At 40.1% G+C, this 72,089-nt stretch overlaps 1 pseudogene; it reads right to left on the bottom strand.

The window, feature by feature from the left end:
• Positions 1–28,582: 28,582 nt before the first annotated feature.
• Positions 28,583–70,131, bottom strand: LOC121394103 (annotated as a pseudogene).
• Between the last annotated feature and the right edge of the window lie 1,958 nt (positions 70,132–72,089).

Below are 72,089 nucleotides of genomic sequence, written 5' to 3'. Positions count from 1 at the left end.
TTAGAGATAGTGCCCCTGTATTATACTTGGCTTGTAGGATACAGTAGGAGGTACTGAAATCTATTGTTTACCTGAGCGGGAAGGCTTTCTATAGGTGACACATAGCTCCATTCTGATTGGTATGTGACAACTACATTGACATGTGAGGCTGGATAAGATATGCTGTATAGGATTTCACAGTGAAATTTAAATGTTCTCCAGGGTTAAAAACTGAGGAAAATTGCAAAGTGATTTTTAGTAACAAAGAATGTTTTTTTTTTGCATTGTAGAGTTTTATAGTGCAATTTATGATATTGCATGTGGCAAACTTTTTTTGCAAATCCATAGTACAATTTCTCTATGCGGTCTATGTTGCCTGAAAAAAAATGACCCCAGCAGATGTCATTTCTGTTTTTTGCCTTTCACATGGGCTGCTTCTTTTCATTCTTCTTTTAACATGTATATGCTATTGCAGAGCTATAAATACCTGCAAAGTGAAACATCCTAATTTACTCATCACTAGTGTCTAATTCACATGCTCAAGTTAACTAAGATAATTCAATTCATTACAGAATAGTGTTCCCCAACCTTTTTTACCCATGAGCCACACTCAAATGTAAAAAAAAGTTGGGGAGCAACACAAGCATGAAAAAAAGTCATCAGTGATGCTAAATGAGGGCTTTAATTGGATATTTCGTAACCCCAATGTGGACTGGCAGTATATAGGAGGGTCTGTTTGGCAGTACACATGTTTTTTATGCTATTAAAACTTGCCTCCAAGCCAGGACTACAAAAATAAGCACCTGCTTTGAGGCCACTGGGATCACTGTTATAGAGGATAGTACTTATTACCTACTGCTGAAGGGAGAAGAGAAATACAGACATACAAAGTACAATTGCATTAAAGATTAAGAGCTCAGTATTAAAGATACAAAAGGAAAGAGGTCCCTGCCCAGTAGAGCTTACATATAAATATGTACTTTCTTATGCACTTTTTCTTATGCTCTGTCTCTTATTTATGATCTGCCCAAACTATCCTTTTGTCTTGTCCACCAAGACTGCAGCATTTACTATTATATACCTATATGAATGAACCTCAACAAAATGAATGTTTTCTTGTTGTTCATTGTGTAAAAAAAAAGCAGCTGTATTGTTCCCAGGAACATAAGACAATGGCACAACTTGTTTATCTGTACTGGGGGCAGAGAGTATTATGGTCACATGAAAATCACAGTTCGAGAATTGTTTTAGAGAATTCCATTTGACAATGACTCACACACTATATGGGTGTACCATACAGTGCACTAGGTTCTCAAGTCAATTTAAGGAACAAAGTTCTTACTTTGGCAAAGCATTAACTGCCCTGTTAGTTTTTTTTTCAATATGACATTGCATTATTGGATAAGCAGCAGTCATCACTATGCAAATCAGTTCAGTAAGCTTCAGGTGATACAAAGTTCCGGCACAAAGTTTAGACTAAACTGAGCACTCCAAAATGGATAGCTTAGGTTTAATATTGATAGGTTTACTGGGTTTTCATTTGTATAAAGAAAAAAATTATGGCGATTTGGGTGCATATGAAATGTCTCTAATATAATCTTGGTAATTTATCACTACAAACTATTCAGTGGGTTGGCTCAGCAATTTTATGGCATTTTGAACATTTTGGTCCAAACGCCCTCTGTGTCATTGCCCTGAGATATATGATTTTGCTTTCGAATGCGGGAGCTACCAATAACTCCTGCTTAGTACACAAGTACCACTAGTAGTAGTACTGCTGCTAAAGTCTGTAACCTGCACCTTTTTCCATTACAATACTGCAGGTGTCTTCATTCATTCTGCAGCTAAAAAAAACATAAAGTATCTGTGCCCTTATCCAATCCCACCAAAACACCTACACTACTGCAACTTACAGCTAACCAGCCTCTCAAGTTCTCTCCATATGTTTCTAGTCATCTTCTGTTCCTTTCAGAACAACATCCACTGTTATTTCCCATTTTAAACTTTGTGTTTCTTGATATTTCTTACCTCTGCAATTTCATCCCCTTATTTCTCTGTAAGAAACTATCCCACAGCTTTTTCAGATAAATACTGAATCCTGCCTCTGGAGCACTAGAACTGTTTTATGACTGAGTTTTGAAAATGGAAGTGTCTTCTAGTTTAGCTCAGGGAGATAAACTCCTGTAATGTAAAATATGAAACCAAATAAAGTGCAGTGTTAGTAGTTGTTCATAAAGTGAATGGTCTTCCCATGGTAACAATTAAGAGTAACAGTTAAAGTTTATTAATATTAATGCTTTATTAAAAAAATACTGTTTGAAAACACTGCTTCCTGTCTACTGAAAAACGGCGATAAGGCAACTCACTCTGTAGGCACACTATCCTGGCAGCCTGTAGGCGCCTAGCCTTCCCATCCGTTTGCATTCCGTGCACAATAGCCGTGGTGTATGCTAGTGCCGTGTTGGACATAAGGCCAGTCTAGGTATAGAAAGCTGCTTTGCGCTTTTTAGAGGCTATTGTTCACGGGATGTGAAAGGATGCGAAGGCAAGGTGCCTACATGCTGCCAGGATATCGGGCCCCAGTGCAAACTGAGAGGGCTCCCAGGCTAATTTGGATGCTGATTGCAGCTTGACAGAGTCGCATTGGCCCGCTGTCACTGGAGATCGCTCTGCAACAGGAGGGATGGCTGCCAGAAGTCGCCACTCATTGCTCAGTGTTCTGCCGGGGCTGGTTCTGGGCATTCTACTATTTACATTTATATTTATACATAGTTATCATATCACCCCTTAAGCTCCTCTTCTCCAGTGTGAGCAACCCCAACTTAGCAAGTATTTTTCATAGCTAAGATTTTCCATACCTTTCACCTGCTTAGTTGCCCTTTTCTGTACCCTCTCTAATACAATAACGTTCTGTTTGAGCACTGGAGACTTAAACTGTACAGCATATTCTAGGTGGGGCCTCCCAGTGCTCTGTAAAGTGCAAGAATGACCCCTCCTCCTACAAATCTATAATCCTTTTAATACAGCTCAAGACATTATTTGCCCTTGATGCTGCTGACTGGCATTGCTCCAAAGTCCTTTTCCATGATGGAATTGCCTAGTGCAGTCCCATTAAAGATTTAAGTGGCTTGGATATTTTTACATCCCAGGTGCATTGATTTTACATTTATCAACATTGAATCTCATTTGCCACTTAGCTACTCATATTGCCAGTTTACACACAAAAATAAAGGAATAGAAAGAAACCCCGTCTATGACAATTAATTGGTGTCTGGTGATAGATTCAACCCCTACCAATAAGATAGGTGATTGACTTAAATTAAAGCGCGTGCCTATTCTTTTAGTTCATCAACGATAATATATGAAAACCAATCACTTCCTGAATCAATTAATTCCAAGCCAATTCATAAATAAATAAATATAAAGTGCAAATTAGTGCATATACCCAATGACTGCTGCCCAGTTAATGGTAACAACCAGTTCATTGACAATTCATGATTGGACTCGAATAAATTAAGTTAAAAAAATACCAAAATTCATTAGAAAGTGCCCCAAGTTTGTACACACGTGCTTAATAATAAATTGATGTTTTTAGGTAAAGTGCCAGGCATACAATTATCTATTACTAAAAGATAAGTTAATGAGAAAAGTTTAAATCTAATTGATTATGACCAAGGATTGGGTAAAGGTCAATCAGAGAGCTACGGTCTTGAGAAAAGATAGAAGGGTATAATGAAAAAATAGAGGGTGGAGCTGTCCCAAAACTAACTGCCTATTCATTTCTAAGACTGGGACACCACGAAGAGGAGGCAGGACAGGGTAACCAGGACTGTGGCCTTGTAATTAACTTGCCCTGATCTTGTTGGAGACTAAGTTAAACCTGAAAAGCCACAAATCACTGGCCCCTTAGAATGGAAAGAAGATTGCATAGATAAATGACGACCGTAGCAACAGTGGATGAACCAAGCCCAATTAAATAACCCAAAGATAAAAGTTTGTTAAAAACCAGAGAAATTAAGCAGCTTGCTTATTAGTAATTAATTCAGATGAACAAGGGAAAGTTGTGCTCACCACTAATTTTTAAACACTAAAAAATCTGGGTGCAATGAGGCTGTAAACTCAAAATTCATATAGACAAATACAATAAGTCCTCTGCACTCAACCCATTAGCAATATATTTAAGAAACTGAGACATATTCTGCCTTAAGCTACTAAAAAATGCAGGCATTGTTTGTCCATATATTGCAATATATTTAAACTGGCCAGCTACATCAAAGTCATCCCTGGTATGGCCAGTCCTACACTCAACTTTAATCTGATTCATTAAGAATTTTATTGCTTCATTATACATTTTACACAGGGACTGCAACTTACTTGCTGCTTTCAAGCTTAAAACTCCCAAATTTGGGAGTTTTAACCTTGAAAGCAGCAAGTAAGTAAGTTTAAAGGTTAAGGCATTTTTGGTAGCTTAAGGCACACAATGTCTTAAATATATTGCTAATGGGTTGAGTGCAGAGGACTTCTTGTATTTGTCTGTAGTAATTAATTCAGATTATAATTACATAGCAACTCAGAAACCAATACATTTTGCAAAAGAAGTTAGTAACAAGCCCTGAAGCATTTGCCTCTGTGACAGGTGACCCTCATTTTCTGTTTATGATTGACCAATATGATTGTACTCAAATCTGGGGTCCCCAAAATCTCTTTGTTCTAGGATCTCACACACTTTGAGGTCCAGATGAAAAATACAGTAAGTAAAATTAAATGGCATTGTCTATATATTTACATTGTATCTGGCAATTGTAAAACACAGGCGCTGATGTTAGAATTTACATGATGAAATCTACAAAGATATTACAAGATCACTAACCTCAGAGGCATTTCTGGAATGTAACCTGAATTCTTTTCTATCAGAAGTCCTAAAATGTCCCATGTAGTTGTAGGAAACTAACCTGTCTTTCCAAGGGTTTTCCAAAAGTTGTATTATTTATATGTCAAAAGTAAAACTGTGGCATTATTACCCCTGCTTCAATAGTAACAACCATAGCATCTTTTATTCCTGTCTGTAGTGCTAAATCGTTAATTTTATATGACCAACTTACATGTCCAATCTGTGTTGGACCTGTGATTTTATTTTATTCCTTTGATTTACTGCCCTGCAGTGTGTTGCAATGTTGATTTGTGAGCTTGATTAACATTGTATATAGAGAACACCTGATCTGTGAAGAATATTGTATACATTTATTATTGGTTTTGAATTTATTTTTCATCATGGTGACTCTTTTCCCTTGCATGGATGGTTTAGATCCAAAAAAACAGTACCTGTTTAACCATAAAGGCTGGGTTATCTAGTTTGAAATATATCATAAATAGTGCTTCCTATGCTGTTGGACTTAAAAAAAAACCCAGAAAGACTGATATAACATCATCAAAGTATCCTATGGCATCCTATAGCCCAATTATCTCATCCCAGCAAGTAATAACATAGAGTACATGGTCAAAAATGTACAAAAACTGATTTGCATTAGATAAACAACATTTCCAGCTTTCTATGAACTTTATAGTCTGATGTTGTTCTGCCTGAATGAGTAATCTAATGGGCCTATATATCAAACTATGAAAAAACAGCTATAAATACTGATTTAGTTGTTTTTAATTGATCATGAAATAAAAGTAATAACATAAAACAGTGGCATTAAATATGATGATGGGGGTTGTGTAAAATTGACTTGTAAAAAGCTATGCAAAATGATACATTTACAAATATCATTTTACAAAGTAAATCATTTTATACAGCAAGATTAAAAGACCATTAAAGGGAATCTGTTACCCAGACACAAAAATCTGCATCGTAAAAGTTTCTTTCACATTAAACATGAAACCCCAAATCTTTTTCTTATTAAAATGTCTATACCTGCTATTAACTCATTTTCTAAAATCTTCCCGGTATGTTTTTTTTATGTTTAATGGTGTTTACCTGGGCTCCACCAGGGAAGGGGGAGCACCATCAGACCATTTGATTGCTATTATTATTGCATTAAGAATCCCCAGAAATGACAGACCTCTCATTTTATTTAACTTCAAGAGCTCTAAAAAATTATTTTAATAAATTAGCTTGCTTAGATAGTAATACAGCCTCAAAACTGTATGGACTTGTTGAGCAGCAGTGAGTCCTAGTTCTACAAAGATAACTATGCTAAAGGGTTTGCTTACTAAATCAAAGAGATGTAATGTGTTACCATGCAAATATCTATATACTGTATAGAAATATCAGTAAGCTGGTCTGAATCTGACTTCCTATTTGATTTACTGGCTTAGTCCATTTAATAAGGCTGAAGGTTAAAGCTTCCATCAAGGCATTTCCGATCAGTTATATAAATGTTCTTAAAACAAAGCCAGCAACTCATTCTGGTGTCACACAGATTGTACAAATGATACAAATATAGCCATCCAACAGAGCTGAAGTCATTAAGACAAATATATTAGGTAAAATTAAGAATAACAGTGGAGATAAAAAAATCATGGTATTTCCTGATATGTTGTTCTGTATAGGTTGATTTGATTAACAAACATTAAGTATACATTTTAAAATCTTAAATCAAGTAATGCACATAACTAAAATGTCTGCATAAAAAAATAGAAAAGAGAAAAAAGAATCTTTAGACAGCACGTAAAATCTATTTATCTATCAATTAAACTCTTATATACATATTATTAGATTTGCAAAATACCTTATCTTAAAGTAATCAAATCTATACCTTATTTTTGGTCAAATAATGTTATGTCAGTTGAACTGCAGTTCACGAGTGCTAAGAGAACTGTTGATGTGGTGTTTTTTTTGAAGGGGGGAAGGCAAGTGTGCTAACTCCTTTAAAGAGAAACTTCAGTAGGTTTTGCCCCAGTGCCAAAATTTACAAACATATCCAACTGCAAACATACCCCGACCCCCATGTATTGTGGATTGTATGAAGACTCCAGTGCAGGCAGTTATCAGAAAATACACACAAGCAGGGCCGGAACGAGGGGTAGGCAGAGTAGGCACATGCCTAGAGCGCAAAGCTGGAGGTGCGCCAGGCACGTACCTTCTCTGCCTCTCCTATCCCCTACTCCGGTCCCTGCTCTGGCCGAAGTGCGCAATCTCTCTAGTGCGTATCTTTGTTTTGCGCATGTGCACTTTCGTTTTATACGCATGCGCACTCGGTTTTTCGAGCATGCGCACTCGTGCTTTTTTCTCACTCGCGTTCGCGTATTAGGCTCTTTGTCAGGCCAGGCTGCCTAGGGCGCCTGCCTGCGTTGGCCCGGCACTGCACACAAGAAAATTGTCTGTGCTGCCATTCTACAAACATACCGACATTATGACATTGTGGCTGTAGAAACAGTGCAACCTAGCATAAATTGGCACTGCCTAGTGCCTACTTTGTCAACAGCAACACTTTTAGAAGACAGCACTCACTGAGAGGCAGGGGGCACTATTGAGGCAGAGCTGGAAAGGGTGAGTCCTGAAAGGAGAAATCAACCTGTGGGGAAAAAAAACCCCTAGGTAGCCCTACCTCCCTCCTCCCACCAGGCTTACTACCCCCCGGGGAGATGTCCCATACTCCATACTTACCCCTCGATTCTTCCAGCGAAGTTCCACTTGTCCATCTTCCGTGTCCTCTGTAAGCTGACTGAGAGATCTGTATTTCTGCGCATGCGCAGTTGGAGCAGTTTTCCAGTTTACGACAACAGCGCATATGCAGAATTACACGGAAATTTGTGATCTCTCAGTCAGTTTACCGAGGAGCCGGAATATGGACGCATGGAACTTTGCTGGAAGAATCTGTGCCGAGGGGTGGGAGGTAGGGGGTTTTTCCCCCACAGGTTGATTTCTCCTTTAAGGCAAGATCCAGTACTGTGCACAGCAGGAAAAGGGTGACAAGGACGAAGAGTCAGTCAGGATGAATAATGATGGGAGTGAATGAAGTCATGACAGGACAGGATGGTGCGGGTGAAGAGAGTCAGACAGATATAGGAACAGGACCAGATCAGGACCAGATCGAGATAAAGGAACTGGAACAGGACCAGATCCGGATAAAGGAACTGGAACAGGACCAGATCCAGACAAAGGAACTGGATCAGCACCAGATCCTGGCGAAGGAACTGAAACAGGACCATATTCTGATTAAGGAACTGGAACAGGACCAGATCCTGACAAAGGAACTGGATCCAGATCCTGAGTAAGGAACTGGAACATGACCAGATCTGGATGAAGAAACTGGAACAGGACCAGATCCAGACAGTGTGGGCAAAGGAACAGGAGCAGGACTGGAACAGGAGCAGGACTGGAACAGGAGCAAGACTGGAACAGGACACGGCAAGGCATGGCAGGACAGGACAAGGCAGGGAACCAGAGCTAGAGAACCAGAGTGAGGGAGAGTCACAGTGCTCAGGTTAGACCAGTGCTCAGGCACCAGTTATGAGGAGGGCTGGCCTTTTATAGGGCAGGGTCAGCCCTGATTGGCTGACCCTAGCCCAGCAATAAGGATGCTGGGCTGAGATGGCTAATCCTGAGACCCAGCTGAAGTATAAATAGGAACTTGCTTACAACTCTACTAGCCCAGTGTTTTTTAGGGGCGAGCAGCCAGTAACCAATAGATTTCAGGGTCAAACCCCAGCAGAGCCTGACACTTCCCCATTTCATATACAGTAAGTATTCATTGGAAAGGCAAAGGACTTTGTCCTCCAAAATAGAGACACTTTGCTTTGTACCTGTGTCATATGTCACAAAATTTGAAAAATGTAAAGGGGGACAAAAACAGTATTATGATGATAAATGTGAAGATTTTACCCTTGTATCCAACAAACAATCGGACATCTCAATCTTCCAACATGGCACTAACCATTCAGATTAAATAAAGAAGTAAAAGAACAAATCAGATGATATCTGCCCGTGACAGCAATCTTATGAAAGTTATGTCCGACAAACAGCAGTGACACCCATTCATATAGTCAGATAGGAATACATGTAGAGATATTATTGCTAGCTGACAGAAATCCTTTAACCTGTCCAATCGACTAAACGACTGATAACCATGATACGAAAAATGTCAGGATGATCCACACACAGCCGAAAATCATAAGAAACTTTGATTTGTGCGACTATTTGTGCATATATGGCCAGCTTTAGCTATACATTAAATTATCAAAAGAAAACATCTATCAAACGATTCAGTCACATAGCCACACTGGGTACGCTGAAAGAACTGAATAGATATTTCAAATCTTGAAGCACAAAAGAGGAGATAACACGGCCCTAGGGGAGGAAGTAAGTTTTCAAAGAGTTTGTAAATACAGAAATGTTTTAACCAGATGAGCCTTTAAATTAATTCAGAAACAGATTAACAAATCTGACAAAAACATTGATAAAAATATTGTCATGCAAGTGAGCTCTTTGCATTAGCCACAGTGTAAGTGTAGCAATATTAAAGCTCAAGTAATACCAGGTACAAATTGCTTGGTGTGATCTGGATCCAACAGTACTATTTAATGATTTAGGGCAGAGGTCCCCAACCTTTTTTAACCTGTGAGCCACATTGAAATGTAGAAACAGTTGGGGAGCAACACAAACATAAAAAAGTCCCTAGGGATGCCAAATAAAGTCTGTGGCTACTTATTTGGTTGCCACAATGTAGACTGGCAGCCTACAGGAAAATCTGTTTGGCAGTACACCTGGTTTTTTGCAACCAAATTTTGCCCCAAGCCTAGAATTCAAAAATAAGCACATGCTCTGAGGCTATAGGGAGCAACATCCAAAGGACTAGTTAGCAACATGTTTAGGGCCTCCAGGTAAAGAGGGTGTGTTTAGAAAACACATCTGTCTGGCATATAAATGTACAGGAAAATGTTTAAATTTATGGGCATATTTATTATGCTGTGTAAAAAATGGTGGAATAATACACCTCATCTAGCCACACTGTGCCACGTAAAACATGCTGTAAAAAAGGCATAACAATTTTAGGCATTTTTTCTTATGTGATTTCCAATGAAATCAATGTAAAATAATGGCATTGAATATGGCTTTCACATGTCAAATTATACACACCTTGATCATTGCACCATTTATTTTACACAGCTTTTCACACCTTTTTTCAGTGAATTTAGCATTACACAGCATAATAAATATGCCCCATTAGGTGCATGATATGGGCTGCAGGGGGTGCCTACTGAATATAGGGTTAATATTTGCTCTCACGGGGGCAGAGCCGCATGCCGAGTCGGTAAGCCACAACTTAAGGGAGCTCCGTACGCATCCATCCTGCACAGCCTATTGCTGATCCTGCAACCTGATCAAACTTGGACCGGATAGCTTTCCTGGTACTCTAGCAGAACAGGAACTTGCTATGGGGAAGAATAGTCAGAGCAGAAGCAACTTCTAAACTCGAGCAGTACGCTCGGGGCTCAAGACAAGATGGCGCACGCACTTGTTCCCCTACTCTGAAGCTGCTAACCCGGAAAGAATATAAACACAAGCCACACAGATAACCCTGTATCACAGAGACTCGAGTCAGGGAGGAACAACCAGTGAATGTGTTCTGAAGTCAAAGCAAAATCTGAGCTGCATGCTCATGGCACATCCCAAGATGGCGCCTGCACCTCCCCCTCTCCTGCAGAGCAGCAACACCATGGGGAAAATGAGACACAGAACACTACTGCACCAACTATGCAGGATGTCCTTACAGCTATCACCTCCTGCCAATCCTCACTGACTGCAACCCTTACCACCAAGACAGAGGAAGTACAGGTGATAATTTCACTGCTCAAGCATGATGTGCAGGCTATTTGGGAAAGAACAGGAGCTGTGGAAAAACGGGTGGGAACCCTGGAGGACCATATCGCTCCTTTGCCTAATGAGATCTCCCAGATACATAGGCTGCTGAAACAGGCGACAGAACGTATGGAAGACATGGAAAACCGCCAGAGGCGATCAAATATCAGAGAAAAGTGAAGGGCAAAATCCTGAATTATTCTCAGAACAGTTGCTGATAGATATGCTTGGAAGACAGATATTCTAACAGCAATATGGAGAGGGCCCCTTTCCTTATAAAGCTGCTGAACTACCGTGACAGAGACACACCACTGAAAGCTGCAAGGGGAAAAGGCGACATCTACTTTCAAGGTGCCCATTTGTCACTTAATAAGAACTACACTGCAGCCCTGCAATGTCAGCGTAATACATTTTTTTGGAGTCAAAAGGTGCGGGACATGGGGATTGCCTACAGCATGATTTTCCTGGCCAAGCAAAGGATCACAGATGGTGGCAAAGTGCAGCTTTTTGATCAACCCGATGATGTCCAACACTGGCTAGATGTCTGTCCAAGATCCAAGCAACATAGCCCACCTCGGCAGCAGCCCAACCCGGCAGACCATCCATGATAAAGGGTCGGCTCTTGACCAAGAGGTACTGTAAGTAACCTATTACTGGGGAAGTGACCAGAGCCGCTTAGCCCTATATAGTTTGGGGGCAGCCCCATCAGTTAGGTTATCGAACACAGAGATAATGAGAATGCCACAGGGAACAAAAGTTGGCTCCTCACACCTCAAATAACTTTTTTGGTATATGGCCCAGGTCCTCTTCTTTTACTCTATCAACTAGGGTCAGCATACATTGCTTAACAGATTAGACCCTTGGATGCAAATCAGACACTACTGCTTATACAAAGCTAAGATCCAGAAGGGAAACTGACACTACATTTAATTTGGATATTGGTTAACATTGACAGATTGGTTTCTGGCTTCAGTTGTGAGCTCTCACTTTAAATAGGTGTTTTGGGAATAATGTATCTTCTATGTTGTTTGGGGGGGGGATACCGGGTGGGGGGGATAAGTTGGGGTTTATTGTTTATAATGTTTCTCAGTTTTCTGATTCTTCTCTTTCTTTTCTACCTAAGATGGGTTCCCATGTGCTATTGTTAGAAAAATGTGTGCCAGCCTGTGTTCCACCCCATTCAGACTCCTCTCTGTACCAGACAAAGCTTAGGTTAATCTCCTGGAATGTCAGGGGTTTGAATGACAAAGTCAAACGCTCCCTGGTACTAGATCACCTTAAGAAGCAAGGGTCAGACATACTACTACTCCAGGAAACTCACCTGGTTGGGCAAAGGGTCCGGGCCTTGAGGAGGCAGTGGGTGGGCCCCATCTATCATGCTGAGTACTCATCATACATGAGGGGGATGGGTGTCTTGTTTAGAAAAGCAGTTAGACCAATAATTGAGACCATCAATACATACAGACTGGGCAGATATATAATACTAAAGTTAACAATTGGTACACACCATGAAATTAGTTAATGTATACTCCCCCCCTACTGGTGAACTTGATCTGCTACAGGTGATTCTTGGGAATGTGGCTGAGATAGGAGACCTCCCTACCCTTTGGTTTAGGGACTTTAACGCGGTCCCTGACCCCATAGCCGACCATCTAAAGGAGACTCCAGAGTGCTGGGGGACTGGCTTAGGATCTCAAATTTAACAGATACCTGGAGATGGTCCCATCCCACCAAACTGCAATATTCATGCTATACAGTGACCACATCAGCTCTCTCCTGCATAGATCTGGCTTTAGCTTCTCCCCAGGCACTACAGAGGGTAGACTCAGTCTTCTTTACTCCAAGAGTGTGCTCTGATCACGCTCCACCCAGCTGGTGCTCTGTATGGGGGATGGGGGGGTGCGGCAATGGAAACTGCCCCCAAGGTGGATCAAGGATGACTTTGTTAACGCAACATTTACTAAGCAGTATGAGGAAGTCTGGAGATTTAATGAAGGGAGCACTAGATGTCCATGAATGCCAATGGAGCAGTAGCTGCAATAGCTAATTTTTAGTACAGAAATCAGGTCACTATCAGCTTTGATTTTGTATAATCATTTGTAGATTTTCTCCCATACACCAAAAACCCACAGGTAGAAAAATTTGCGAAACGCTTTTGATGCGAGCTGCGATTTCGTTGTGCATCAAAAATATTTCGCCGCAAACATTCATGTGTTTAGATGCGCAACATTATTTTTTGACGCGCAATTTGATGAAACTCATCTTCTATGAGTGTTTTGTTTGTGTCACGTTTTTTCATCTTTGGGGCTACCAATAAAATATTACCTTACTTTCAAACTGTGATAAGTGAATATGGCAGGTTTTGCAAAATCGCTGAATTGCATTAGCGTCAATGGGAAGACCAGTTCATATACATGTTTTGCTCAATATACTGCTGCATACATGTCCTACATGTTAGAGGACTCCTATCTTTTCAAAAGAAAAAAGAGCTCCCATTTTGCCAGTTTCTTAAAAATGTCTGTGATTTTTTTACATTACCTCTGGTCGACTGGTAATGGTATCTACAACTACTCTATATTGCTTTTTTAACCAAAAAGTACCAGCTATAGTTTATATATTACTAATAGTTTACTAACACAGGCACAACTAATAATAAATCTGAACACATGATATCTGGGTGCTTTGTATCCTACATTTAAATGAATAAACCATATATTTAAGTGTAAATGTAAGTGCCATCTCTCCAGCATAAGCTGTCATCATGCTGTTACATTTTATTACTCATCTTTGACGAACTCCCTCTGCTGGATGTTTGTTGTAAATACGCAAGGCGACTTCCTTTATTTATTCTGCACCTCCATAAGGCTTATGGCAGAATGGCATTTGAACTAATCGGGCTACCATACTTCCAACATGTGACCTAAAACAGTGCCTTGTGGGACTCCATTTTACAGTCCATGCTGTGGAAGAAGCACATAGTTTTGTATTCTCCTCTTTTTTTCTGTAACTTTCTTTTTATTGATTTTTCAACATAAAGGTCTATCAACACAAGCAGGTATTGTGCTGTTCAGTATATTTGTATAGCAGATGTTTTAATAACAGGGTATATGTTGGTTTAAATTGTTATTATTCCCTGTTGTCTCCTTAGTTTTAGCATGGAAGAGCGTAAAATGGATATAGAAAAGTTTTAAGAATGGGGGAAGATGTAGGGGAATATAGAGTAAAGATTAGAAAAGTGGAGTAAAGTAAAATATATGCTCTGCGTGAGCTCATTTGAGGTGTTTCACAAGAGATTTTTAGGTAGTGGTCCTTGAGTTCTCAATGTACAAGTCTCATTTGGATTAGGTTTTCTCAAAATTCAGAACTGTTCCTTGGAGTCTAGATGTCATGTATTCCATATTTCTCAAATCTTTCACTCTTGAGAGGACTTCTTGTAGTGTTGAAGGGTTGGGGTATTTCCAGCATTTTGTGATGGACAGTCGGGCTGCTGTTAATATGTAGTTTGTTAGCCTTTGTTCTGAGGGTGTATTACTTGGGATTGGTTTACCCACAAGCATGGACCAAATATCAAGGTATACTGGGTGTGCAAGAACTGCTGATAGGAGTTCTTCTACTGCTTTCCAGAAATTAGTTAATTTGGGGCAATTCTTTATAATATGTTCTAAGGTGCCTAGGTTGTCACAATGTAGCCAGCAAGAGGTGGAAGCGTTAGGATAGATCCTGCCCAGCTGTACTGGTGTATAGTACCAGAAGAACATGGATTTGTATATGCTTTCTTTATGGCGTACACATGAGACTCTTTTCCTGTTGTTCTCCCATATCTCTTCCCAATCTTTTAGTGATAAGGTCGTGGATGTAATGGATTCCCATCGCAGCATATATTTGTGTTTTGGGAAAGGGTCTGTTGGGAGGTTAGTTAAGATTTGGTATAGCATGGAAATCATTGCTTTTTGGGGTAGGCCATGCCAGCATATGCTTTCAAATAAGATCATAGGACAGGCGTTGACGTTAGCTTCTGGACTTTAGATTGAATATAATGGGTCATTCAAAGAAAAAGGGAGAAGGCAGCTGATATTTAGCTTGAATATCTCGGAATGTCCATTGTTTGTTACTAAGGGGGTCAAGAAAGTTCTATAAAGGTTGTGTGGTCCCCAATGCGAACGAAAGGTCTCGGAGGAACCAGGGATGAATTGGGGTTTGGCCAATACAGAATTTAATGTAGATGTATTATACTCTTAAGCAGCATCGCTGGTAAGCAAAGGGACTTAAAACCACACTAAATCACCACTGTAGCTGCCAGCACATAAAGGATAGTTTGTGCCAGCATTTATCTGTTTCAGTTGTTTATCAATGCAGTGTTTTGTGTTACTGATTATTATACTATCTTTCTCCATACTCATTCCATTCCTTTTCACTTACAGTTTCACCTCTTTTTCTAATCCACTTTCCTATCCAGTAAAATCTACAGACTCCAAGCTCAGTCTCTTTATTGGATTGTGAGGAGATTTAGCTGCATGTCGAACTACACACTGCCCCAGGGTAATACGTAGGGAGGACAGAACAGTTAGGAATCAGAAATACTAGGTAATGTAGTGTTACATGACTGAGATTGAGAATAGTCGTGTCATATTATCCAAACATCTTCTGTAGTAGTAGTTAAATGAAAAATAAAATCCAAATATACAGGTTTGAACAGATTTTTTACAATAAAAGATAAGGCACAACAGTGCATAAAACATAAGGCACAACAGTGCATACAACTAAAAGGCTGCTGGAGGAGGAGGGTTATCCCTCAAACTATTAATAAAACCAGCGCTTGCTGCAGTTCCCTCCTAATGTCTGTGACCTGCTGAAATCAACTTTATTAGAACTAATAGAATTAAATGAGGTAGGCCTCAAACAGAAGACATTTGCCAACCATGCGGCAGTAGTAGCAACAGCAGCAGCAGTATTGGAATTAACTTTATTAGAATTAGAAGAATTAAATGAGGTAGGCCTCAAACAGAAGACATTTGCCAACCATGCGGCAGTATGAGAAGCAACATTTTTAGAAGCCATGGTAGGCCTCAACCAGAAGATATTAGCCAACTATGTGGCAGTATTAGAAGCAACATTTTTAGAAGCCGTAGTAGGTCTTAAACAGAAATTAGCCAACTACGTGGCAGTATTAGAAGCAACATTTTTAGAAGTCATGATAGGCCTCAAACAGAAGAAATTAGCCAACTACATGGCAATATTAGAAACAACATTTTTAGAAGCCATGGTAGGCCTCAAACAGTAGAAATTAGCCAACTATGTGGCAGTATTAGAAGCAATATTTTTAGAAGCCATGGTAGGCCTCAAACAGAAAAAATAGGCAACTATGTGGCAGTATTAGAAGCAACATTATTATTAGCCTTGATAGGCCCCCACCACAAAAAAAAAATTCAGACAATGCAGCAGTACAGCAGTAGGAGCATTGATAGGCCCCCAGCACAAAAATGTGTGGACAATGCAGCAGTACGAGCATTGATAGCCCCCATCACAAAAAAATTTACAGACTATGCAGCAGTACAGCAGTGGGAGCATTAATAGGCCCCCACCACAAAAAAATTGCCGACAATGCAGCAGTAGGAGCATTGATAGGCCCCCACCACAAAAAAATATGCAGACAATGCAGCAGCAGTACTAGGGGTAACAGCAGGCTGCAGCAGGAGCAGACATATCAGCCAGATGGGGAATAGGCAAAACTATGGAGGAGGAGACTATGAGAGGAGAGTATAGACAGCAATGGAGAGAGGAGGGTACATCTATGAGAAGGAGGAGAGGAGGCTAATCTCTGATGTCTGCAACGGGCACTTGGATATCCCTGCTTATCCCTAACCCTCATTCATTATTTTAAATGTCAGCATATCCATGCTGCCAGTGGATATCCGCTTCTCAGTGACCACCCCACCTGCGGCACTGAAGACATGCTCTGACAGGACAGTTGCAGGGGCCAGCACCTCCAGAGTGTACTGTGCCAGTTCTGGCCACTGGTCGAGTCTGGACACCCAAAAATGCATGGGGTTATCATCAGGGCGCATGGTGTCCTATGTACATCACACACACACATATATATGTGTGTCTTGAGAAAGGTCCAGACTGGACCGAAACGTTGACAAATAAACTTCACTTTGCTTGATCTCATTATGAAGTCCTGGAGTGCGTCATTCCTTGGAACACGACTATCTGCACTATATATGACAGCACCCAGGCAGTAAAACTCTGCTGGATTGGAGTGCACCACAGCCTGAACTGTATATATATATATAGATATATAGATATATATATATATATATATATATATATAAATCCACAGGGAGCCGGCACTCACGATAAAGCATATAAATTTGCCTGGGTGCATGATCAAAAACCTCTCAAAACACTTGCAAAGAAGATCAGCACTTCACAGGTCTTAAAAAATAAACTTTATTTATTTAGCAACAGACTGACGTTTTGGCTGACTCCTCAGCCTTTCTCAAAGTGCCAAATACAATTTAAACCATGTCTTTTAAACACTCGCTGGCGAAAAACCACAAGCTGTAACGATATCACATGCTTAGAGTTATAGTTATACATCAATTAAATATTCGGCTATGATTACATCTGGTCAATTTGTATACAAAATATCAGTACATACACATCAGATTTATTACACAGACAAGATTAAAAACAAATAACAAAAAGCAATAATGTTATTAAAACTATCCTGGTGCTTCACAAAACTGTTCATAAATGTTACCAGTTCAATCTAATTTTTTTCTATTCACCTTAAACTTGCACTCAGGGAAACGATTAGTTAAATTGCTCCTGTGAAAATCGTTGAGACAAACACCATGGACTCCTCTACTTTAGTTGAACTATAAAACTTTATTGGTATCTTATCTCTTGGTTCTATAATTAATCCCATTAGGCTAAAGCCCAGCCGTGAATGGCCTATCTATGAATGCAAACTAACCCCAGGTGACCTCAAGTTCTGGTTTCCCTAAATTATATAAGTATACGACCTATCAAACATCCCACTGTTCTGCTGAGTTGTATGTTATAATCACTTATATCACTTATAATGAGACGGGAGACCGCTGTTTCTATGGATTTTCCTACCCCACAACCTCTCTTTTCCACCACTGACAAAAAAAAAAAGGTGTAACCCCTTAGAGTTAGGAGTAAAGCTAAAATGCCACCAACATACATAACCCTTATTATGGGCCCTCTTGTGTATTCAGAACCCATACTAGAATAGTACTCATTATCTGTGTAGTTACAAGGTCACCATATGTATAATCAGTAACCAGCGATTAATGTGTTAAATTAATTTAATAGTGTATAAATGAGGAAAAAATTAATAAAAAATAATAAATAAATAAAGTAAAACACCACATATACACCCTCCGTGTAGGTGTTGCATCCGATTGTCTGATCCCAGATTTCATTCAACGAAACCCATCAATGTCATTAACATTCCCAGTGTTCATCACATAGCATAAGTCCATAGGTCGGTACTTGTCTCACTCACAGCCTTCAATAGTGTTTTAAATGGAATTGCACCAAAGCAGTATAGCCTAATGGGATTAATTATAGAACCAAGAGTTAAGATACCAATATAAGTAAAGTTTTATAGTTCAACTAAAGTAGAGGAGCCCGTTGTGTTTGTCTCAATGATTTTCACAGGAGCAATTTAACTAATCGTTTCCCTGAGTGCATGTTTAAGGTGAATAGAAAAAACGTAGATTGAACTGGTAACATTTATGAACAGTTTTGTGAAGCACCAGGATAGTTTTAACAACATTATTGCTTTTTGTTATTTGTTTCTAATCTTGTCTGTGTAATAAATCTGATGTGTACGTACTGATATTTTGTATACAAATTGACCGGATGTAATCATAGCCGAATATTTAATTGATGTTTAACTATAACTCTAAGCATGTGATATCGTTACAGGTGGTGGTTTTCTGCCAGCGAGTGTTTAAAAGACATGGTTTAAGGGCTCTTACACACGGGCGTTTACTTATGCGTTTTTCAAACGCATGTTGAGTGTGTTCAAATTTCCATTTGCGTTTATCTGCGTTTTTTTAGACGCAGTTATATGCGTTTTATATGCGTTTTGTGTTGTCTCCTCTTTCTGTAAACGCATGTGCGTTTGTTGAATGTATAAAATTCCATGACCTCAACTTTCTATTTCCTGTGACTTTTGACCCTCAGATTCAGTGTGCTCTATAAACTATGGATTTATATGACATATTGAATTGTTTTCTCCAAGCAACATGCTTATTTTTTCTTTGTTTTAGGAAGAAGAGGATTGTCCCAAGGAAGGCGAGAATGTGGGTCCACCCTTTAATCTCCCAGAGATTTTCTAAGGGTCATTTTCATACTTTATTTCATGAGCTAAGAAAATATCCACCTACATTTTTGGAGTTTACTCGTATGTCTATTATTGATTTTGATGAGCTTCTACAAATTCTGCGCCCTAGTTTACAAAAGCGTAATACAAATATGAGAAGATGCATTTCTCCAGAGGAGAGGCTGCTTGTGACCTTGAGGCAAGAAGAAATTATTTTTCCTGACATGTAACATCAACCTTTATATTTGAAACCACTTTTTTTGTACTGAAGACCTTCTCAGATTTTGTTTTTCCATCTATATGAACTGAATAATATTAGAATTGATTAACCAAAAAGGCCTCATAAGAGGATATTTTGCAGGAAAGTAACAGATCATTGTTAAAAGATAAATGCTTCAAAAGATATCCTTTACAAATTAAATTTCATTGAAATTTATGTGACAATATAATTGTCTACATCATATTAAATAGTATGTAAGGCTGCACCAAATTATTGACCAATATATGTCTATTAATATATCTATTAATTTTATTCCAACCTATCTTTTTTTTTTAGATTTCTTGCTACAGGGGAATCACTGTCCTCCTTACATTTTCATTTTTTGCTTGGTAAGATGACAGTTTGTTCGATCGTCCATGAAACATGCAAGGCAATATGGTTGTGTTTGAAAGAGCAAGTTATGCCTGAACCCAACACACAAATGTGGGAGGGTATTACAGAGAACTTCTACAGAACCACTCAGTTTCCCAACTGTCTTGGAGCACTAGATGGGAAACACATCCATATACGCAAGCCACCAAGAAGTGGATCAAAGTTTTTTAATTATAAAAAATACTTTTCCATTGTTTTATTAGCATTAGTTGACAGCAATTATAAGTTCATTGCAATTGATGTTGGTGCATATGGCAGCACAGGTGATTCCCGTATTTTTAAAAAATTCTGTTATGGGCCGCCACATCACAAGTGGCAGAATGAAATTTCCAAATCCAAAGTGTTTACCTGGAGGTCAAATTGCATTACCACATGTTTTAGTTGCTGATGAAGCTTTTGCAAGTTCTCAAAATATCTTAAAACCATACCCACAGAGAGGGCTTGATATTCGCAAACGGGTATATAACTATAGGCTGAGTAGAGCACGCAGAATGGTGGAGTGTGCTTTTGGAATTTTAGCCAATAAATGGCGCATTTTACATACCTCTATCCAGCTGGATGTGAAACATGTGGATATGGTCATTAAAGCATGCTGTGTGCTACATAATTTTCTAAGATTAAAAGACAGATATTTCAGTTTTGATGATATGTCATAATTTGACTGATGTTCATTGCCATGCTACTCGCTCTACTATACATGCCCTTCAGATTCAAGATCATTTTGCAGATTTTTTTCTTTCTCCCGAAGGTGAAGTACATTGGCAATACCACAAAATGTAAAAAACATGTTCCTAAGCTGTACACATGAGTTACAATAATTGTCGTTTTGTTAACACACAGACATGATCTTTATTGTGTGTTTATATTTCATCTGTATTCTGTAATTTCTTAATATTCTGTATGTTGTTTTGGTTTAACAATACAAAAACCAGTCAAGACAATAAATGCTGTAAAACAAGAATGTTTATTCACATTTTAGTTAAACAATAAAGAAAAGTATTGTCACCACAGGCTGTTTATTTGGTTATACATTTCGTAGGCGGAGGAGTGTGCGCACAAAGCACTTGAAGCACCCATAGTACACAGTACTGATGACACAATCAACACTGAAGGGAGGGGGGAGGACAGAGTAGCGCTATCGCAGAACCCTTCTGAAAGACACAGGCTAAGCAGATTTAAGTGTGGTATAGACACCTATTTGGCCTTACTTAACTCTGTCACAGAATTATAGTTGACGAATGTATATTATCAAAATTACTAATATGTGTGCAAGGAATAATTGCGAATGTGAACCTCCCCTCTAACTATTATGTAACAAATGTAAAGGTATATGACCTTTATATAAAACAAATAGACACTTAATTACAATGCCTTCAAAAACAGCCATTTACAACCCAAAACAAACATTTATCCCCACTATACTTACTCCATCAATGTGTGTGTGTGTCTATCCTCTATTCTTAGCTTCACTATTTCACACTAGTAAAAAAAATCTTTATTTGCACCCTTTGCCTACAACATAAATTGTCTGCCAGGCAGCTCATAACAGTCCAGCACAAACATAAGGTACAACACAAAGCATAAATTATGCATAAAGAGATGCAACCATAAGTGAATGACACTGACAGTACAGTTGTTAGTGGCTGAAAGATTTGGAATTAAAGAAGAATTCACAGGCACTCCGAGGCAAATGCAAGCAGGGACAACCCTTGCGTGTTTACTAGCAGAAAACAGCAATGTTTTGGCGATAAAACACCTTTGTCAAGCATGCTTGACAAAGGTGTTTTATGGGCAAAACCTTGTTGTTTTCTGCTAATAGACCCGGAAGGCTTGTCCCTGCTTGCATTTGCCTCGGAGTGCCTGTGAATTCTTCTTCGAATCTGTTTTAGAGGGTGCCGATCCCTCTATCACCTATTCACCAGGCGTTCATTACACAAGGGTATGGTCTGCGAGCAGTGCTTTGTATCCTGGAAGATTTGGATATCATAATGCTACTTATGCCATTGTTGAAATCAAAAATATAACACATTTAAAAAAATGTATCATATAAAGTATTGTTGAAATTTACACACTTTCTTCCAAAAACTTTGAAGAGTAGTATATGTGAATGTCTTGAACCAAGAACTTTCAATATTGCACATAAATCTAAACATTACAGTTCACATTTACAAATTATATGTATTACTCAACAACATCAACTCCAAGATCACGCAGAAATGATTATTTCTTACACACCGAATTAGCATTATAGTCTGTCTCCTGACAAGAAGAAACATTCTCTGCAGATGGTGGTCTGCTTAAATTAGCAGTGTTTGTGTTAACATTTAGGAATGACTCTGTTGTTTGATTCTCATTTAAAGGGTTTGCATTAATATGTCCTGAATGAGGTTGTTTTGTAAAGGAAGTTGCCTGATGCTGCACTGACAAATTCGGTGGGTTTGTTTGCAATTTATCTACTTGTGATTGCATTGGTATATTGTGCTTCAGGAGTGGTGGCTGTGTGTTGTTTTCAAAGGAATGGTGAGAGGTTTGTGCTTGATACTGCCTGTTGGTTAACTGTTGTGTGTAAGGATGAGGGTTAGAGTTTTGCAAAACATTTACTTGAGGATGGTTAGTTGGATAGGTTGATGACTGAATGTTTGTTTGCAATGTGTTTTTAGTATAGTTTGGCATTATCACACTATGAAACTTGGAAAATGAAGGTTGTTCTGTACACATCTGGTATGGTACACTGTAATCATATGTGTTCGAGTATATTTGAGGCCCTGCAACTGGAGGAAGGGTAGAATACTCTTTTGGTCTATATTCTGGATTAACAGAACTCTTAATAAAAGTATCTATACAATTAAGGACTGCAACTTTCATCTGTAACAGCTTGTTTTCAGGAACCTGCCTAATGTGAACAATCAAGCTTTTAGCAAAGCAAGTTGCTTCATCATCATCACATTGTATAGCTTTAGCTTTCTGATGTTCATGTAATTCGTTCTGTAAATTATTTAAAATACTCAGCACATCTTGAAATGATTCGTCAGCAGAATCAGATTTACTCTTTTTGCGACAACCAGCATTTTTAGATGAAAGAATTTTTTTTGGAGGATTTGCCTTCTTTGCAGAATTTTCTGGTTCAGACCTTTCAATATCTAACGGGGAAGGTAGTGAGTATTCAGTTTCCTCTTCCTCATCTAACCCACCAACAGCGCACATCTCTGAAGAATTTTCCTGAAGGTTAGTTGAAGTTCTAAAGTTCAATGGACAATATTTGTAATAAAGATGATGTCAACAAAATGTATTAAAGGCCAAAAAAATACTTACTCTCTCACTTCTACTGTCTTCTGTAAAAACATCAGTTCCTTAAAATATGGATGAGTTTTCAAACTCTGTGGTGACGATCCACTTTTTGTACTGTTTGAAGCTTGAAAATCTTTTCGGAATCGATCACGTATAGCCAACGAGTCTGAATTTCTTTTTCTGAAATAATAAACAACATTACACCCAAACACACATAACATACACACACAGACATTGACACATGCAAACACATAGAGAGAGGCACAATCATTTACATACATACATACATACATAGCATAAAAACATGCACAGAAACCATATACAGTACATATACAATAAAAACAAGTATGCATTTGTTAAATAATCATTACCTTTTAATTTTTGCTGAGTTTCAGTCAAGCTCTCCCAATCCATAAATACATCCTTACATATATCTAGCCATGCTAGCTTGCGTTTATAGCGATCATGATAGCTTGATAAGCTGGAGTCGTAGACCTCTGGATGCTTTTCTACTGCATGTATTAATTCTTCAAGGCCCATTTTAGCACATAGTCCAAAATACACTTTGCAGAAAATTACCTGGTCAAACAAACAATACAAATGAACACTCAAAATAAAAGAACACAAATGGCACAACATTCAAACACACAATACATGCATCTTGCTATAACATACCCAAATTCCCTAGGATGGCAGAAGAACACGACAATGCCACTTGAATCTCTGCACACAATGCAACAACAACTCACTGCGCAGCAAATAAGCTCCAAACCAAAACGAGCCTTGTTGAAACTGGTTCTACATTTACTCCTGCGCCACTTCCTGTTTTTAGTACTTCCGGATTACACTCGAATAAACGCATGAAAAAGGTTGAAACAAATGCTTCAAAACGCAAGTTTCGGCGCTTATTTGCGGTTCCATAGACTTATACAGTGTTCTAAACGCGCGTCAAGCGTAAAGAAATGCAACATGCTGCGTCTCAAAAAACGCAATGAAGCGCAAATGGAGTAAAACGCAACTCTGAGCGCACATGAGTACAACCAGGTAGAAAATAATAGAATCAATTAGCGAATGCGCTCAGATGCACTCAGACCTGCGTCTCAAACGCACATCAAACGCAGCCAAAAACGCCCGTGTGTAAGAGCCCTAAATTGTATTTGGCACTTTGAGAAGGGCTGAGGAGTCAGCCGAAGGATGACGGCATGAGTTTGTAAGCAGAAACGTTGAAATAAATCTACCAGCTTTTTTTCACTTATCAAGACCTATGTGTGCGGAAGTTTTTTTGCTTTATAGATATGAATTTTTGTTCCAGCACCTAGGCATCAACATGGCTGAGTGCACATCTGAGTGCACCTATCTAGTTATATGTATATATATATATATATATATATATATATATATATATATATATATATACCATATAATGTATACCTATATTCTGTTTTGTGCACCATTTTGGACCAGCCATAAAAAAATTCTTAGAATCCTGAAGCTTTCTGAAGTGCTACCTTATCCCTAAAAGGATTACAGCTTCTTTTTTTATAAACTGGCTAATGTGAACTTTGTTATGCAAACCAAAAAGCTGCTTAAAAACCACAGGCCACAAAGACATACGTCATTCCGGCGCCTAGATGCCATAAGGCCTTTCCATGGATGGATCTCAATTCCTCCACAGACATGTGGTGGCTGCTTATGCAATCTCTTACTGATCTAATCATAGATCAAGGGCACAGCTTGTAATGTGAAAAAGTCAGGTTCCACTAACCTTAAAACATATAATCATGTTACACAAAAGCTGCTTAAAATGTTTTCATAATCGTCTTCTGCAGAGAAAGGTCACAACGTTATTATTTTATTAACATGTATTTATATAGCGCCAACATATTGCGTAGCACTGTGTCTGGAACACAATGAGCATTGGGTACTTAAGAGAAACTGTGTCAAGGGGTTGTTCAGTTTTAGAATACAAATGGTTTAAAAACATATTTATTCAGATTTAAATGTAAGAATATGTTAACATAATTTAGTAATTTGTACAGTATTGTGTTGTGCTTCTTATAACTTGTGGACGGGGGAAATTATCTTTAAATAAATGTTATGTCTTATTTATTCGATATTCCATTTATGTTAGTCACATACTGTACCAACACTGTCATCCTGTATTTACCCCAATGGATAATCCACCCAGTAAGCTGTCTCTTGATATGAAATCTCACAGTTCAAGCTGTTAGCCTTGCAGCTTTACTTATAAATGAAAACCCATCAGTGGATGCCGCTTTTTTTAAATAGAAAAAAAGGGATGCTTCATCTGGACTCTGGGAAAGCTCAATCTGTTATCGTTGCCACTTAAAGGAGAACTAAATCCTAGAGATGCCATGTAGAAAATTGGTATACTTACCACTGAAATATTCATTTCCATTAGTCCGTAAGGCAGCACACCAAGGATTAACTCCAGTGTCTCTCCTGATAGGACAGGTAGCATAAAATATTCAATTAGCAGCCTTCAAATCCCCTGACCATCCCTCCCCCTGCATGTTATTTCTATAGCTCTTCCAATAACCACACTACAACACAATGCTGTAATATTTTATTTAATTTTGGGAGGGATATCTGTGCTGCCTTATGGACTAATGGAAATGAAAATTTCAGTGGTAAGTATACCAATTTTCTACTTCCATTACGTCCTACAGGCAGCACACCAAGGGAATTTGCTAGCTTCACAGAACAGGGTGGGTTAGAGTAGCCTCAGGAAGTACCGCTTGAAGAACTTTGCTGGCAAAGGCTGTATCTTTTGCGGACAAGATGTCTAGTTTGTATAGTTTAGCAAACGTATGCAGACTTGACCAAGTGGCTGCTTTACAGATATCTTGAGGAGACGCGTAACACCTTTCTGCCCATGAGGTAGCAACTCCCCTCGTAGAGTGAGCTCTCACAAATTCAGGTGGCTCCCTATCTTCCAGTTTGTAGGTAAGATTAATAATCTCCTTAATCCACCTTGCAATGGAAACTTTCGAAGCCTTTTTCCCTTGTTCTTCCCTGAAAAAATAATGAACAGATGCACCGAATCTCTAAAAGATTTTGTTCTTTCCAGGTATATGCTTAAACATCTCTTCAGATCTAGATTCTGAAGAAATTCTTCCTCTTGACACTTTGGTTCTTGAAAAAATGTTGGTAGATTAATTTCTGTATTAACACAATATGAAGATGGTACTTTTGGTACGAAAGAAGGTAAAGTCCTTAGACACACTTTATCATGAAAAACACAGTATAAGGCTCTGAGGCCCCTAATGCTTGGATTTCTCCAATTCTTCTTGCTGAAGTAATAGCAGTTAAAAAGACAGCCTTTAAAGTAAGCATCTTCAGGGAAACCTCTTCCAGTGGTTCAAAGGGTGTAGAGCACAGATTATTAAGGACCAAATTAAGATCCCACGTAGGAAAAAATGATTTTACTCTAGGTCTTAACATGGAAATTGCCTTTAGGAATCTTTTTATTAAAACATCCGCTGACAATCTCAAATCCAGATGAGCTGAACGCTGAAACCTGAAATTTTAATGTATTAGGTTGTAGCCCTTTTTCAAATCCTTCTTGTAAAAATTGTAAAATTTGTGGAATTTTCACCTCCAGAGGCATTAGACTATTTTGAATACACCATTTGGCAAATATTTTCCAGACTCTCTCATATGATTTAGATGTAGATCCCTTCCTTGCTGAAAGTAATGTTTCTATCACTTCATGAGACAAACCTTGTTTTAACAATGTCGAACGTTCAGCAACCATGCCGTCAATCTGAGTCTCTGTATGTCTGGAAAATAAATTTCCCCCTGTGAAATTACATTCTTTTTCAATGGAAGAATCCAAAAATTGTTCTGAGAAAGACGGAACAATTCCGGGTACCAGGACCTCCTGGGCCAATTCGGTATGATTGCAATTATCTTGGCTCTGTCTTGTTTCACTTTCTTGATGACCCTCTGGATCAGTGGTACTGGTGGGAACACGTGTGCCAGATGGAAACTCCAACTGACTGAAAAAGCATCTAGGTAAGTTGGCTTGTCTTTCTGGTAAATTGAACAGAATTTATTGCACTTGGAATTCTTCCTGGTAGCCATCAGATCTATTTGTGGGGTACCCCACATTCTGGTCAATTGTAGAAAAATGTTCTCGTCCAGTGACCACTCCCCTGGCACAATCATTTGTCTGCTGAGCTGGTCTGCCCATCTGTTGTCTGTACCTCTTATATGAATATCCTCTATAGGAATATCTGATTGTAGAAACATTTTAGTGCTTTCCAAACAGCCTTCAATTCTCTGTAATTTGAGGATGACCTTCTCTCCTTCCGTGACCACAACCCTTGTGCCATCTGATTGCCCAGGTGAGCTCCCCAGCCTTTCATTGACGCATCTGTCGTGATAGTCACCGGGGCAGGATACAGAAATGTTTTTCCCCTGTTTAGATGCCGTGGCCAAGTCCACCATTTTAGAGCTGCTCTCATCCTGACTGAAACCATCATGTCCTTATCCAGTCCTGATAACCTCCGATTCCATGTTCTCAGAATCATCAGTTGAAAATTTCTCATTTGAGCTCTGGCCCATGGGACTGCTTCTATTGCCGCGGTCATGTGACCCAGAACTTTCATAGCGTGACGGATAGAAATAATTTTCCTTTTCCATATGGCTCTTATCTCCTGAATCAGAACACACACTTTCTCTTCTGGTAAAAAAAAATTTCATGCGATGAGAATCTATTATCAATCCCAAAAATCTTACTGAGGTAGATGGATGCATATTAGATTTTTGTGTGTTGACAATCCAGCCATGGTTTTCCAAAGATTTTAGAGTATGTTGTAAATGATCTTCCACTTCTTCTCTGTTGGAGGCTTTTAATAGCCAGTCGTCCAAATAAGGAATTATGAAAATTCCTTCTTTTCTTAATGATGCCGCCAAAACTACTATTATTTTTGTAAAGACCCTTGGGGCTGAAGTGATCCTGAAGGGTAAAGCTTTGAATTGTAGATGTTGTACCTTGTTGTCCAAGAACACTGCTACTCTTAGAAATTTCCTGCTTCTTTGATGGCTTGGAATATGTAAATAGGCATCCTTCAGGTCTATAGTGACCATCACATCGCCTTTGTTGAGGATGCATTGAACTGACTTTATAGATTCCATGCGAAATTTGTTTTTGTAGATAAATTTGTTTAGGTATCTCAAGTCTATGATCAACCTCACTTTCCCCCCTGGTTTGGGAACCAGAAACATAGTTGAGTACACTCCTTTCCCTTGCTCTGTTAAAGGAACTTCCTCCAACACATTCTGGCGTCAGAAATCCAATCTCCGGTTTCTTGGATCCTTGTTCTTGCCTCCTCTTCCTCTGTCAGATTCAGTTTGTCTAAACTGTCTGTTTCTTCTGAAAAATTCTCTATTTCTGAGTCCATATCTGGGCTGCTTAGCCCTAGGTGACTTACTTCTGGATCTCTGACGAAAAAACAACCTCTTAGGCCCTCTATAAGTATTTTGATTCCAAGATATCATCCCTAAGAACTCCTGAGTCAATGTCTTCCTCCAAATTATTTACCCAACACTTTAGTGTTCTGGACACGGACACTGCTGCTATGGATGGCTTAGTGATTCCAGTTGCAGCAACATAAGACCTTCTTAGTGCAGTGTCCACCCTCCTGTCCATGGGTTCTTTAAGACCAGATGTATCTTCAACAGGAATTGTCGTCCTCTTAGACATTCTTGCTATGGGTATATCCACTGAAGGAGGTTCATCCCACTTAGCAATATCCTGCTTATCCAACAAAAACATATGTTTGAATCTTTTTGAAAAATCTGGTCTCTTAGCAGGATCTTTCCATTCTGCTTCCATTAATTCTCTAATGACTGGATTAACATGGAAAGTGTCATCTCTTGGTTGTGAGAAAAAAAGAAGTGTATCCTTTGGCGGATCTTTGCTTTTTTTTTTCCCTGATCTTCCATAACTTTATTTACTGCTTTCACTAGCTTGTGAGTTTTTTCAGGAGGGAAAAGAAATATATTCTCTCTTTTATTATGGACCACAGAAGAGGCAGAAGACGAGGAAACTTCACCCGAAAAGAATCAGCAGACACTTGATCAATAATAATCAAATCTTCCTTCTCAGAAGTTGTCACCGCTTGTCTCATTTCATCAAATGTTTTTGCCATCATAGACTTAAACCAGTCAATAAAACACTCAGATTTCCTTATCTGATCTTCATCCTCATTAGCCTTAATACAGGGAGCACAAATCTTCTGTGCATAATCTTCAGGTAATGGCTGCTCACATGCAGCACAAATCCTGTGTTTGGTTTTTTGAGTTCTTTTAGCAGGAGATTTAGACATCTAAGAAATAAACAGACAGCACTTATTAAGCTGCACACATCTAAGGCAATATAACTGACCTGCAGGAATAACTATACCTTAGTCCGTTTATTTATCTCCCAACAGCTTGGCAGAAGGACAGAAGAAACACCCCTCCAGTCAAAGGTCCCCCTTACTGGCAACCAGGGTCTATATATACCTTAAAGGAAGTTGAGATGTGCAGAAAAATGCTGCTCCAGATCCTCCCACGCCATAGCTGCTGCTCGCGTGCGAAACCGGAAGTGATGTCACATCAGCGCGACGTCTGAGCGCACCTCTCCTCTTGCTCTGATCCTCCTGGGGGGACCCGCTAAGTTATCCTGGGCTAAAAGTATCTTACCAGGACAATGAGCCCCATGCGATCTCATGGATCTGTGCTGCCATGGGATATCTACTCCCCCAGGGGTTAACCCTCAGGTAACCCCTAGTCGGCCATCAAACTCCTAAGAGCCTGGATCTTCATGGATTTTCACTACCTTGCCCACAGGTAGGACAGGAAAAAAATATGCAGGGGGAGGGGTGGTCAGGGGATTTGAAGGCTGCTCATTGAATATTTTATGCTACCTGTCCTATCAGGAGAGACACTGGAGTTAACCCTTGGTGTGCTGCCTGTAGGACGTAATGGAAATTCTATATTATACTGAATTATGACATAAAAGTTCAACAGCTTTATAGCAGTAATGATCCAGGTCTTCAAGGTTGTCACTGGAGTTTCTCATCTGGGATTTTGTTAGAAGTGTCTGCAACACACACATGCTCAGTGTGCTTTGAGCAGCTGTTGAGAAGCTAAGCTTAGGGGTCATCACAATTCTTCAAACAGAGGTTTGCCTGCCATATAAGCTGATGCTACACTATTATTACATTCTTATGCTAATTGTGCTGTTTTGTGAGCTGCCATGTAAAGTACAGTAGACTCTAACACAGAGCATGTGCAGATAATCGGCAGAAAAGAAGATGGAGAGCTACAGCAGCTTGTTTGGAGGCACAGATCTTTACTGCTTAAGGGCTGTGGTTGCCTTGGGCTAGTATAGAAGTGATAATCTACATATGGTATAATGTACAACTTTTGTTTAAGCTTTAGTTCTCCTTCAAAATGATTGTAATAATATTGCTGGTGCATTATCAAAGTTGTATACAAATGATAATGACAGATCTCACATAGGAGCAAAATATTATATACAGAAAAGGGGTAACTTAACTAAAATTTTCCTGCTGTCAGTTGCACAAAAAAAGCACAATTATCAAAGGTATTTTGCATCACCATGCATGCTCTTCTGTACATTTTGCAGCCTCTTGTTCTGTATCACGTGCAGCTGCACCTACTGATTCAGAGGAACCCTGTGACTGCCGACACCTCCAAACCTGGTTGCTCCAAAGTATCACTTTTACACTGAACGACAGAAATTACACCAACTAAACTTTAGAAGACATTCAGCACAATTGCCCGGTTTTCCTAACAGTTCAAAATACCGGGATGTCCGGTTAAAAAACAGGTGGAAACCCTAGTGAGTGGAAATGAATTAATTTTGCCATTTTCAGTTTTGTCTATGGCAGGGTATTTTTTGGCATTTTGTAGCAATGTGTAGTGTCTTAGCAAAGCCAATTATCACTATTGTCTATTTTGAAGCTGTAACAAGTAGCTCTGTGTATCCTCACCCTTATTAGACTGGTGCTTATGAAACAAACAGCAGAAAGTTTTTAAATAACCCATTATGGTCATTTACTATATAAACCACTTGTGTATTGTATAAACGTTTTGAGGAATAAAGCTGAGCTTCCTGTTACACAGAATTTTAATAAAATGTTTGGGAACTCACGGAGAAAGGGAGGGAATATTGGATTCTGCAACTGCCATGGCTTAAAGGACAAGACACTAGACTAGACTCTAAAGGTGTTATTTTGTTAACAAAACATATACAGCAAGTGCAGGCTCCCCAATAGCATTCTAAGGTCACAAAGGCTTCAGGGTTGGGCAGGATTAGGGTGGGGCATGGGTGCTGGGGTGGGTGGGACCCAGGGGGCCCTGTTTATGGACGAAAAGCCTTAATTGCATATGCTTTGTGAGATTCTGCTCAGTTGTCAGGGAATTTGGCACAGATAATGATATGCTGGTGTATTATTTTTTTCCCTTCAGCAACTATGTCACAGCATCAAGTTTGTGGCAGCTTGGCATAACAGAGCACATTTGTGCACAGACACAAGGCATAATTATTATTCACTACCACTTCCAACCTAAGTCCAATGCTGCCTCCATCTCTCTCCCACTTGTTTTTGGAGCTGTGACCAGGGCAAGGGGTGGCAGCTTTACTAGTCAAGAGACTGCAGTTGCACTATTTGTCAAAGAGGATCTTAATTACCAGTTAATAATACATATTTTGTGCTGTTAAAGATACCAAGGACATGTTTTGCTGCCCTTGAAAAGTGCCCCACACTACTGCCTGAGACAAGGCTCTCACCTTGCCTTGAGGCAGGAGTGGCCTTACTCAGAGGGGTCTACAGAGGAGGCAAGGGGTATTTCCCCTCAAATAAGAGAAGGGTCCCAGGTCACTTTAATACTATTCAATCTGCAGAATTGCTTATTCTTTGCCTCTCTACTAATAACTAGGGATGTAGCGAACGTCGGAAAAAAAGTTCGCGAACATATTCGCGAACTTGCGTCAAAAATTCGAACGGTTCGCGAACCCCATAGACTTCAATGGGAAGGCGAATTTTAAAAGCTAGAAAAGACATTTCTGGCCAGAAAAATGATTTTAAAGTTGTTTAAAGGGTGCAACGACCTGGACAGTGGCATGCCAGAGGGGGATCAAGGGCAAAAATGTATCTGAAAAATCCATTGTTGACACAGCGCTGCGTTTTGTGCTGTAAAGGGCAGAAATCACACTACATTTCTAAACTTGTGTAATAAACTGCTTTAAAACGTCCGGCGTCTACATGCCAATCAAGTCGTGTAAAGGTTACAGCCTGTTCACACGCAAAGACGAAACGCGGCGCTTACTGCAACGCAAAAAAACGCAAAGAGCTTTAATGAATGATACCGTCAAGTGAGCAAATAATAGTTGTTAATTACTAGTTGAGCTTGTCACCTCCAGGATGTTCGTCCTGTTGGTGGCAATATTTCTGTAGTGGTGTGTTTAGCAGTCACCGTGCTTGTGCGCACGTGCACGGTCAGGCAGAGGTAATTCAATGTACAGTGAAGCGAACCAAAAAACTCAGATTCTGCAGTGTGGGCCCAGTTTTGGTCTACTTTATTGATCACCTGCGGTGACCATAAAAGATGCGATTTTGCCACTGTTGCAGAACCCTGAAAAATTAGGCATGTGTACTTTCCTGAAAAATTATGTTTTTTTTGTCGCAGCCACTGAAGCACAGAGGCCAGAAACAATATGCCATATAAATGCTGAAAATATTAATTTTTTTTTGTCGCAGCCACTGCAGCACAGAGGCCAGAAAAAATATGCCATATAAATGCTGAAAATATTCCTTTTTTTTGTCACAGCCACTGAAGCACAGAGGCCAGAAACAATATGCCATATAAATGCTGAAAATATTCCTTTTTTTTTTTGTCACAGCCACTGAAGCACAGAGGCCAGAAAAAATATGCCATATAAATGCTAACAATAGAAAATTTTTTTGTCGCAGCCACTGAAGCACAGAGGCCAGAAAAAATATGCCATATAAATGCAAACAATATAAAAAATTTTTGTCGCAGCCACTGAAGCACAGAGGCCAGAAAAAATATGCCATATAAATGCTAACAATAGAAATTTTTTTTTGTCGCAGCCACTGCAGCACAGAGGCGAGAAAAAATATGCCATATAAATGCTGAAAATATTAATTTTTTTTTGTCGCAGCCACTGCAGCACAGAGGCCAGAAAAAATATGCCATATAAATGCTGAAAATATTCATTTTTTTTTGTCGCAGCCACTGCAGCACAGAGACCAGAAAAAATATGCCATATAAATGCTGAAAATATTCCTTTTTTTTGTCGCAGCCACTGAAGCACAGAGGCCAGAAACAATATGCCATATAAATGCTGAAAATATTCCTTTTTTTTTGTCACAGCCACTGAAGCACAGAGGCCAGAAACAATATGCCATATAAATGCTGAAAATATTCATTTTTTTGTCACAGCCACTGCAGCACAGAGGCCAGAAAAAATATGCCATATAAATGCTGAAAATATTCATTTTTTTTTGTCACAGCCACTGAAGCACAGAGGCCAGAAACAATATGCCATATAAATGCTGAAAATATTCCTTTTTTTTGTCACAGCCACTGAAGCACAGAGGCCAGAAACAATATGCCATATAAATGCTGAAAATATTCATTTTTTTTTGTCACAGCCACTGAAGCACAGAGGCCAGAAACAATATGCCATATAAATGCTGAAAATATTATTTTTTTTTGTCGCAGCCACTGCAGCACAGAGGCCAGAAAAAATATGCCATATAAATGCTGAAAATATTCCTTTTTTTTGTCACAGCCACTGAAGCACAGAGGCCAGAAACAATATGCCATATAAATGCTGAAAATATTCCTTTTTTTTTTTGTCACAGCCACTGAAGCACAGAGGCCAGAAACAATATGCCATATAAATGCTGAAAATATTCTTTTTTTTTTGTCACAGCCACTGCAGCACAGAGGCCAGAAAAAATATGCCATATAAATGCTGAAAATATTCTTTTTTTTTTGTCGCAGCCACTGCAGCACAGAGGCCAGAAACAATATGCCATATAAATGCTGAAAATATTCATTTTTTTTTTTGTCACAGCCACTGAAGCACAGAGGCCAGAAAAACTCAGGATTTACCTGGATTCAAATTAATCCAGTAGGGTTTGCACCCTAGTTTGTAACGGTGGTGGAGGGAGGAGGACGCTAAAGGACAGCTGTGTGTGGAGTCATGAGGCGTGCAGAGAAGGACAGCTGCATGGGGAGTCAGAATCAGAAACTCAGAACAAGTCTTCCGGCATGCAGTAACCCTCCGAGATCCACCCCTCATTCATTTTAATAAAGGTCAGGTAATCCACACTTTTGTGACCTAGGCGAGTTCTCTTCTCAGTTACAATCCCTCCTGCTGCACTGAAGGTCCTTTCTGAGAGGACACTTGAGGTGGGGCAAGACAAGAGGTTCATGGCAAATTGTGACAGCTCTGGCCACAGATCAAGCCTGCGCACCCAGTAGTCCAGGGGTTCATCGCTCCTCAGAGTGTCGATATCTGCAGTTAATGCCAGGTAGTCCGCTACCTGCCGGTCGTGGCATTCTTTGAGGGTGGATCCAGAAGGGTTCTGCCGCTGCCTTGGACAAAAAAACATTTGCATGTCTGACGTTACAGAGTGGCCAAAGTGCTTTGTCCTTGCAGATGCGCTCGTGGCAGGATTACTGGCACCTCTGCCCCTGGAATGTTGATGAGTTCCTGAAGTGACATCACCCTTAAAAGCATTGTACAACATGTTTTGCAGGCTGGTTTGTAAATGCAGCATCCTTTCAGACTTGTGGTATGTTGGTAACATTTCTGCCACTTTATGCTTGCACCGAGGGTCTAGTAGAGTCGCGACCCAGTACAGGTCCTTCTCCTTAAGCCTCTTGATACGGGGGTCCTTCAACAGGCATGACAGCATGAAAGACCCCATTCTCACAAGGTTGGATGCAGAGCTATCCATCTCCGCTTCCTCGTTATCAAGGACTGCATCATCCACGGTCTCCTCCCCCAGCCACGTACAAGACCAGGGGTCCCCAAAAGGTCACCACTAGCCCCCTGGGAAGCCTGCTCCTGTTGGTCCTCCTCCTCCACAAAGCCACCTTCCTCCTCTGACTCCACTTCTGACACCTCTCCCTGCGTTGCAGCAGGTGCCTGGGTTCGTTCTGGTGATTCCGACCAGAAATCGTGCGCTTCCTGCTCCTCGTCACGCTGGTCTACAGCCTCATCTGTCACTCGTCGCACGGCACGCTCCAGGAAGAAAGCAAAGGGTATTAGGTCGCTGATGGTGCCTTCGGTGCGACTGACCATATTTGTAACCTCTTCAAAAGGGCGCATGAGCCTGCAGGCATCGCGCATAAGCACCCAGTAACGGGGTAAAAAAATCCCCAGCTCTGCAGATCCAGTCCTACCACCCAGTTCAAACAGGTATTCGTTGACTGCTCTTAGTTGTTGCAGCAGACGTTCCAACATGAGGAGCGTTGAATTCCAGCGAGTCTGGCTGTCGCAAATCAAACGCCTGACTGGCATGTTGTACCGCTGCTGAATGTCAGCAAGGCGTGCCATGGCTGTGTAGGACCGTCTGAAATGGGCCGACACCTTCCTGGACTGCCTGAGAACGTCCTGGAATCCTGGGTACTTCGAGACAAAACGTTGGACTATTAAATTCAGAACATGTGCCATGCAGGGCACATGTGTTAAATTGCCCAGTCTCAGTGCTGCCAACAGATTGCTTCCGTTGTCACACACCACTTTTCCGATCTTCAGTTGGTGTGGGGTCAGCCACCGATCGGCCTGTGACTGCAGAGATGACAGGAGTACAGATCCGGTATGGTTTCTGCTTTCCAGGCACGTCATCCCCAAGACAGCATGACAACGGCGTACCTGGCACGTCGAATAGCCTAGGGGGAGCTGGGGGTGCACAGGTGTGGAGGAGGAGGACCCAGCAGCAGAGGACGAAGAAGAGGAAGAAGACGAGGTAGAGAGCGAAGGAGGAGTAGAGGTGGTGGCAGAACCGCGTGCAATCCGTGGCGGTGACACCAACTCCACTGTTGTTGTTGAGCCACACATTCCCTGCTTCCCAGCCATTACCAAGTTCACCCAGTGGGCAGTGTAGGTGACATACCTGCCCTGACCATGCTTGGAGGACCATGCGTCAGTAGTCATATGGACCTTTGGCCCAACACTAAGTGACAGAGATGCGGTGACTTGGCTCTGCACATGGTGGTACAGGTGTGGTATTCCCTTTTTTGAAAAAAAATTGCGGCTGGGTACCTTCCACTGCGGTGTCCCAATTGCTACAAATTTGCGGAAGGCCTCAGAGTCCACCAGCTGGTATGGTAAAAGCTGGCGGGCTAAGAGTGCGGACAAGCCAGCTGTCAGACGCCGGGCAAGGGGGTGACTCACAGACATTGGCTTCTTACGCTCAAACATGGCCCTCACAGAAACTTGGCTGGGGGCAGATGACTGGGAATGGGAACTGGTGGTCAAGGTGGAAGGCGGAGTGGAGGGTGGTTCAGACGGGTCAAGGACAGCAGAGGTAGAGCAGTAAGATGCTGGACCAGAAGGAGGGTGGCTTTTAGTTTGCCTGTTGCCTTTGAGGTGTTGCTCCCAAAGTGCTTTGTGCTTGCCGTTCATGTGCCTTCGCATAGAAGTTGTACCTATGTGGCTGTTGGGCTTCCCAAGACTCAGTTTCTGACTGCACTCATTGCAAATTACAACGCTTTTGTCAGAGGCACACACATTAAAAAAATCCCACACTGCTGACCTTTTTGAGGCTGGCAATCTGGCGGTAACAGTAGAAGTCGGCGGCGTTGGCGGCAATGGCGGGTGCGTTGGCTGGCTGACCACAGGTGCCGATACATGTTGTTGCCCTACTGTTCCCTGCGAGCTGTCCTCCCTGCTTCTTCTAAGTCTTATTCTCCTCCTGCCTCTCTGACTCTCCGTCTCTCCATCTGAACTATCCTCCTCTTGCTCTCTTCTACTGGGCACCCACAAAACATCAATCTCCTCATCCTCATTCTCCTCAGATGCATCAATTTCTTCTGACAGCTCACAGAAGGAAGCAGCAGCGGGGACCTCCTCATCACTCATTATGTCCATCTCTGTTGTGTTCTCTGCCAGAATTAAATCTGGTGTAACGTCCTCATCTCCTTCATCTTCTTCTGCCAATAATGGTTGCGCATCACTCAGTTCAAGAAACTCATGTGAAAATAACTCCTCTGACTCCAGTGAAGAAGGGGCGCCGGTGGTGGAGGAAGTGTTACGTGGGGTGGCCATAGCAGTGGAGGATGAGGATGTTGTGGTAAAGTTAGAAACGGTAGAGGATGGGGTGTGCTGTGTAAGCCAGTCAACTACCTCTTCAGCATTTTGGGAGTTCAGGGTCATTGCCTTTTTAAAACTGGGCAATTTCCTAGGGCCACAGGATAGCATAGCAGCACGGCCCCTAGTGCCTCTGCGTGGCGGCCTGCCTTTGCCTGGCATTATTTTTAAAACAACAACAACAACTCAGGTGGTGTTTCTGGAGACGGTATTATTATTGATATTTAGACAGAATGTGAACAAGCTCACACAGCTAGATGGGAGTTGTTTGAAAATGAAGATGAAGAACACACTGGGCAAACAAGGCCTACAAGGTCAACGTATACACTTCTACAGCAGTGGATACGGAATATATTATTGCTGCCTGAAAAACGTCACTCGGGTGGTGTTTCTAGAGACGGTATTATTATTGATATTTAGACAGAATGTGAACAAGCTCACACAGCTAGATGGGAGTTGTTTGAAAATGAAGATGAAGAACACACTGGGCAAACAAGGCCTACAAGGTCAACGTATACACTTCTACAGCAGTGGATACGGAATATATTATTGCTGCCTGAAAAACGTCACTCGGGTGGTGTTTCTAGAGACGGTATTATTATTGATATTTAGACAGAATGTGAACAAGCTCACACAGCTAGATGGGAGTTGTTTGAAAATGAAGATGAAGAACACACTGGGCAAACAAGGCCTACAAGGTCAACGTATACACTTCTACAGCAGTGGATACGGAATATATTATTGCTGCCTGAAAAACGTCACTCGGGTGGTGTTTCTAGAGACGGTATTATTATTGATATTTAGACAGAATGTGAACAAGCTCACACAGCTAGATGGGAGTTGTTTGAAGATGAAGAACACACTGGGCAAACAAGGCCTACAAGGTCAACGTATACACTACTACAGCAGTGGATACGGAATATATTATTGCTGCTTGAAAAACGTCACTCAGGTGGTGTTTCTGGAGACGGTATTATTACTGATATTTAGACAGAATGTGAAAAAGCTCACACAGCTAGATGGCCGTTGTTTGAAAATGAAGAACACACTGGGCAAACAATGCCTACAAGGTCAACGTATACACTACTACAGCAGTGGATACGGAATATATTATTGCTGCTTGAAAAACGTCACTCAGGCGGTGTTTCTGGAGACGGTATTATTATTGATATTTAGACAGAATGTGAACAAGCTCACACAGCTAGATGGCCGTTGTTTGAAAATGAAGAACACACTGGGCAAACAATGCCTACAAGGTCAACGTATACACTACTACAGCAGTGGATACGGAATATATTATTGCTGCTTGAAAAACGTCACTCGGGTGGTGTTTCTAGAGACGGTATTATTATTGATATTTAGACAGAATGTGAACAAGCTCACACAGCTAGATGGGAGTTGTTTGAAAATGAAGAACACACTGGGCAAACAAGGCCTACAAGGTCAACGTATACACTACTACAGCAGTGGATACGGAATATATTATTGCTGCCTGAAAAACGTCACTCGGGTGGTGTTTCTAGAGACGGTATTATTATTGATATTTAGACAGAATGTGAACAAGCTCACACAGCTAGATGGGAGTTGTTTGAAAATGAAGATGAAGAACACACTGGGCAAACAAGGCCTACAAGGTCAACGTATACACTTCTACAGCAGTGGATACGGAATATATTATTGCTGCCTGAAAAACGTCACTCGGGTGGTGTTTCTAGAGACGGTATTATTATTGATATTTAGACAGAATGTGAACAAGCTCACACAGCTAGATGGGAGTTGTTTGAAGATGAAGAACACACTGGGCAAGGCCTACAAGGTCAACGTATACAGTACTACAGCAGTGGATACGGAATATATTATTGCTGCCTGAAAAACGTCACTCGGGTGGTGTTTCTAGAGACGGTATTATTATTGATATTTAGACAGAATGTGAACAAGCTCACACAGCTAGATAGGAGTTGTTTGAAGATGAAGAACACACTGGGCAAACAAGGCCTACAAGGTCAACGTATACAGTACTACAGCAGTGGATACGGAATATATTATTGCTGCCTGAAAAACGTCACTCGGGTGGTGTTTCTAGAGACGGTATTATTATTGATATTTAGACAGAATGTGAACAAGCTCACACAGCTAGATAGGAGTTGTTTGAAGATGAAGAACACACTGGGCAAACAAGGCCTACAAGGTCAACGTATACACTACTACAGCAGTGGATACGGAATATATTATTGCTGCCTGAAAAACGTCACTCGGGTGGTGTTTCTAGAGACGGTATTATTATTGATATTTAGACAGAATGTGAACAAGCTCACACAGCTAGATGGCCGTTGTTTGAAAATGAAGAACACACTGGGCAAACAAGGCCTACAAGGTCAACGTATACACTACTACAGCAGTGGATACGGAATATATTATTGCTGCCTGAAAAACGTCACTCGGGTGGTGTTTCTGGAGACGGTATTATTATTGATATTTAGACAGAATGTGAACAAGCTCACACAGCTAGATGGTTGTTGTTTGAAGAACACACTGGGCAAATAATGCCTGCAAGTGCACTACTATTGGTGCACTACTATGAAGAACAGCAACAGCACTGTACACGTTAAAGAACAGTAAGATAAGTAAAAGAAAAAAAAAATATATGTATATTAAAAAAAAAAAATTCTTGGGTTGCTGCTGCTGAACTACTAGGAGCAGCACAGCAGCACACCAGTCCCACTCCCCAACACAGCTAGACTAATAGCACTGGGCTGTTAAAGTAGCAAAGTAAAACAACAAAAAAGAAAATAAAAGCAGTCCTTACAAGGACTATTGGGTTATTACAGCAGTCAGCAGATGAGATCAGAAGAGATCAGTGCCCACAGCAGGCAGCTACATACAGAGCACTGCAGTAGAAGGTAGATTACTAGCCAGCAAAGCTACCTAAACTAAAATGTCCCTCAAATCCTTGCAGACTTCTGTCCCTCCAATACAGAGCAGTATCAAGTAGATTACTAGCCAGCAAACTTACTATCAACTGTCCCTCAAAGAAATCAGTGAAATCAGTAACAGCTCTCTCCCTACACTAGCTCTTGCAAGCACACACAGGCAGAATGAAAAAACGCTGCAGGGCTTCAGTTTATATATGGAAGGGGAGTGGTCCAGGGGGTGTGGGGGTGGTCCAGGAGGGAGAGCTTCCTGATTGGCTGCCATGTATCTGCTGGTCTGGGGTGAGAGGTCAAAAAAAAGCGCCAGGTAAGGCAAACCCAAAATGGCGAACGTCGCGCGACGTTCGCGAACATTCGGCGAGCGCGAACAGTCGATGTTCGCGCGAACAAGTTCGCCGGGCGAACAGTCCGCAACATCCCTACTAATAACAGGTTTTTTTTAACAGCAGCAATTTGAGACAGTCTGGTCACATGGTGCAATGCGCTGAAGAGAGTTTGACATTGGTTGTGCTTCAAGCATGGGCCAGAAAGGCTGGATCTGCTTGTGTGTTGCTTCTATCCTCATCTCTCACCCAACCATCGCCTGCATCTCTGCATCTCTATCAGCTTCACCTTAGCCTTGCAATGACTCTGCTCCATCACTAGACCCGTCGTTCAACTTCATCAAGACATAAAATTGCTTCCATCTGGGTCTACCACTGGATTTGTGGATTTATCGTACCCCAAGCCTTGACTCAACATTAGAGGAGTTAGAGGAGTTGGTTAGTGTGAATCAGATTTTGCTAAATGATATTACTAAAGGGCTCTTACAAAACCCATAGCATAGAATACAATTATAATAAATGAGTGTCAGATATTTAAGAGAGAATAAGAAGATTAGCTAAAATAATAAAGGTTTGGAATATGTAAGATAATATAAATTGTAGGAGTTACCTATACAAAATAAGCAGGTAGGCCACAAATACATTTGACAATCTGACATTTTTGGAAATAGGAATTCAAGCTTCATTATCAGATATGTTACTGTAGAAAGTCTATGCAGTTTGCACCCTTGTTCGTGATAGATTTCAGAGAAAGGAAGGAGCCAGCCGAGAGGTTACACAAACTAACATGAGGCTTGCTCATACTGGGATGGTGAAAGATAATAGGCTGAGGGCTGCTATATTTGTATGGTATATTTCCTTCAGTCGCTATAAAGGTCATCATTTAATCATTAATTAGGGACCACATGACAGACTTATGATACAAAGGGTCAGGGATAAGTTAAACAGGAACAGGTTTTCCTTTTTCCAGTAATACAGTTCTATTTTAGGTTACAATTTGGGAGGGTGAGACGCAAAAGAGGAAACACTTTTAAACTACACTTCCTTGAAAATAAGACTTTTAGTTTCATGCTCTGGTCGCCTGCTTACAGATATCAAATAATATAGTGTCACACATTTAAAGGAATGTGTCACGTGACTATATTCATAGTATTGGTCTCTGACAGTATCTTTATGCCCAAGTCATTTTAAGGGTTTGTAACTTGCTAAACTTCCTATATTATGAACATAGAATTGTTCTGTCAAAGAGTCACCAGGCTGAGTAGTATTCTCAGTGACATGACTGCCTATAGTAACTGCATCTTCTGTAAATAAGTTATATGTATAATTAAAGATGAGCAAACCATTTCAAATTATCTCCCATGAATAGTTAAAATGATTGCAATAACAGATGAACCCCAAAGTGTCTCATGAAGGATTACTGTAGGCAGCATGAAATAACCTTCTTTATTTTTTGATGGAATATTTAAGGCATCCACTCCTTCGCCACAAAGCACAGTAGCACCTTCTTCCAGTGCTTTATTCACATAGCTCCTAACCTAAGGAACACAATTTAAAATATTAAAATAATGGTAGCATGTGATATGCATCAGAATTTGCAGCATAGAATTAAATGTTGTGATAACAGATGCACTTCCATGGTGACCTTTGTTCAACGATAAATCATCGACACCAACCATCATTAGAATATAGTGGGGGTCATTCATCAACACTGGGCAAATTTGCCCATGGGAAGTAACCAAATTGCATTCATTGTTCTAAATGCAGCTGAATTTAGAAAGCTAATCACCGATTGGTTGCTATAGGTAACTGCCCATGGGCAAATTTGCCCTGTGTTGATAAATGAGCTCCAGTATGTGTGCACAATAAGATGTGCTCAATTTGTCTTGTGAAATTTGAATAATAAAAGTAAATATCTGATAAGCTGATGGATAATTGTGCCTAACAGTGTTTTTAAGGAAGGACCAAAGTATAGACAGTACCGTCAAGAGGTTTGCAAACCAACATAGAACAAAGATGAATATGCACCCTACTAGCACCCTCTTGTGGACAAGTGTGTTTCGTACCTTTTTACCATGAGCTACAATGAAATGTAAAAAGAGTTGGGGAGCAACAGAAGAATGAAAAAATTAAAAATGTCCCATGGGTGCCAAGGACATGACTGGCTATTTGGTACTTCTATGTGGACTGGCAGCCTACAGGAGATATCTGTTTGGCAGTACACCTTGTTTTTATGCAACCAATACTTGCCTTCAAGCCAGTAATTGAAAAATAGGCACCTGCTTTGAGGCCACTTGGATCAACATCAAAGGGGTGGGCGAGCTACATGTTGTTCACAAGCCACTGGTTGGGGATCAGTGAGTAGAAGAAATTTAACATACAGGAGCAACACAGTGTAGTTTAAGATTACAAAGATTAAATTACCTTTTTTAGGTGTTTCACGCTTATCAGTGCTCACATGGATGCAGTTGAATCTGAGGATGCTCCCACCATCCACTTCCACAAACCTTTTTAGGAAAACGTCATAGATTTCCCTTTGCACATAAATTCGACTAGTACAAAGACATATCTTCCCCTGTAAAACCAGCAAACAATTTCAAATGATATTTGAATGTTTATATTTATTGTGACAATTATTTGCAATCCTGCATCCATGAATGTTTTGAGTCTGAAATACAAGTGTGTCTTGCTCCAATAACAGGTTTCCATAGTAGCATATAGTTCTGAACTTCCCCTAATGTGTATAACAGCTCCATCTTGTGTTAAAAGCAGATACAGACATGTTTAAACATTATTGTTATTAACTTTATACAGTAAGTGCCATCATGTTCGGCAGAGCATACACATCAAACATACTGTAGATAACAACAAAAATACAACTGATAACATATACAAGAGGAAAAGGGTCCTGTTTAATAGAGTTTACAATCTAAACATTTCTGTGCAAAAACATGTGAAATACAATTGTCTCTAACAATAACAAAAATATAGCTAATATTAATTAAAGCAAATACATTTCTAATAAGCTAGTTTGGTAATGACTAAATATAAATTATATGTGTGTATGTATATATATAGGACGGCTTAAGTTGTGAGCTGAAACGTTGAAATAAATTGAGAATTTGTTTGCACTGTAAAAGTCATGCGAGCGCGTATATATATATATATATATATATATATATATATATATATATATATATATATATATATATATATATACAAACCACCAGAAGGTCAGCACTCTCGATTAAAAAGTGTTAATTTGCCTGGGTGGACGATCGGTAAATCATCTCCATCCATTCCAAAAAGGATCAGCACTCACAGGACTTAAAATTCTAAAGTAGGTTTATTAGAAAAACAGCTTTAGGACTAACGTTTCGGCCCCCTCCGGGGCCTTTCTCAAAGTGAGGGGGCCAAAATGTTAGTCCTAAAGCTGTTTTTCTAATAAACCTACTTCAGAATTTTAAGTCCTGTGAGTGCTGATCCTTTTTGGAATATATATATATATATATATATATATATATATATATATATATATATATATATATATATATATATATATATATATATATATATATATATATATATATATATATATATATATATATATATATATATATATATATATATATATATATGTATGTATATGAACACATATTTAAACATTTTCTCTCAATGTATTGATTTTTTTTTCAAAATGTTTTTATTTTCTTGTGCTTTACAAGTAAAATTAAATATAACAGATGAAGTAAAATAAAATAACAGTATAAATGTCAAGTACAAATTACATTTTAAAGAAATATAGTTGGTAATTAACAGTTTTAGATCTTACCAAGGTGACCATCAGGACAGTTCAGGTGTATCTCTATCTTTTGAGTATATGGACCGCTTTATCTGTTTGCTTCCTGTAGGCAGTAGGGTAAGTTACATGTGTTTTATGATTATAATAAAGGACTTGTAAACAGTCTGTTGAGGTAATGACTCCTGGAGGGTTCCGTTGTGATTTGTTGTTGGAAATTTTCTGCAATCATTAATAGTTGTTCTGCTTCTCAGACAAGCTAGGTTCCTTTCAGTATTTCTCTTTCATACCAAGTGGTGTGTTGGAAAGTTTGTGTGGCTAGCATTTTTTTAGTTGGTGGAAGAGTGTTTATGTATGTTAGCCAGGTATCAAAGAATGTTTCTGTGTTTTCTTTGTTTGTCAAGGTTTTCACCCAATCTAGATGAAAAATGTGTTGTAATTTTTGTTGTACTAGAGATATAGGTGGAGGAGATAGGGATAACCATGTGTGTAAAATGGCTTTCCTAACTGCCGCTGCTAGTCATTCTGCTAAAGCTTTTTCTGGTTTAGAGATGTTTAGGTGGGCAACAGTTTACTAAATATAGCCCATGTAGACAGTAACTGGCTATTTCCTCCCAATATTTTTGTATGAGTGGGCATGACCATAAGCAGTGTATCATATCTGCTCTCGCTTCTCCGCATTTCAAGCAACTGTCTGAGATTGTGGTGCCAATGTGGAATCTCTTTAGTGGTGTCAAGTGTTATGTAGAATTTGTAAAGACATTTCTTGGTACATACTAGCTGTGAAACGTGTGGTGGCATTGTCTACATCTATTGTTGCCCTAATCTGTTTATAGATTTGTACAGTCGATTTGATTGTGTCATGTTTAAGCCATAACGAGTCTATAGGGTTGTTTTTATCTTTTTCTGTTTATTTAGTCAGTTTTGTGTGGTGAAATGTGTTAATTGTAGTAGGAAGAATTGCTGAGTCTGTAAGAATGGATATTTCTATGTTAAGTCTGGAATGGGTTGCATTGTGTTATTATTCGCAATCAAGTCTTTGATTTTGTAAGCCGTTTGTTTGCCATGTTTTAAATATTAGACTATTTAGCCTTGGAGTAAATGTTTTGTTGTTGATCCAAGTTAGATGTATGGAATTGAAGGGGGATAAATAGGGATGTAGCGAACGTCGGAAAAAAAGTTCGCGAACATATTCGCGAACTTGCGCAAAAATGCGAGCGGTTCGCGAACGGTTCGCGAACCCCATAGACTTCAATGGGAAGGCGAACTTTAACATCTAGAAAAGACATTTCTGGCCAGAAAAATGATTTTAAAGTTGTTTAAAGGGTGCAACGACCTGGACAGTGGCATGCCAGAGGGGGATCAAGGGCAAAAATGTATCTGAAAAATCTGCCTGTGTGTGCTTGGAAGAGATAGTGTAGGGGGAGAGCTGTTAGTGATTTCAGGGACAGATGATAGTAAGTTTGCTGGCTAGTAATCTGCTTGATACTGCTCTGTATTGGAGGGACAGAAGTCTGCAGGGATTTGAGGGACATTTTAGCTTAGGTAGCTTTGCTGGCTAGTAATCTACTGTTCTCTTTAAACAACTGCCATACGTTGACCTTGTAGGCATTGTTTGCCCAGTTTTTTTGGACGCAGCCACTGAAGCACAGTTGCCAGAAAAAATATGCCATATAAATGCTGAAAATAGTCATTTTTCGCCATACGTTGACCTTGTAGACATTGTTTGCCCAGTTTTTTTGGACGCAGCCACTGAAGCACAGTTGCCAGAAAAATTATGCCATATAAATGCTGAAAATATAAACTTTTTTGGTTGCAGCCACTGAAGCACAGAGGCCAGAAAAATTATGCCATATAAATGCAGAAAACATGCATTTTTTTGGTCGCAGCCACTGAAGCACAGTTGACAGAAAAATTATGCCATATAAATGCTGAAAATATAAATTTTTTTGGTTGCAGCCACTGAAGCACAGAGGCCAGAAAAATTATGCCATATAAATGCAGAAAATATGCATTTTTTTGGTCGCAGCCACTGAAGCACAGTTGCCAGAAAAAATATGCCATATAAATGCTGAAAATAGTCATTTTTTGCCATATACGTTGAGTCAACGTATGGCAAAAAATGACTATTTTCAGCATTTATATGGCATATTTTTTCTGGCCTCTGTGCTTCAGTGGCTGCGGCCAAAAAACTGGGCAAACAATGCCTACAAGGTCAACGTCGTTGACCTTGTAGGCATTGTTTGCCCAGTTTTTTTGGCCGCAGCCACTGAAGCACAGAGGCCAGAAAAAATATGCCATATAAATGCTGAAAATAGTCATTTTTTTGGTCGCAGCCACTGAAGCACAGTTGCCAGAAAAATTATGCCATATAAATGCTGAAAATATGAATTTTTTTGGTTGCAGCCACTGAAGCACAGAGGCCAGAAAAATTATGCCATATAAATGCAGAAAATATGCATTTTTTTGGTTGCAGCCACTGAAGCACAGAGGCCAGAAAAATTATGCCATATAAATGCAGAAAATATGCATTTTTTTGGATGCAGCCACTGAAGCACAGTTGCCAGAAAAAATATGCCATATAAATGCTGAAAATAGTCATTTTTTGCCATACGTTGACCTTGTAGACATTGTTTGCCCAGTTTTTTTGGTTGCAGCCACTGAAGCACAGAGGCCAGAAAAAATTAAACCAGTAGGGTTTGCACCCTAGTTTGTAACGGTGGCGGAGGGAGGAGGAGGACGCTAAAGGACAGCTGTGTGTGGAGTCATGAGGCTTGAAGAGAAGGACAGCTGCATAGAAGTCAGAACAAGTCTTCCGGCGTGCAGTAACCCTCCGAGATCCACCCCTCATTCATTTTAATAAAGGTCAGGTAATCGACACTTTTGTGACCTAGGCGAGTTCTCTTCTCAGTTACAATCCCTCCTGCTGCACTGAAGGTCCTTTCTGAGAGCACACTTGAGGCTGGGCAAGACAAGAGGTTCATGGCAAATTGTGACAGCTCTGGCCACAGATCAAGCCTGCGCACCCAGTAGTCCAGGGGTTCATCGCTCCTCAGAGTGTCGATATCTGCAGTTAATGCCAGGTAGTCCGCTACCTGCCGGTCGAGGCGTTCTTTGAGGGTGGATCCAGAAGGGTTGTGGCGCTGCCTTGGACAGAAAAACATTTGCATGTCTGACGTTACAGACTGGCCAAAGGGCTTTGTCCTTGCAGGTGTGCTCGTGGCAGGATTACTGGCACCTCTGCCCCTGGAATGTTGATGAGTTCCTGAAGTGACATCACCCTTAAAAGCATTGTACAACATGTTTTGCAGGCTGGTTTGTAAATGCCGCATCTTTTCGGACTTGTGGTATGTTGGTAACATTTCTGACACTTTATGCTTGTACCGAGGGTCTAGTAGCGTTGCGACCCAGTACAGGTCCTTCTCCTTAAGCCTCTTGATACGGGGGTCCTTCAACAGGCATGACAGCATGAAAGACCCCATTCTCACAAGGTTGGATGCAGAGCTATCCATCTCCGCTTCCTCATTATCAAGGACTGCATCATCCACGGTCTCCTCCCCCCAGCCACGTACAAGACCAGGGGTCCCCAAAAGGTCACCACTAGCCCCCTGGGAAGCCTGCTCCTGTTGGTCCTCCTCCTCCTCCTCCACAAAGCCACCTTCCTCCTCTGACTCCACTTCTGGCACCTCTCCCTGCGTTGCAGCAGGTGCCTGGGTTCGTTCTGGTGATTCCGACCAGAAATCGTGCGCTTCCAGCTCCTCGTCACGCTGGTCTACAGCCTCATCTGTCACTCGTCGCACGGCACGCTCCAGGAAGAAAGCGAAGGGTATTAGGTCGCTGATGGTGCCTTCGGTGCGACTGACCATATTTGTCACCTCTTCAAAAGGTCGCATGAGCCTGCAGGCATCGCGCATAAGCACCCAGTAACGGGGGAAAAAAATCCCCAGCTGTGCAGATCCAGTCCTACCACCCAGTTCAAAAAGGTACTCGTTGACGGCCCTTTGTTGTTGCAGCAGACGTTCCAACATAAGGAGCGTTGAATTCCAGCGAGTCTGGCTGTCAGAAATCAAACGCCTGACTGGCATGTTGTAGCGCTGCTGAATGTCAGCAAGGCGTGCCATGGCTGTGTAGGAACGTCTGAAATGGGCCGACACCTTTCTGGACTGGGTGAGAACGTCCTGGAATCCTGGGTACTTGGAGACAAAACGTTGGACTATTAAATTTAACACATGTGCCATGCAGGGCACATGTGTTAAATTGCCTAGTCTCAACGCTGCCAACAGATTGCTTCCATTGTCACACACCACTTTTCCGATCTGCAGTTGGTGTGGGGTCAGCCACCGATCGGCCTGTGACTGCAGAGATGACAGGAGTACAGATCCGGTATGGTTTTTGCTTTCCAGGCACGTCATCCCCAAGACAGCGTGACAACGGCGTACCTGGCACGTCGAATAGCCTAGGGGGAGCTGGGGGTGCACAGGTGTGGAGGAGGAGAAGGAGGACCCAGCAGCAGAGTAAGAAGAAGAAGAAGACGAGGTAGAGAGCGATGGAGGAGTAGAGGTGGTGGCAGAACCGCGTGCAATCCGTGGCGGTGACACCAACTCCACTGTTGTTGTTGAGCTACCCATTCCCTGCTTCCCAGCCATTACCAAGTTCACCCAGTGGGCAGTGTAGGTGACATACCTGCCCTGACCATGCTTGGAGGACCATGCGTCAGTAGTCATATGGACCTTTGGCCCAACACTAAGTGACAGAGATGCGGTAACTTGGCTCTGCACATGTTGGTACAGGTGTGGTATTCCCTTTTTAGAAAAAAAATTGCGGCTGGGTACCTTCCACTGCGGTGTCCCAATTGCTACAAATTTGCGGAAGGCCTCAGAGTCCACCAGCTGGTATGGTAAAAGCTGGCGGGCTAAGAGTGCAGACAAGCCAGCTGTCAGACGCCGGGCAAGGGGGTGACAGTCAGACATTGGCTTCTTACGCTCAAACATGGCCTTCACAGAAACTTGGCTGGTGGCAGATGACTGGGAATGGGAACAGGTGGTCAAGGTGGAAGGCGGAGTGGAGGGTGGTTCAGACGGGTCAAGGAGAGCAGAGGTAGAGCAGTAAGATGCTGGACCAGAAGGAGTGTGGCTTTTAGTTTGCCTGTTGCCTTTGAGGTGTTGCTCCCAAAGTGCTTTGTGCTTGCCGCTCATGTGCCTTCGCATAGAAGTTGTACCTATGTGGCTGTTGGGCTTACCAAGGCTCAGTTTCTGACTGCACTCATTGCAAATTACAATGCTTTTGTCAGAGGCACACACATTAAAAAAATCCCACACTGCTGACTTTTTGGAAGTGTGCGATCTGGCGGTAACAGTAGAAGTTGGCGGAGTTGGCGGTATTGGCGGCAATGGCGGGTGCGTTGGCCGGCTGAACACAGGTGCCGATACATGTTGTTGCCCTGCTGATCCCTGCGGGCTGTCCTCCCTGCTTCTTCTAAGTCTTATTCTCCTACTGCCTCTCTGACTCTCCGTCTCTCCATCTGAACTACCCTCCTCTTGCTCTCTTCTACTAGGCACCCACAAAACATCAATCTCCTCATCATCATTCTCCTCAGATGCATCAATTTCTTCTGACACATCACAGAAGGAAGCAGCAGCGGGGACCTCCTCCTCATCACTCATTATGTCCATCTCTATCGTGTTCTCTGCCAGAATTAAATCTGGTGTAAGGTCCTCATCTCCTTCATCTTCTTCTGGCAATAATGGTTGCGCATTACTCAGTTCAAGAAACTCATTGGAAAATAACTCCTCTGACCCCAGTGAAGAAGGGGCACCGGTGGTGGAGGAAGTGTTACGTGGGGTGGCCATAGCAGTGGAGGATGAGGAGGATGTTGTGGTAAAGTTAGAAACGGTAGAGGATGGGGTGTGCTGTGTAAGCCAGTCAACTACCTCTTCAGCATTTTGGGAGTTCAGGGTCATTGGCTTTTTAAAACTGGGCAATTTGCTAGGGCCACAGGATTGCATAGCAGCACGGCCCCTAGCACGGCCTCTGCGTGGCGGCCTGCCTTTGCCTGGCATTATTTTTAAAAAAACAACAACAACAACAAAAACTCAGTTGGTTTTTCTGGAAACGATAATACACACAGCTAGATGGCGGGTTGAAGAAAACACTGTGCAAATAATGCCTACAAAGTCAACGTATACACTACTACAGCGGTGGATACGGATTACGTACAATATATGAATGCTGCTTGAAAAAAAGTAACTCAAGTGGTTTTTCTAGAGACGATAATATTATCAATATTTAGACAAAATGTGAACAAGGTCACACAGCTCGATGGCGGGTTGAAGAAAACAGTGTGCAAATAATGCCTACAAGGTCAACGTATACACTACTACAGCGGTGGATACGGATTACGTAAAATATATGAATGCTGCTTGAAAAAAAGTAACTCAAGTGGTTTTTCTAGAGACGATAATATTATCAATATTTAGACAAAATGTGAACAAGCTCACACAGCTCGATGGCGGGTTGAAGAAAACAGTGTGCAAATAATGCCTACAAGGTCAACGTATACACTACTACAGCGGTGGATACGGATTACGTAAAATATATGAATGCTGCTTGAAAAAAAGTAACTCAAGTGGTTTTTCTAGAGACGATAATATTATCAATATTTAGACAAAATGTGAACAAGGTCACACAGCTCGATGGCGGGTTGAAGAAAACAGTGTGCAAATAATGCCTACAAGGTCAACGTATACACTACTACAGCGGTGGATACGGATTACGTAAAATATATGAATGCTGCTTGAAAAAAAGTAACTCAAGTGGTTTTTCTAGAGACGATAATATTATCAATATTTAGACAAAATGTGAACAAGCTCACACAGCTCGATGGCGGGTTGAAGAAAACACTGTGCAAATAATGCCTACAAGGCCAACGTATACACTACTACAGCGGTGGATACGGATTACGTAAAATATATGAATGCTGCTTGAAAAAAGTGACTCCGGTGTTTTTTCTGGAGACGGTAATATTATGGATATTTAGACAGAATGGGAACAAGGTCACACAGCTCGATGGCGGGTTGAAGAAAACAGTGTGCAAATAATGCCTACAAGGCCAACGTATACACTACTACAGCAGTGGATACGGATTACGTAAAATATATGAATGCTGCTTGAAAAAAGTGACTCCGGTGTTTTTTCTGGAGACGGTAATATTATGGATATTTAGACAGAATGGGAACAAGGTCACACAGCTCGATGGCGGGTTGAAGAAAACAGTGTGCAAATAATGCCTACAAGGCCAACGTATACACTACTACAGCGGTGGATACGGATTACGTAAAATATATGAATGCTGCTTGAAAAAAGTGACTCCGGTGTTTTTTCTGGAGACGGTAATATTATGGATATTTAGACAGAATGGGAACAAGGTCACACAGCTCGATGGCGGGTTGAAGAAAACAGTGTGCAAATAATGCCTACAAGGCCAACGTATACACTACTACAGCGGTGGATACGGATTACGTAAAATATATGAATGCTGCTTGAAAAAAGTGACTCCGGTGTTTTTTCTGGAGACGGTAATATTATGGATATTTAGACAGAATGGGAACAAGGTCACACAGCTCGATGGCGGGTTGAAGAAAACAGTGTGCAAATAATGCCTACAAGGCCAACGTATACACTACTACAGCGGTGGATACGGATTACGTAAAATATATTATGGCTGCTTGAAAAAAGTGACTCCGGTGTTTTTTCTGGAGACGGTAATATTATGGATATTTAGACAGAATGTGAACAAGGTCACACAGCTCGATGGCGGGTTGAAGAAAACAGTGTGCAAATAATGCCTACAGGGCAAATAATGCCTAAAAGGTCAACTTATACACTACTACAGCGGTAGTAAAATAAAAAAAAGTAAAATAAAAAAAAAATGAATATTAAAAAAAAAAAATTAAAGTTGGTGCTGCTGAACTACTAGGAGCAGCAGATTAGCACACCAGTCCCACTCCCCAACACTGCTAGACTAATAGCACTGGGCTCTTATAGTAGTAGTAGTAGTAGTAGTAGTAAAACAACAAAAAAATAAATAAAAGCAGTCCTTACAAGGACTACTGTTATTGCAGCAGTCAGCAGATGAGATCAGAAGCAGGACAGCTGCCCACTGCAGCTACATACAGAGCACTGCAGTAGAAGGTAGATTACTAGCCAGCAAAGCTACCTAAGCTTAAATGTCCCTCAAACCCCTGCAGACTTCTGTCCCTCCAATAACAGAGCAGTATCAAAACGATTACTAGCCAGCAAACTTTCAACTGTCCCTGAAATCACTAACAGGCAGCAGCTCTCTCCCTACACTATCTCTTCAGCACACACAGGCAGAGTGAAAAAACGCTGCAGGGCTTCGGTTTTTATAGGGAAGGGGAGTGGTCCAGGGGAGAGCTTCCTGATTGGCTGCCATGTACCTGCTGGTCTGGGGTGAGAGGGCAAAAAAAAGCGCCAACAATGGCGAACCCAAAATGGCGAACGTCGCGCGACGTTCGCGAACTTCCGGCGAGCGCGAACACCCGATGTTCGCGCGAACAAGTTCGCCGGCGAACAGTTCGCGACATCTCTAGGGATAAATTTGCTTTTTTTCCTGATAGAATGCCATGTTTTATATGTGTAGATAAATAACGGGTTTTCTTGCACATATTTTGGGATCTCCTGTAGTGGCGCATGTAATAGTGAGTTAAGTGATATCCCTTCTGTCAGGGTTTCGTCTACTGATATCGTGGTGTATGTTATCCTGTGGTGGAGCCAATCTCCAACATATCTGAGAAGAGCTGCTTCTTTATATTTCATTATATTTGGGAGATAGAGTCCACCTTGATATTTTTGTTGTTGGAGTATAGAGAATTTTATACTGGAACGTTTTTTGTTCCATATAAAGGCTCTTAAAATGTGCTGTAATCTTTTACTATCTGTTGGTGAAACGCAATATGGTAACATCTGTGTTTTATACAGTAATTTGGGGAATATTATAATTTTTATTAGATGGATTCTTCTTGAAAACGCCAAATTTGTGTTTAGCCATTTATGAGTTTCTTGTTCTATTTGGTCTATAGTGTGTCTAATATTTAATTTATATATGTCCTTGTGATGTTGCGGCAACTGGATTCCAAGAAATTTGATAGGTGTTTTGGCTTTTTTGAATGGGTGTGGTTTAGTCCAGTCTGAGAGGGTAGTGTATTGTAGTCTTCAGAAATGGGGCAAGAATCTGAAGGACCAATTGGTGAGAGTTTATATTGGGGCAAAACAATGTCTAAACAGCGCTTTCTACAAAATCCTAAATTCGGCATATTCCCCTGTCTACACTGCACCCAATGCAATTCACTTACAAAGGGTAATTTTTTTCACCACCCACATAGGGGCAACAAATACATGATAAAGAAATATTAAACATGTGAATCCTCATACGTCATTTATATATGAAATGCCCTTGTGGTTTGATCTATGTGGGTGAAACTACACAAAAGATACGGGATCGAAAACATATGTCGAAACATAAATCCACCATATGTAGGGAACTTACCACATTACCTGTTCTGGCACACTTCCATGCAGCACAACATTCAAACAGCCATCTTAAATTTTAAGTTATTGAATCAGTAGAGGTCCCAAGAAGGGGAGGAAACTGACCCCTTTTGCTCAGAAAATTAGAGATGATGTGGATACACAAGATGGATACTCTTTGGCCCCGATGATTAAAGGGGTTGTTCACCTTCCAAACACTTTTTTTCAATTCAGTTGTTTTTAGATTGTTCCCCAGAAATAAAGACTTTTTTCAATTACTTTCCATTATTTATTTTTTACATTTTTTCCAAAATCTAAGCTTAAAGTTTAATGTTCTTGTCTCTGGTGTTTGAGTCTGGCAGCTCAGTAATTCAGGTGCAGACTCTAAACTGTTACAATTTTGCAAAATTGAGTTGATACATTTCTCAGCCGCATCTTTGGAGTATTAGCAACAATTGTATCAATTCTAACAGCTACCTGTAATGAAACCCAGAGATTCTGCTCAGCAAGGACAAATATAAGAAATGTATCAACTAAATGTATCCATTTAACAGTTTACAGGATCGGTGACCCCCCCCCCCCCCCCCCCGAGCTGCTTCAGAAGGAGAGAAATTACACTTTATTCACTGTAAATAATTCTCACCTGTCTAGGGGGATGTGGATTGGTGATGTCACACTAAGGAAAAGGAGGGGCTTCTCTCTCATACCTCCTCCAGTCACTATATAAGATGCTTTGTATGTAGTAACATTAGTTGTTGCCCATTTGATATGTGGTTTTTGGGCTAAATAAATCACTAAATAAATGGCTTGGATGATTTTTTGGACTGACATTATATCAAAGGCTATTGTGATACTAAGCTCTATAGTTAGTATAGGTATGGGTAGATAGAATTTAATTAAAAGTAGGGAGGGGTGTATGTATGGATGCTGGGTTTTCATTTGGATGGGTTGAACTTGATGGACTTTGTCTTTTTTCAACCCAATTTAACTATGTAACTATGTAACTTTTTGCATCACTACAACTGACTTGGTGTGCTGCTTTGTCTTTTTTCAACCCAATTTAACTATGTAACTATGTAACTTTTTGCATCACTACAACTGACTTGGTGTGCTGCTGGAAAATTGACTTGAGATATTTATGATCCTGTGGCAGGTGTGGAACTCCCAGTTCAGCACCAGACACCAGTGATTGGATGTCAATTTGTGGGAGTTTGAGCTTTCCATTCCTGATACTTATTTAATCCATTTGCTGTGACATGTGTGTAGGAATATAAGGTTCTAAATAGGTTAAGCATTTGTATGCCAAAATGCTGGAATTTAAGAAGCCTCTTAATGTGTGTATGTGTTATCCCGTCAAAAGCTTTATCAGCATCCAGGTTAATTAATATGCCATGATTTCTTTTTTCTAGGTTGCATTGGTATATGTTAGCGGTTGCTGTCCGGAGGGCCTGAACTGGGAATCATCTTTTGAGAAAGCCTACTTGGTGAGGATGGCTTACAATCTATCTGCCATAATTTTGGTTAGTAGTTTTAGGTCTTGGTTTAGCAGAGAGATCGGTTTGAGGATGGGAGGGTAAGGTCCTTTCCCTCTTTTGGGATTACGATGATCTTTTGCCTCATTTGCTTCACCCCACAGGGGGAGCCTTGTAGGACATTCTTGAAAAGAATGGTAAGTATTGGGGTAAGTTCTTGTAGGAGAATTTTTATAATATTCTTAAGCCATCAGGGCTGTTGTGTCTGCATCATTCAGTGTGTGCTTAATGCAAAGATTACTCATCCAGCATGCAGTGGAGATTCAGTTTTATTCATTGTACAGTTCTCACTCCTTCCTCTGCTTTCTCTCTTGTGCTATTCCTCTTACTTCCTGTTCCTGCTTCCTACCCAGCCTGCCTCTCTGCCTTAAAGGTACACTGTAACTTAAACATGTAGACATTATATCATCCCCTTTTTTAAAAAAAATATGCATTAACTTCAATATTAACACAACAAAGTATCCAACAAACTCATAGGGTAACACGGAAATTAAACAGATTTGCATATATGTGACAAGTTATGAATAGAGATTAAATCTCTTCAATTAGTATAGATATAGGGTACCTTGGCCTTCTGGGATACCGTCTTGTTGAACATGGTTCGTCATTTTCTTGAGGCCCACCATCTCCCTTTTGTGAGGAAAATACATCTGGCTGTGTGTCTTTTCCTCTAGGCAATTGCTCAGTTTCTTGGGGTGGCGGAGTACACTCTGATATTCCATTGTTTGTCTGAGGCATGCCCAATGGTAAAGGAACTACCTTAAAGTATGAAGAATTGTGGGTCATGCTGTGTCCATTATGTGTGGCTGTGATCATGTTTCCTTTTCGTGCAGTGACCTGGTATGGAGTGGGGTTGTATGTTGATGACAACAGTGTCATCCTTTTGGGCAGGAGAATATTGAGCATGGCGTCTGTGTTGCTGTGTCGTCTTGCCTCTTGGTGGTTGAGTAGTTGTAGCAGTAATCTCTGGAGGTCGAGTAAGAATTGGTCTGTTGAAGATAAGTTGTGCTGGAGATATATTAGTTGTTGAGTGGGGTGTTTCTGTAGTTACGCAAAAACTTGTATAGTGCCTGTCTTAGAGGAATTTTCTCCAGCTGAGCAGTTTTAACTCTTTTGCCTAGAGTGCTCATGAATCTCTCAAAATTCCATTGGCCCGTGGCCAGAGTGGGGTTATTTTCCTGTGTTTGAATCCAAGGTATTCAGCAAATTGTTGAAATGTATGTCCATTGAATGGAGGACCATTATCTATCTTAACTACCAGAGGTATGCCATAGGCTTCAAAGATACTATCCAGAGAAGTTAGTACACTGGCAGCTGACGTAAAATAATGAAACTTCTGGATATCGTGAATATTCGTCCATGACAACAAGTATAAATTGACTGTTTGCCAGTGGGCCATACATGTCTACTGCAATTTCATCCCATACATTTGATGGAAGCTGAAATACCTGTAGTGGTTCAGGCCTGGAAGAGTTGGTTAACAGCTGGTATGCAGAACAGTGTTTTATTGTATTCTCAACATACTGATTTGGGAAACCAAATTTTTTCTCTCAGGAGTTTTTTTGTGCAATTCCAAGATGGCCTTCATGAGCAATATTTACAATGGTTTGGCGAAGACACCTAGGAGCTACAAGTTTAGTTCCCCTGAGAACAAGATAGTCCTTAGTGATGGAGAGTTCTCCTCTGATAGTAGAGAAGGACTTTAGCTCATGAATATCTACTTCAGTATCTGGAAATTTGTCTCTCTGAATTTCATGGCACTTGTTAGTTTGAATTATTTTTATTAATGCCAGTAGAGTTTTGTCTTGTTTTGTCACTTCCACAAACTTGTCCATTGTAAGTGCCTTTGGTACAGCATGGGCTGCCATAAAGTTAATCTATTCCTCTGCAATGGACTTTGGGGAGTCCATGGCAGTGGAGTTTGAGACCACATTTGTTATTGACGGCACCAGTCAGTGGTTTCTTTTCTTAAAATGCCTTTTTTAGGACATGGGCTCTGACCCCAAACATTTGGCCAAATTTTTGGGGGCAGAGCCCATGTCGTAATAAATGCATTTTAAGAAAAGAAACCACTGACTGGTGCCATCAATAACTAATGTGGTCTGATTGAACAGATTGGAGGTGGAAACCGTTGGACGTGCATCAGGTTAAAGGGATACTGTCATGAGAAAAAACATTTTTTTCAAAATGAATCAGTTAATAGTGCTGCTCCAGCCGAATGCTGCACTGAAATCCATTTCTCAAAAGAGCACACAGATTTTTTTTTATATTCAATTTTGAAATCTGACATGGGGCTAGACATTTTGTCAATTTCCCAGCTGCCCCTGGTCATGTGACTTGTGCTCTGATAAACTTCAATCACTCTTTACTGCTGTACTGCAAGTTGGAGTGATATCACCCCCCTCCCTTTCCCCCCAGCAGCCAAACAAAAGAACAATGGGAAGGTAACCAGATAACAGCTCCCTAACACAAGATAACAGCTGCCTGGTAGATCTACCCATGTCCCACTGAGACACATTCAGTTACATTGAGAAGGAAAAACAGCAGCCTGCCAGAAAGCATTTCTCTCCTAAAGTGCAGGCACAAGTCACATGACCAGGGGCAGCTGGGAAATTGACAAAATGTCTAGCCCCATGTCAGATTTCAAAATTGAATATAAAAAAATCTGTTTGCTCTTTTGAGAAATGGATTTCAGTGCAGAATTCTGCTGGAGCAGCACTATTAACTGATTAATTTTGAAAAAAATGTTTTTTCCCATGACAGTATCCCTTTAAAGTAATTTGGAGGTGAAGGGTGCTGACTGTGAAACTAGTGGAGTTTGAGACCCATAAGGAAAGATTTTGGTTTGTACAGGTTCCAAAACAGGTGGCCTTTTCAATGAGTTATATGTATGGGTGTCAATAATGTTAACAGAAGCACTTGTATCAATGGTAAAGGCAGTTGCAGTATCAAGTAAGTACATTGTTATAGTAGGAGAACACACACGTTGTTTTGTAGATGTGATAAACAAAGTCATCATGGATTGGTGGTGGATTATCTTCTGAATTTGGTTGTATGTATTTGATCTGAGCTGGCTTGTGTGTGCCTGATGTATATTGATATGCTGTGGGGGCAGAACGACATACTGAAGCAAAGTGATTCATTTTTCCAGATTTAGTACATGTCTGACCCATAGCAGGACATGCACCTTTGTGAGGAAAGTTTTTTCCACAGCAGTAGCATTTCTTTAGTGAATCTGTCCCTTCGTGGGTTTTGCTAGTGTATTCAAGGTGACACACCTGTGGTGGCTTGTTGCTCTGGGATCTCAAGAGCATGAGCCATTTTGAGTAGGTCTTGCAAGGTACAATCAACCTGTAATGCTTTGCGTCTTATCTTTGAAGAAGTGAATGATACAATAACTTGTGTTGTAATTTCATCATCAACATCAGTAAAAGAACAGCTTTGAACTAATTCTCTTAATCGTGTGACAAATGCATTCATAGTCTCATGGGGTAGTTGTTTAGCAATTCTAAATTTGTATCTTACATATCTGACATTTGGTTTAGGGCTGAAGTAGTCAGAGAGAGCTTTGGAGCATTTAGTGTAAGTGTCAGTGCTGTCATTAGGCAGGGTGCAATAAATATCATATACTGCAGAGCCAGCATAATGAAGTAAAAGGGCTTTCTTTCTTTTGTCCTCATTTATAATGTAGCCACAGCCTCCATGAGATTTTCAAAATGAAGTAGGGATTTTTTTTTCAGTTCTGTGCTAGATTATTTGCATCAGACATGTCAAAACTGGGAAATTTTAATTTTTACATTTTACTTTCACTTTCAGTTTCAGTAGTGGAAAGTAGAAACTGTTTGTATTTTGATTTAGCTGATACACAGAAAGGCTGAATATTGCTGAATTATATGCAGCAGTAATAATATCTTATGTGGCTGATGTGGCTTTGGACAGAAGCTCTTATTAACTTGGTTCCTTATATAAAGGTCTAGTTGTATTTTCATAGCATAAAATTTGTTTTTCATATTGGATATCTTTTATTGTGCGCAATTATGTAACAAAGTAGTCCATTTTTTGTGTCTGTGTATTTTATTCTGTCTTCTTCTGAGTTTGTAAGTTTGAAGGCTTTATGTAGGAGTGTGTATTAGTCTTTAAAGCATCTTTTTTATTTCATTAGATAGGCTGTGATATGCCCTCTCAAGACATGCTTGGAAGCAGCCCACAATAGATTTTGGTCATCCCAATGTTGCATATTATCATTTAGGTAATTTGCCCATTGTTGTATAAGATAAGTTTGGAAGTCCATATTATTATTTATATTATGTTTATGTTACTTATTGTAGATGTCATTATGTTAGATAATTGGGATTCGGCTAGAAAAAGTAGTCAAGCCTTGAGTGTGTTCTATATACTCCTGAGTAAAAGGTATAGTCCTTAGTATCAGGTTGTGTAAATCTGTATGTATCTTGTAAGTGTAAAAACTCACATAATGTGTGGAATAGTGTGATCCGTCTATTCGGATATCTAGATGTGGCATCCGATCTGTCCATGAAGCAGTCCCATACTGTATTGATATCTCCTACCATTATTAGGTTTGTCGGCCCCCAGGAGTCAATCCTTTGCATTAATTCTGTAAAGAAAAGATTGTTGTCAGCATTTGGTGCATATACATTCACAATGGTGTATTTTGTATCTTGTATCTCTATACCTACAATCAAGTAGCGACCGTTTTTGTCTTTGTATGTTTTGGTTATTGAACCATTTAGGGATTTATTTAATAAAATTGCTACACCTCTAGATTTGGTGGTGTATGATGCGGCTATTTGTTCCTGTATCCAAGTATCTCTGAGTATTGTTTTATCAGTGTTACGCCAATGTGAGGACAAAATGGGCATTTTCTCTTTTTAAAAAGTCTTTTTAAACCGTCTACATTCCATGAAAGTAGTTTGAGGTTTTTGGGTTGTTTGTTTTGGGGTAATTTTACTATAGGTTCACCCATTTTGACAATATTAACCTATTCCCTTTTTGGGGATTACATGGGTTAATTTTTGTATTTTTGGGATTGAGTATTCTGTCCCAGCGAGCAGATGTCATCCTGTGGCAACTTTTGCTATAGAAATGGTGATAGAGGTACCATGTTAAATGATCTGTATAGATTTCTGTCTTGGTCACTTGACAAAGTAAAACGAATGTAACTATGTACAATAAAAAAAAAAAAGTTTTCTGTGGTATAGTATTAATAACCATTCGTTTTCAAACACAACCTCACTGGTTATTTAGGATTTAAGTGAGTTGTCATAATAAACTAGACATTCAATTGAATATTCAAATAAAGTATTTCAATAAACCGGTCTCGTAATAAGAGAAGAAGGGAAATACATATAATAAAACAGTAAAGTTAAGCATTCTATTATCATTTCACAAGACTTTATGGTTTGTTAGTGATCAGTGTCAATGATCCGTAAAAAGTTTAGCGAGGTCCCATCAACTAGCCGAGCCATAGACAAATCGAGTATGTCATTTAGTGGTCTCTTGGTGAGGTAAGCCATATTAGAAACCCATCCAAGTCTATGTAAGTTAGTCACATATGGTTAATTGTTTGAGCTAGGGAGTTTATCATTTGAGACCATTTGTAAATCCAATGTGGTGTTGAGGTGTATGGTTCTTAGGAAGAGTCCTGTAAAGGTTAATTTTGATGGATTCCGTTTGGGGTTTTCAGGTGGTAGTTCCCCAAAATAGTTTCTCCAGTGAAGCAGTATTCTTAGGGTAGAGTATGCTTAACTTTAGTTATTTGTAAGGGATTTCTCAACATCCTCATGTTTGTGATCTGGACTCTATGTAGCTGGATGCTTGTTTGTGATCCTCAAAAATACGTATCTTGTTGGTTTCTTTTTCAATTATTTTCAGTTTTGCTGGAAACAGTAAGGAGAATTTATATCATAGAGCTTTTTGCATACAGATGCAAATTCTCTTCATTTTGCTGTTACTGATGCTATGAGTAATCTTGGAAAAGTAAAATTTAGTGTCCATCATAGTTGAGTTTCCTTTTCATTCTGTATGCATCCAGTAATCTGGTTTTATCAGTAAAGTTCAGGAGCTTGAATATGACTTGTCTTGTACTTCTTTGGTGGGCGGTGGTCCAATTCTGTGGAACCTTTCCACTAGGAAAGGGAGATATTGTTCATCTATGTTGAGGGCTTTGGGTAACCATTCATGTATGAGTTTTTCCAGGTCTTTAGTTTTTGACTGATTCATGAATTCCCACTAATCTCAGATTATTTCTCCAACTACAGTTTTCTAAGTCTTCTACCTTGTCTGATAGAATAGATATTTCTTTTTGTTGAAGGTCAGTGGTAGATTGTGCTGTAGCCAAATCATCTTCCAAAGTAGATATTCTATCTTCAGCTTGGGTCAGTCTTTGAGATTGATTGGTCTTCTGCTCAATTTCAGAGACCGATTCCTTGATGCTGGCCAGTTTTTGGTCTAGCAAGGGGCCCAGAATTTGGACCAATGTCGAAATTCCAGAAAGTTGAAGTGTGTAACCTGTTTGAGGTAAGTTTCATTCAATTGAACATATTTCCAGTGGGAGTTTCTCTTTTGATTTCTTTTATGTCATTTTTAGGTTGTGGGGTTGTGTGTTGTTTTTAGTTCTTTATTTACATTGTCTTTAAGAAAGAGTTATAAACCCTGTCTGTATAAAGTTAGTTGTTGTTTTCTTTACTCGGATTATCAGGTATTTGTTGTTTTGAAGTAAACAGGTTGGAGGTCTTTGGTTCAAAAATACTATGCTCAGTTAGGTGAGATTCATGTTTTAGCCTTTGGTGCCCTCTTGTGGTTATTGTTCGAGCTTCTGCTATTACCACTTTTATGCTGGGCTGAATTTTATAAATGCGTTACTTGTACAGGCCGTATGTCAGTGAATCTTTTATTGTGTAGAGTATTCTGAGCAGAGTAATCTGAGTTTGTGATCTCATGTGGTATTTATCACTGTTTTCAAACCACCTTCCCATGATTTGTTATTTGTTATCTGTCAACACCTCCTTTTGTTTTGAGCAATGCGTCCCCACTAAGAGGCTGTACTGTTTAACATATATTCCCAGGCTTTGGTGGGGTGAGGTAAACGGTATTCAGTTTATTGGGTAGAGGTTTTATTAAGCATGCACTGCAGTAACTCATCGGATGCAGTGTAAGATCAAATAAGAAATCTTTATTCCACAACAGGTAACACCTTACGCGTTTCGTGTGTTTCCACACGTAGTCATAGGTGAATTCAGTTTATTGTGTAGAGGTTTTATTAAGGTATTTATTAATATTTCCGTGACCAGGTATTAAATGCTTTGCCCCATTTTATAGTTTGAGGCCCACTAGTCTTGCCATGCCTTTCACTAATGAGTGCACAGGTGTAAATGCAATTAGCCAGTCCGGGTGCGTGGACAAAACCACCTTCCCGTGACTGAGATACTTAGATGCGTGGAGTGAGTCGGGAGTTCGCAAGTCCCAGTTTGCCCCCAGGTATTCCGCTGCTGTGGTTACTCGGATTGATGTTGCAGTGTGCAGGCTTTCCACAAGAAATTTCTAACTTAGAGCGGAGCGCTGTTAAGATGCAGCCATCATCTTCGGCATGTCCCCCGGAAGTCCCTGATTTTCTTTATTTATATAACTGGCACTGATTCATCAGGAGGATTGTGAAGGCTATACACTGAAAACTATGTATGACAGGTTTTACAAGGGCTAACACTGCAAAAGAGTTTGTTTGAATAATGGAATTTTAAGATGTGTTATTCTTGGCCCAAAGGGTTAAGGACCCCTTGTTAAAATGAAAATGGTTGGCCCTTACATAATACAGAAGCCGAGGCGCATAACCTATGGCAATGTTCAGGGCCGGGCCAAGGTAGTTTGGCACCCTAAACAAGGGCTTCAATCAGCAATACCCCCCCCATCCTGCATTACCATTTCCCACCTTACCATTACACATTTTTTTTAATAAAGAAAGCCTACAACACATTAAATCACATTTTAACATATCCACAACAAGCCATAAATATTGCCCCCATCTATACCTGTGCCAGCAGCCATTGCCCATTAGCCATCAATATTGCCCAAAGCTCCCATCTGTACCTGTGCCAGCAGCCATTGCCCATTAGCCATTAATATTGTCCCAAGTCCCCCATTCTTACTTGTGCCAGCAACCATTGCCAATTAGCCATAAATATTGCCCCAAAGGGGCCCAAACCCCCCATCTGTACCTGTGCCATTGCCCATTAGCCATCAATATTGCCCACAATATTGCCCCCAAGGTCCAAGCCCTCCATCTGCACCTGTGCCAGCAGCCTTTTCCCATTAGCCATCAATATTGCCCCCAAACCCCCCATACATACTTGTGCCAGCTGCCATTGCCTATTAGCCATAAATATTCCCCGAAGGGGCCCAAACCCCCCATCTGTACCTGTGCCAGCAGCCATTGCCCATAAGCCATAAATATTACCCCAAAAATTGCCCCCATCTGTACCTGTGCCAGCAGCCATTGCCTATTTAGCCAGCAGCATCAATATTGCCCCCAACCAAGGCCCCCATCTGTACCTGTGCCAGCAGCCAGCAGCAAGGAAGCGACAAGAATCACAGTATTAAAAAGCCCAGCAGGTCTTCTGTGTCTTCAGTGAGAGCCGCAAAGTACTCCAGCGCACAGGTTCTCTCTTCTGCCCATATGACGTCCAATGTATATGGAAGTGCCGAACCTACAGTGCATGTGCGGCAGCACGTTATGGAAGGCTCCAAGTGCACATTAACCCTTTGACAGCCAAGCACGTACGCTGTACCTTCTGGCAGGCAAAGGCTCAGACTGCCAAACACGTACCTTGCATGTTGTTTGACATTTCCTGGTTTCTTCTGTGATCTGCAGGGAAACAGCCACAGTTCACTTGGCAACCCCCTAGGCAACGAGCACCAGGTCCTCGACCCCCTGCTGGCCCCACTTATTGACCCTCCCACCCGACCCCAAGATGCGCCGACTACCCACACACTTACCGTGTCAGGTTTCAGGCCAATTTCCATATCTTTAGTGATCTGCGGCTTGCGCTGCCGGGAAAAGCCGCAGATCACTTGGCAACCCTCTAGACAACGAGCTCCAGGTCCTCAGTCATCTGCTGGCCCCACCGATCACTCCCCCACGTGACCCAAAGCATCACCAACTTCAGCTGACATGTGGCTGCTTCTTTGGTAAAAGATCCTGCCTCCAAGCACTGCCCCCTTCTTCTCTGCTGGTGCTTATCTGCCTGGGAGCCTTCCTGCTGCGGACCTCCAGTTGTGTTCGAGAGGGAGAGACTTTGCCTATCCCCAGGTACAAGATTTACTTTATTGCAGGTTTGTTTTTATCAAACTTGTCTTTATTTTTTTTTTTTTACTTTTTTCAATTTCTCACTTCTTTCCCCCACTATATTATATATTTATAATATTTTTTACACCCATTTGTACACCCATATATCCACACATATACTCACATATATATATATATATATATATATATATATATATATATATATATATATATATATATACACACACCTTTGCAAGTATATACACCTGCGTAATTATATTTATTTGCTGTAATTTTATCATTGTCGCATTTTTTTATTTAATATTCTGTATCTTTAGTATAGTTTTGCTGTTTGGTGCTTTGGTATAGAAAGATATATTTTACTTAGTTGATCTGTCAGAATATGTACTTTCCAAAAATATATGAGTTTCTAGGTTTTTTTTTTTTTTACACATTTTGGGTTTCACTGCACATAGAGCACAGTCGGGGCTCTCTTTTCAGCAGCTGAATTGGCCAGCGTGAAAATTCATATGTACGTATGTTTTTCATTTGGGGTCAGTACGTACCACATACTTTGGTAACTATTCAGTAGACCTCTGACGTCCATATTTAGGGTGATTTTTCTTTGTACGTAAAACATTGTGTGTGATAAAAGCGGCAAACTGCAATATTTTTAGGCGATTTTCAGAAATTTTGTAAAAACCTCTATGTGGAGGTTGCAGTTTGGTAGTTTGGTGTAGAAAGATGTCTTTATCTTTGTTGGATTCGTCAGAATGTGTATTTTACAAAAATATATGGTTTTGGGGGGTCTTTGCTGTTAGGAGGGTCTTGAGGCACATAATATGAAGTCAAGGGTCTATGTTCACAGACGGTGAATCGGCAGAGGAGAAAACTCATATGCACTATTTTCATTTGGGGTCCGTACATGCCAGCTGCCTTGGTATATCAATGCATATTTGGCATCAAACTGTTCATTAGACAATTGGCATCAATATTTATGATGTTTTACAATTGTATGTAAGAAATTGGGTGAAATAAATGCGGCCAATTGCAATATTTTTAGGCGATTTTCAGAAATGAAAAACCGTTGCTTTTATCGCCAAATTTAGGAAAGGCTTGTAAATTGGTACTATGGAGTAGAAAGTAATGCATACCCAATTTGGATTCGCAGGAATGTGTACTTTCCGAAAATATATGATTTTCTGGGGTGAACTTACTTTTTCCTACCTTTGACCCCCCAAAACTATGTAAATGTGTTGATTTTGCAGTACCTGAAAAATTGGGGCCCCTTTTTGCCACATGCATAGGTACACCTATACATATTGGGCATCAAACTGTTCAGAGGACCCTAGGCTTTTATATTTGGGGTAATTTATCTTGATACCTAATATTATGTGGGAAATACTATGCTGCAGGGTGGAAATTTTGAGGTGATTTTTGGAAATGTCACCAAAATCACCAAATTTAGGAATGGTTTGCGGCTTGGTACTTTGGAGTACAAAGACATGTCTACCCAATTTGGATTCACAGGAATGTGTACTTTCCGAAAATATATGGTTTTCTGGGGTGAACTTACTTTTTTTTACCTTTGACCCCCCCCCCCAAACTATGTAAATGTGTTGATTTTGCAGTACCTGAAATGACAGACCATATGGGGGTCTTCCTTTTGGGGCCCCTATATGCCACGTGCTTGGGTACACCTATACATATCGGGTATCAAACTGTTCAGAGGACCCCAGGTTTTCATATTTGGGGTGATTTCTCTTGATACCTAAAAGTATGTGGTAAATACAATGCTGCAGGGTGGAAATTTTGAGGTGATTTTTGGAAATGACACCAAAATCACCAAATTTAGGAATGATTTGCGGCTTGGTGCTTTGGAGTAGAAAGACATGCATACCCAATTCGGATTTGGGGGAACATGTACTTTCCAGAAATATATGGTTTTCTGGGGTGAACGTACTTTTTTCTAACTTTACCCCCCCAAAACTATTTAAATGTGTTGATTTTGCAGTATCTGAAATTACAGAACCAATAGCTCAAATGGGGTTTCTATATTTTAGGGCCTCTATATACCACATGTTTAGGTAAACCTATACATATTGGGCACTGCTCAGTGGACCCCAGGCTTTCATATTTGGGGTTTACATTGATACCCAATGATGTGTGGAAGATATGATGCTGTAGAGTGGAAGCTTTGATGTCATTTTTCCAAAAATTCACCAATTTATAGAAAACATTATAAATCTAGGAAAGAATTGCAACTTGGTAGTTTGGAGTACATAGATATATTTACCCATTTTTGATTCATCAGAATCTGTTCTTTCTAATAATGGGTAGTTTTGTAGGGTAAACCTACTGTTTGTGGAATGTTTGGCCTTGAAATGAGAAGTAAGCCGTTTGGCGAGCGATGCTTTGGAAATTTGGTAGTGTACTGCTTGTAGATTTTGATCTACACAAGTGAGAAATCTCCATAAAACTATATATATTTGGTATTGCCGCCTTCAGTAGACATAGACCTTTGTGAAACATGATTTTTTTCATTTTATTAGACACTTAGAAACCTATATAAGTAGAATTACATATTTTGAAAGTTCAGGTTGTCCTGAAAAAAAAACAATATGCTGTTTTCCTAGGTAAAAGACCGCCCCAGGAAAGGCCCTTAAAGTGAAAGAGTACAACATGTCTAAAAACTGCTTGGCAGTAGATGTTCGCATCTAGGACAAAATGGCTGGCAGGGAAAGGGTTAAGGGTGGGGAGCACCTTCAATTTAGGCCAAAACAAAAGTGAGAGCGGGTTGGGGCAGGCAGTTTTATGAAGGATACTGATGTTATTAAAGGCCAAAACATACCCATGTGTAAAAATAAATAAAAAAATATTTTTTTCCCCTGAGAAGTGCACCCCCAATGATTGCATCCCCGGCAGATGCCTACTCTACCTACCCCTTGTTCTGGCCCTGGCAATGTCTAAGGAATGAGAGAGGTTATACTTCCTGACATTTTAGTCAGCTTCAAAATAGTAGTGCATTGTTATTATGGTAAGAACTGGAGAATTTGAGAAAACTGTCCTCTTTAAGCAATCAAATTTAACATATTGCCTGTTTCAGCCTATATCAACTATAACATACAGTACCAGATATTAATGTGTGAATTAAAAATAAATTAAATATAAAGGATCTGTGATTTATTTAAACAATTTGACAGATACATACTGCAAATTAGTAGTGGAGATTAAATTTAGGAATGACATTAAAAGTTAGGTTTTAAAAGACATAAAGAGGATTATTTGTTGTTTGAATGACAGTTTATATACTATTGTAGAAGAGCATATTCCAGTGCCAGACATTTGAAATTGTTAAAGGGATGGTTCACCTTTAAGTTAACTTTCAGCATGTTATAGCATATATAAAAAGGGGCATAGATACGAAGGAGAAGGGGGTTATTCTTTCACTGTTGAAAGCACTGGTAAGGTCCCATCTAGAATATGCCATACAGGTTTGGTCTCCAGTGCTGAAACAAGATATTTATTGAATTAGAGAGGTGCAGAGAAGGGCAACTAAACTGGTAAAAGGAAAGACTGACCAAGTTGGGGCTGTTTACGCTGGAGAAGAGGCGCTTAAGTGGTTATATGATTTACTATTTATACATATATAAGCACAAAACAAAAACAGTGGTACAGTGTTAACCAGTAGCAAAAATAACAAATAAAAAAACAAACAAATACAAAAAGTATTGTAGAAGCTATACCTAGGCTGACGAAGGGAGCTTGTGCCCCGAAAGCTTGCCATGTATTTTTATTGTTAGTCAATATAGGTATCACTTCTACAATACTTTTTGTATTTGTTTGTTTTTTTTATTTGTTACAAATATAAAGAAATCATATAATAATCTCTCTAATGCTTTATTTACCAGTAGGTCTTTCCAACTGACACAAGGTCACCCATTCTGATTAGAAGAAAGGAGGTTCCGCCTAAATATTCAGAAGGGGTTTTTTTTCAGTGAGAGCTGTGAAGATGTGGAATTCTCTCCCTGAATCAGTCATACAGACAGATACATTTGATAATTTTAAGAAGGGGTTGGATGGCTTTTTAGTAAGGGAGGCAATACAGGTTATGTAAGATAGCTCATAGTACAAGTTGATCCAGGGACTATTCAGATTGGCATCTTGGAGTCAGGAAGGAATTTTTCCCCCCTTTTCAACTAGCAGTTAGGCAGGTTATATAAAGACTTAAAAGGTTGAACTTGATTGGTGTGTCTTTTTTCAACCTAACTTACTATTTTACTATGCTACTATGTTTGCCTTGGGCTATTTGCTGCAGTTTCCTATCGCTCTAGATTATATAATTTACCATGTGCCACCTTCTGCATTGATTGGCAAAGAGATAGTCAAGAAAAAGACAGGGGAACCAAAGGATATCTTAATTAATAGAAAAATGCAGTGCATCATTTAATCATGCACAACAATATAAATTCATTTTTAAAAGGAAGGAAATGTTTTATATCATTCTTACTTGGTAGGTGGCACACTAAGCATATTGGTGTGTATACATACATAGGTACTTTCCTCAAAGTTGTGTTCCCAGAATTAAAAGTAGGCAGGAAGTTCACCTTAATATTACTTTCAGAATGATATAGTTGAGATTATTTAAAGATCAATTCAATTTAAATATAAAACATAGTGATGTGGTTAAACTGTGCAGTGAAGGATCAATGCCAGCTCTTCTTCAAATGACTTGAGATTAAACCAACATCTCCTAAAATAATTCAGTAAAAAAATACCAAGATACACATTTAATAAATTGCTTCTTACCAACTGAAGAAGTGGGAACCACTTTGCAGAAATGGTAAAGTGTTAACTAACCTCTTCATTATACAGCAATTACTGATCATAGTATCTGCTTTATTTATTAAAAGAATCCAGCTCATAATCATTGGAAAAACAATGACATTTACCTGATTGGAGAAACTTGACCAGGCATTAATGTATTAATGCATTCTTCTAGATTGCATATTCAAATATGAATGCTGAATTATTTCCTCCAAGCTCCAAAGACAATTTTTTGCAGTGAGGAGCACATTTCTCAATTATGTGCTGTGCTGTAATTGTACTGCCAGTAAATGAGATGATGGGAACATCAGGGTGGCAGACAAGAGCTTCTCCGGCTCTCTGAGCTGTTCCAAACACAATGTTGACTACACCTGGTGGGACACCTTGAAGAAGCAAATGGCATATTTAGGGATAGGTGTATATTGTTTTTTTTTTTTTTTGCTTAAACAGTAATAACTGTAATGGCAAAAAAAACATTTTCAAAAGAAAAGCACATTGAGATGATACATTACCTTTTACTTTAGATAATAATACTCAGATTCCAAATACCCTTTCTCTAGAATGCCTTTGACAACACTGTACCTGAGCCTTAATTAGTCGGGCTTTTGTTAAAACAGCAGATCAACGAGCAGGCATCAACTGACAAGCAAACAGGACAGGGAAATGCTGTTTCACATGCCAAATAGAAAAACACCTGTCAATTCAAAATAACAGGTATAGGATACTTTATCTGAAAACCCATTATCCAGAAAGCTCCAAATTACAAGAAGGCCAGTTACCATATACTCCATTTTAATCAGGTGCAATCCTGCCCAATTTGCCGTCCTGGGCGCCTTTTCCTTCTGCTTCCCCTTCTGTGCTCTCTGCACCATAAAAGCAGAATTTCCAGTTTCAGTTTTCCAATACGCTACTCTCCAAGTCCTACCCCTCAGAAGCCATGTTCCAATACCTTGCACTGATGAGATCTAACAAGATATATGGCTCTGAACCTTTAGGCTGTATCTGTGCTATAACCAGCAGTTCTGGATGCATAGTTGGCCAAAGGGACATAAAGGAGTGATTAGCATGTCTCCACCCATGATGCCTTATGGGAAAATCAAAACTCTTATTTTGGTATCTAGGCAGTGCTGTGTGTACAGCATGAGACAAATAAATACCTTCTGATTTCAGAAGGCTTCACTTTGCATGTAAAATGCTAGTGAAGGGCTTTTTGACTCATTTTAGCCCTTCTCACCCTAACCAGGTGTGGTTTTCCAATGGGTTGAAAACAAGAAATTCAGATCTTAAAGTTACCAGGAGTAGCATTTTTGCTGCCCCTGGTAAGCAGGGAAGCGCTTCTGCCTGAGGCAAGTTTCTCAACCTGCCTCATTGGGCAGTGCCCATGATTTTAACCAAATAATTGAATTTTTCAAAATGATTTAATTTTTCTCTGTAATAATAAAACAGTGCCTTGTACTTGATCCAAATGAAGAAACAAATAATCTTTATTGGAGGCAAAATAATCCAATAAGGTTTATTTAATTTTTAAATGTTTTAAAGTAGATTTAAAAGGTCCGATTTTACATACAATAATCCATTAAGAAGAGGGTTGCTGCATTCTGTGGTATGAGGCGAAAAATCTAAAATTGTATACTGACCAAGGTACATCCACTGTGCGTGCAAATGTAATTGTTTTGCCTGAAACAATTACAAAACATACAGACAGTGCAGAATTAATTAATGCAGGGGATTCAAACAATGTGCACTGACCACCATAGGAAAATGGGTTTGATGGAGAGTGGAAGATGCACAGTAGCAACCTGTATCAGTCTGACTTTAGTTAACCCAATTTCAACAATGTTATCAACAAAGGGATTTAGTTTGCAGGGTACAATTACTTGAGGGTGAAGCTATGATAATCAGAAATCCATAGTGGAGCGAACACCAATTAACTTGACTTAATCTTCAGTCTTTATTACTAATAATAGAATGTGTATTTGTAATTAGCTGGCATATTTAATGATGCCCACACATTAACGTGTCTGCCTTCTGGCATGAGGCTAATAATTTAGATATATCAGGTATAGTTATCATATTGGCTAAATCGTGACTCTATAGAATCTATACCTCTTTTTTTCTGTTAATTTCCCATGAAACAAAGTTTAAAGCTCAATTAGCTAACAATGAGGCCCCTATCCAAAGCAGCACAAAAATTTCCCAGTCTTACTGCGTGATATTTATTATGTTATATTATGTAAATTAGCTCAAGCAATAAAATTCAGGTTAAGGGGAAAAAAACAACACAATAAAGTGGAGGCGCAAACCAAGTCAGCACTGAGTCAGAACACAACTTGTTAATCCCAAACTGGGAAAGTTAG

This window comes from Xenopus laevis, chromosome 5S (genome assembly GCF_017654675.1).
Source record: "Xenopus laevis strain J_2021 chromosome 5S, Xenopus_laevis_v10.1, whole genome shotgun sequence".
Classification (NCBI taxonomy): Eukaryota; Metazoa; Chordata; class Amphibia; order Anura; family Pipidae; genus Xenopus; species Xenopus laevis.
This window is presented reverse-complemented; position numbering and strand designations above follow the sequence as displayed.